At 44.8% G+C, this 72089-nt stretch overlaps 2 protein-coding genes and 1 pseudogene across 3 annotated transcripts; 1 reads left to right on the forward strand and 2 right to left on the reverse strand.

Annotated features, from left to right (window-relative positions):
• Nucleotides 1-345: 345 nt before the first annotated feature.
• On the forward strand, nucleotides 346-52840 carry CMTM7 (CKLF like MARVEL transmembrane domain containing 7). Of its 2 annotated transcripts, none has more exons than XM_088462767.1 (5): nucleotides 346-616; nucleotides 26993-27166; nucleotides 33630-33733; nucleotides 45970-46051; nucleotides 47769-52840. In XM_088462767.1, the coding sequence occupies exons 1-4, from the start codon at nucleotides 491-493 to the stop codon at nucleotides 46037-46039; spliced, it is 474 nt and encodes a 157-aa protein (XP_088318893.1). In that variant the 5' UTR covers nucleotides 346-490; the 3' UTR covers nucleotides 46040-46051; nucleotides 47769-52840. The 2 variants fall into 2 exon arrangements, with proteins under 2 accessions (XP_088318893.1, XP_088318892.1); XM_088462766.1 differs by having other exon boundaries at nucleotides 33630-33728.
• Nucleotides 52841-68439: 15599 nt separating this feature from the next.
• Nucleotides 68440-69727, reverse strand: LOC148535326 (uncharacterized). Its single transcript, XM_088462670.1, has 2 exons — nucleotides 68741-69727; nucleotides 68440-68643 (listed from the first exon to the last, which is right to left on the reverse strand). The coding sequence occupies exons 1-2, from the start codon at nucleotides 69704-69706 to the stop codon at nucleotides 68440-68442; spliced, it is 1170 nt and encodes a 389-aa protein (XP_088318796.1). The 5' UTR covers nucleotides 69707-69727.
• A 635-nt stretch (nucleotides 69728-70362) lies between these two features.
• Nucleotides 70363-70462, reverse strand: LOC148535327 (U2 spliceosomal RNA; annotated as a pseudogene).
• Between the last annotated feature and the right edge of the window lie 1627 nt (nucleotides 70463-72089).

A 72089-nucleotide genomic window follows, 5' to 3' on the forward strand; every position in this document is an offset into this window, starting at 1 on the left:
CGGCGGTAATGTCATGCCCAGATCGCATTGCTATAGCGCTTATTAATAAAGTCTGATGATACTACATCTACTTGGTAAAAGTAACTTCTGTTCCCACTTTGCCAGCTTGTTTAGTCCAATATGTTTTTGGTCCAGGGCGAAATACAAGTAGGAATTCTGACTCCCACTGTGACATCAGTCAGCAAACTTACATTTTTGTTACTTTTTTTTTAATAAAGAAGCTGGAGCAGAAGAGATGCGGCTGCAGGTAACGTCGGCTGCTGTACTGCTAGTAGCGGTATGTGGTGAGCAGCTGCACACACAGCCGGGGAAGGGGCTGCACCGTACTGTTTGCCGAGCCCACGCCGGGCGGAGCAGCTACAGGCAGGGTCGCTCCCCACCCAGAAACAGAACAGGCTCCACCATCAGCACTACCTCATCCGGCCCCGAGCTGCAGCGCCAGTCGCGCAGTGTGCGGGACATCATCAGAGCGATACACCAGGGCGGCACCATGTCCCACAACGTGACCGTCATCCGGACCACAGCCAGCAGCAACAATGTCCAGCAGAGCAGCCCGGGGCTGATAGACAGAGGCTACCCGCGGTCCAGCTCGGCCACGCTCAAGATGTGTCAGGCGGTAAGACTAACTGCTAACTACCTAATAACTGCTATCAGTGATGAGCCAAGTTACCGCACTGGTGATCGATTATCAGTAATTACATATCGCTGTCCGATGTCTTATAAATAACATTTGTAACTTGTTCTAAAATCGAATCAGCCATTATGGTTCCGAGACATCCGTGCGATGTTCACTGTCCTTGTATGAGTGAGATGCGTCTTATACGGCTTGTAGTCACTGCTTACATACTGCTAAACTCTACATTGCTTTTCTAGTGTACAGTACAGTATGCTGCTTTGTGAAAGTTAGATGTCCGGCCACATGTATAGCTGCTACAAGTGTGCCGCTAGAAAGAAGGAGGAGGAGGAGGAGAGATGAGCAGCCAGACACACGGTGCTGCTGGCAGGCTGGCTACACTACATTCCTATACAGGGCTCTGCGGTGACAGTGTTTCCACAATTTTAGAAGTTTTAGGGGCCTATTTATCAAGCATTTTTTTCATAAATTTATGTTGAAACAGTAGGTTTTTGCATCATTTTATGAATTGTTGCTATGTACTAACAGCCTAGTGCAGGAGATAATTAGCACTGCAGACAGCAGTCCCCATTACGATTAAAGAGGATTATGGTCTGACCCCTATGTACCAGTGTTACGCCATCTTCATATGGTGTCAACCGCTTTATGCCTATGGAGGCATTCTCACAGCTCACATTCACAGTGAATGCTCAGTGTCAGTTTCTCAGGAGGAGTCATTCTAAAATGTGAAAGACTCCTCCACTGTGGCCTGGCATGTAATTCGTAGGGACTGCTGCTATTGCTACCACTGTCTCTGTGAGTTACAGATAGTACATAGAAGGGGAAACTTTGTTTCAAATGAAACTCGGTCACGATACGCCTGTTAATAATCGCGACATTGCTGCAATTATTAATACATAGGCCCTTAACCTTTATAATGAACTCTTATTGGATTGTCACCTAGATTGGACCCTGACGGAATACTTTTACCACTCTGTTTTCTTTCTGTCTTATGCATTTAAAGTAGGTTACAGCACTTCCTCTTCATTTATTCTAAAATTAAAAATTTTTCACATTCTTCAAGTGTCCTATGAATAGTCATGTGTATGTGTCAAATTTGTAGGCATTTATATCCCTATGTATTAATAATCGCAGTAGTGCTGTGATTATTAGCAATCCTGATCATTACGGTAATAATAATTGTTACATGAGTATAGGGGCCTATCCATTACCCGACAGGAGGTTTTGGTCGGATTGCCCATAAAGTCGTGTAATGGATAGCCGGCAAGGACCAGCGATGTGCGTGCACGCTGGGTCCTTGCTGACCCCGACTGTCTACTGAACATGCCCGTCAGCCTGACGACGCTCGTCAGGTTCGGCATGTTCAGAGATGGGAGATCGGGCTCCTGCATTGAATGACGTTCAGTGAACGCCGTTCAGTGTGGGTACCGCACCTCGGCGACCTGAAGGTCTGAACACTAGACATTCAGACTTTCATGTCGCCTAATGGATAGGCACCTTATCCCTGCTATGTGTTAAAAATGTCTACAGGGACAGCACTTTTGATAAAACTTTGTCCCTGTGAATTACATCCCGGCAAATTGGAGGATTTTTGTGCTTTCAAGAGAACCTCCACAATTTCTGATACTGTGCATGCACAGTGTCAATTTCTAAACCGCTTTGGTGGCAGACAGAGGATCCAAAAATGTCATAATGGCATAAAGTGGCTATCACCGCCTCAGGACGGTGGCAGCTTTTAGGGCCAAGCTCTGAAAAGCTTCTCTTTTTGAAGCTTGGTACATTGTGGCTAGATCTTATAGGGACTGTGATCTAAAGCGCTAATTAGCTCCTGCATTTGGCTTTTGATACTGAAATAATGTAAAAACTGCAGGTTCCGCATGATTTAAAAGGGGGCCTGATACATAAGCCCCGGAATGTACATTATTAGAACGTTATGCACATTATTTTACAGTATATTGTTGATGCGGCAGTTTTCACTATTATCATTTTCTGCTACAGGACCATGTTAAGGGGTCTATTCAGCAATGATTTTTTTACATAAAAAATACGGAAACTATGATTTTTGTATTTTTTATGTAAATCCCCTATTCAGCAATGGGATAATGGAGAAGATAACGTAATTATCTTCTCCATTGATTGCCATCTCGCCGAATACCGCACTGTAGGGATCAGCAATTGATCTCTACAGTGCTTTAACACTTTTTGCTATTCAGCAAAGCAAAAAGTGTTAAATCACTCGATAAATATATCCTTTATATAACTCCATTTCAGAATGGCATTACATGAAGAAAATACTTATATTTCCTAAAAACTGCAGGGATAGAGGGAATATTTCCCATATGTCCCTGCAGCATCTTGCAAGCCCGCCCAGTCTCCGTCCCTGCTTCCCAGTGATCAGCGGCAGGTAAGTCACTCTAGAGGCTTTTAAACCTCCCGAAATTGTTTGATGTGTATACAGGCTTTATACTAGCCTGCATACATGTATATTTATGTGCGATTATATTTAACATTTATATATAAATGTTAAATATAGAAGCACATAAATATACATGTATACAGGCTAGTATAAAGCCTGTATAAACATGTCAATCAATTTCGGGAGGCTAAAGCTGTACTTACCCCTCTGCGGTCACTGGGAAGCCAGGATGGAGACTGTTCCCGAGCGCATGACTGAGCATGTGCAGAGGAACAAACAGAAGGGATTGTTTTCGGAAACCCGAAAGCAATCCCTTCTGTGGCATTGCAGGGACAGCGTGTTACTGTAACCGATGTCCCTGCGCAAAATAATGCTGAATAGCTTACATATTTTATCATAATTGATAAAATATCGTAACGATGTTGCCTGATAATATTCTGGGCAACATCGTCACTCTTGCTGAATATACCCCTAAGTATTGGTTGAAGCTATTCAGTGACTTATTTTTATTTATTAACAGTTATTTATATATTACACACACATTATACACAACACTTTACAGAAATTGTTTAGTCATTCACATCAGTCCCTGACTCAGTGGAGATTACAATCTAAATTCCCTACCATATATATACACCAGGTAGGTGAGAATTAACCTACTAGCATATTTTTAGATTACAGGAAGAAACATACAAAAACATGGGAAAACATACAAACTCCACACAGATAGTGCAGCTTGCATTTGAACGCGTGATCCCAGTGCTGTGAGGCAGCAATGCTGACCACTGAGTCATCGTGCTGTCCATAAAGATGTCTTATTTGATTAATACATCCAGTCATATTTATTAATTTGCCTTCAGCACAAAGCAATATGAAAATCACAAAATAATGTTACATGATGTTTTCATATAGTGGTGGAATTTAATTCCCAATATCAACGCAATGTGCCATCCTGGAATGGCACATTGCGCTCTGCTGGCATTTCAAGTTTTCCCTCACTCCCCATACACGTGCGAGAGAAAATTTGTCATGTCAGCTGTACTGTAAGTGCCCTATATGTGCACAGCGGCAATTCCCGACGGGACATTGTGCCAAATTCAATTCCCCTTTATATTGTTTTAAATGTTATTACTATTGCTTTCCAGTCATTTATACTGTAGATGATAGGTTGGGTTATATTGCCTAGTCCAGCATAGGCAGTGTATTGTTAACTGGTGTGAGATCTCGTGAAAAATATGTACTTGGAGAAACGATAATTATTGTCAGGAACAAAAATCCTAAAAATGTTAGTATAACACACATAGGGTCTGATCGAGAAGAAGAAAATCACAAAGAACAGCTTTCCAAGTAAAATCTGTCCTTTACGATAGAAGGACTTCAGAGTTTAGGACCCAGGAGTCCTTCTGTGCATGGGTTAAGTGGCTCACGCACCGCAGGGGGTGCTGGGAGGGATCCTCTCAGAGGGAAATGTGAATAGAAATCCATAGGCCTCTATTGGGTAACACCATCTAAAGCTGGTGTTATCCAAGCTCTGGATTGTATCACATTCCGAAGCTTTGTGCATATGCGGTAAGCAGGAAAACCTCTGAAAACTTCATTTTTGAAGGTTTAACCGCACATTTTGCTTTGATGCATCCTGCCCTGTGTGAGATTGTGTTAAAGGCAAAGGGGTCTTTTTAAAAAGCTGTGAAAAGTCTTTTGTTTCAGTGATGAAAAGCTTTTTCACAGATTCTCACTATTCAAGTAACAGGTTACCGCAGAAAATTAAAAAATTTCCTCTGTGGTCTCCCGATTTTTGTTCATACACAAGTATGGGGACAGTGAGTAGAGCACTACGTATTCAATATCCAACGGTAAGTTCCGCTTACTGAAGCTCACATCATCTGTGGATGGCGTACACTGCTGTAATCATCAGCTTAGTTGGAGTAGAAAGCAGTGCTCCCTGCTTTCTCCCTGTCGTCAGCATGGCGCTCCGCTATGTTTTCAGTGCAGTGCCAAGCTAGCCCACCTGAGACTTCCCACCCAGTTTCCACAGGAACCTTTCTTGACAAAAGGCTCAATTTTGCCAGTACCAGGACAGATGACGCCCTCTGCCTTATCACCTGCCATGTGTACACTGAGTCCACCCGCCATCCAGAGCCGGAGTAGGAATAACGCTTTCTTAGTATTCCCGATATGCTGTTTTAGCGCCCTGCCCGATTTCAAAAGGGCAGAATGTGCCCTGCCCTTTTGGCGGTACCCCGCTAAAACAACCTGCCAGGTGCTGTCCCCACCTGCAGGCTACAGTGTCCCGCGGGTGGGAAAACTAGCGGTGCAGCGGTCACCCAGCCCAGCATCTATTCACAGAGAGAGGAGAGCTTGGGGACAGCCCTGCATTTCCATAAGTGCCTGGCACGCCCCCAAGTGTGATGAAAAGGGGGTGCGTCATAAAGACACGCCCCTTTTGTCTCGTGGCCACACACCCTTTCCAGGTGCATGCACACAGGAGAGCCCCTTTCTAGGTCCAGTGCCCTGCCTCGCACCAGACCTAGAATGAACACTACTTGCTGGGTACTGACTCTCTTACCTAATGTAAGATGTCTGAGTACATGATCAATCCTCAAGCTTTGGACAGCGCTTCACAATAGTAAGGAGATTTTGTGGTCTATTCAGCAACAACATTTTACTTATATCATGTGGAAACGAATGTTATGTAATGCTGCACAGTGCAGGACAGTCTTTTCATACAACCGAATAGACTGCCTGTGAGTGTGTTAACGCAGCCGTTGTCCCTGTGAAGTATTTTGCTGAATAGCTGGGAAAACTAAGTTAAAAATTATAATAATCGTGATGATCTTGGCCGTAAATATTACAGCTAAATAGACCCTGCTGTTTCTCCTCACAGAGGGGGTACTGTTTATGAATTACATGGCAAAAAGACACAATATCGCACTGATAGGCTTAACATTCACAACTAATTATTCTTTTCAAATGGAGCCCAAAGACTAATTTGCAAATAGCTGTAAATTGCTTCACAGGAGTCTGCTAACTAAAGTAACTACTGGAAAGCTTTCAAATGGCCGTTTTCAATTAGCGGCAAAAGCTGCCGTTTTTTTTGCCATAGGTGAAAATGGCCATTTTTCGCCAAAAAAGTGATATTTTCGCAAACAAACCATGCGAAAATGCAATTGACGCAAAAAAACTGGAGAAAAGTTTTCTCCATCCCAGATCAGGTGAAAAAAAAAAAAGCAAAATCCCTATTTTTGGGTAAAAATCTGGGGATTTCTTACAGAACCCTTTGGACAGCCCCCTTAATGATACTTTAGCAAAAAACAAAATCGTAAGTTGCATACTTTGGCAAAAAACGACCGCTGAAATTTCGGTCCAAAATTTTTCTTTTCACGAAAAATGTGTTTAACGTATTGGGGCTGGCATTTCGGAGGGCAATAAGGATGCGGCAATTGTTTTAAACATCACACGTGGCTGGCGCAGGTGTTTTTTGTAACCGCTAAATAAACGCCTGTGCCAACCATCTGCGATGTTTAGAACACTTGATGCATCCTTATGGCCCTCCGAAATACCAGCCCCAATACGTTATAACGCATTTTTCACGGGAAGAAAAAAAAATGTGACCAAAATTTCAGTGGCCGTTTTTCGCCAACGTGCGCAACTTACGATTTTTTTCCACTAAATTATCATTAGGGGGGTGTCCAAAGGGTTCTGAAAGAAATCCCCACACTTTTAGCCAAAAATAGGAATTTCGCATTTTTTTTTCGACTGATCTGGGATGGAGAAAACTTTTCTCCAGTTTTTTTTTCGCCAATTGCGTTTTCGCCTGTATTTTTGCGAAAATATTACAGTTTTTTTGCGGAAAAACGTCCGTTTTCACCTCTAATTGAATATGGTCCTATGTGTAATACACTGGCATGTCACCATATATGTGAAGTGCTAATTTTGTAAGTGGTTAAAAAAGCATAGAAATTAAGATTTTTCTAGTTTAAGCCCCCAGCATCTATCACTACAAGTGGAGTGTGATGTTCTGATGCAGCGTGCTTGTGGAATATAGGTATTACTCCCAGTTTCAGCCGTAGAGGATAGCTGGCAGCATCTGGCCAATAAAACAGCATTCTTCAAGCACTTTAATTGACAGACTATTAGTAGAATTAATTTTAAAATACAAGTTACCTCCTAACAAAGAAGTAGTATTACATTAACAACTGTAAGTGTCACAGTTCCCATACACTGAAATAACTGTAGATCTCTGACATTCAATTTACAATTGCAATATAGTTGAATGAAAGTGTTTGTCTGTTCTCAATCAGTTTTCTATTTGTCTGTGGGCCTGATTCAGTGTTGTACGCAAACCCAGTGGTGCCGAGAAGGGGGGGGGGCAAGCGGGTACTAATTAACTGGGTTTGTTGGAGGGGCCCGGAGGGAGTCTGCCGCCCCCAGCAGTCTCCTCTCCTCTGCATGTGCGGGGGTGGGGGGAGCGATCACACGCCTCCGTTTTTCGGGAGTATTTCATACCACACTGACAAACCCACACATACAATATGAGTATTCTAGTCTCTGTAATCAGTGGAGTCACAAGAGGGGTGCGGGCCGCACCTGGGTGTCACCCGCCGAGGGATGACACCAAGGTGCAGACTGACACTCCTCCACAGTGACAGGAGCCGGGTGCTGCACTGTAGTATTAGGGACGAGGGACGCCACTGTCTGTAATAATAGTGTTTCTAGAACGCTCTGCATAGGTGGTTTATATGGCAGGATGCAAGTTCTTGGAAGAGTTGGCTGTCTTGAAAATCCCTCTCCTGGCGCATAGATGATGAAGCTGGAGAAAGGCAGAATGTATAAAGGATGACGTACTCTGATTGCAAAGTCACATTTTTGCCAAAGTTTCAGGGCTGAGCACGCCCTTTTTTTTAAAATCTCTTTATTTATCATAGTAAATAACCAAAAACAAAATCAACAGTACCATAGACAAAAACGAAAAAAAAAATTTCTAATAAATAACACCTACATCAATATTACTTGGTAGGAACCAGATACCACCGAGAGTACACTTTATAAGAATTTTCTTATTGCTATTAATGGATGCTCTAGCCACCCATTTTGTCTGATGTCCACCCAATCGTCAACCTCTAAGGTAATATCTAAGTCCCGCTCCCAGGATAGCTCAAATGGTTCTTTAAGTTCAGAGAGTGAGGGGGATGCAAAGTCACATTCTTAGTTGTTGTGGAAATCTGGCAACTGCCATTTTTCCAGCATTTTTACACACGTTTTGTTTGCTATTCTTTCTTAGTTTTTTAAAGAGGTGTATCTGCTATAATAGCATGGGGTGCAGCTGCGGGCTCATCCCTCCTGTCAAAGCCTTTTATGTAGCTGCATTATTTATTGGATGGCACACGGGTTCTTAAAAAAAAAAAAAAAAAGACTCTGGAACCCACAATTGGTGAGGTGCACCTCTGGTTTGATTGTGTTTTTTGGTTGCATAGCACAATGTACAATAAATTGGAAATAGCAGATGTAGTGTCTAGTTGCAGTTACTTTTTTCCATAAAAAAAAAAAAGTACGCCTCTATTTCCTTGTGACTGTGGATGTCTCAGATTACAGAATAAATGGCTCTTTTCTGTGTAGCTGCAGTGAAGCAGTTCATCAGTTTTATTTTACACCGCATTCTCTGGCTAGACGTCTGTTAATCTAGGATGGATGCAATTGTTACTTTTTTTTTTGTTATTGTCCATGTTTACAGGAAATCATACATTTGCAGAAAGCTACAATTGACATACTTTCAGTAATTCTTTCTAAATGAGTACACTTGTCTTCTATCAAATTTGCTGACTGATGTCAGATTTGTTATTTAAAAATATATATACCATAGTTACAAATACTTTGCCATAAACATAGTAGAGCAGTAAGGCGCATGTAACCTTTTTGCTCATTTACATTGTTGAGCACATGTAGGAGTGGCTACATGCTTTCAAATTAAAATTGCACATATCATTTACAAACCATGGAGGGAGCCATTTTGTGGGATGAATCAGTGTTTATGAGAATGCAGCCTACTGCTAAAGGTTAGATGCTAAGTAAATCACTGTGTTAGTATTCTCAAAGGTGCCCTTAACGGCCATACTATTATGCTTAGGAAAGACTATCCATTATTAAAAGATTAAGAAAAAACATCCTTATGCGGGCCATACACTGTGCGATAACACAGCCGATCGGACGGATTGGTACGGTTTGGCTGTTATATCGCACCGTGTATGGGCATGATGTCGGACCGAGCGCGCACCCATGGGGTCGTACATTGCACCCACTAATCTTACTGCAGGATCAGTCGATCAGGAGATGCGATGTGCGATCCCATGCAGCGCTATGCGGGTGGGGGAGCCGGCATATTGGGCGGTCGGCCACCCGATCGCACTGTGTGTGGGGACCGCCCGATATGTCAGATGTCAGATCCCCCGTCACGTTGCACGGAGCCTATTGCAACGTGTATGGGCTGCTTAAGTCACAGTAAAGAGAATACCCCTGGGGTAAGATGGGATAGCAATAAAGAGGCAGAGTACTGTGAATCATTTTCCCCAGGTATTGCTTTAAAATACATAAAAATATATTCTTATATTTTGTTAATTGTCCGAAACTACTATCAACCTTTTTATATCTATGTAATAGATATACCACTCTTGTATGTGCAGTCACACTGTGATATACACACGCATTGGTGTGCGTTCAATTACCTACGGCGTGAATATATCCGGGCGCGACCGAATACACCCAAGAGTAGTATATCTATCTTATAAAATGGCCCCTGTTGTGACAAAATAGTTGTTTGTGGAGATAATGTAGGGTGTAACGGATACAGAATAGGAGGAAAAAATAGTTCATAAATTGGAATAGGCTGTTTCATTTAAATAATTTTTAATGGATAAACATCTAACTGGATAAAAGTGTAAGTGAATAAATAGTTGGACATTCAGAATAGGCTGTTTAAACAGTTGAATCACTACTGTAAGTTTAAGGGGTCTATGTACTAATAATCGTGGTACTGCCACAATTATTATCTATCCATATCACTGGTAAAAAATTGTTTTGTGATAAGCGCTCAAAAAAGGGGGGGACCCCCCGGTGGCGGGAGCAGCTAGGTACTGGAGATGTCCTTACTCCAAAAGAAAAGTTTAGTAAAATAGATGTGGGTACTAAGCGCTCACCAAAGAATGAATGTATATAAGAAATATAAGTGACTTTAATATATGGAAATAAAGTTGCTTAATTTTTGGCAGACACAATGCTCCAATTTTCAACAATTTATGGGTTAAAACAGTCCAAATCCGGGTGTGGTTGTGAGGGAGTTTAGATGGCTCCTTTAGGGTGCCTCTATCCATATTGTGCCAGTTGCAATACATTTCCCCCCAAGCACCTAGTGGTGTTGCAACTTGACTCTGGGTGGTCAAAGTGTAGAATAGGAATTACTTGGGTGGTGAGTGTGGCCCTTTAGAGGATTACTCCCCATATGTTGCTTACGTCACCCTACCGTGTTTCCCCGATAATAAGACCTACCCCGATAATAAGCCCTACCCTTAATTTTGTAACCCGGTCCAAATTAAGCCCTACCCCGAAAATAAGATCTACCTGAATCTCATTTTGAGCTGGGAACGCAGCAGAGACCAGCGTTCCCAGTCATGCAGTGCGCGGGTGACGTCATGACGTCACCCGCGCGCTGAGGATCCTGTGCGGCCGCGCCTGCTGGATCATGTTAGATCCAGTCAGCTCGCAAGTGAGAGCGACATCCCGGACGGCGGGGAGTCAGGTAAGTGCACTACAATAAGGGACACTGCTACAGGGGGGCCTGCAAGGGGGGGCCTGCATAAGGGTCACTTCTACAAGGGGGCGGCCTGCATAAGGGGCACTTCTACAAGGGGGCCTGCAAGGGGGTGGCCTGCATAAGGGGCACTTCTATAAGGGGGCCTGCAAGGGGGTGGCCTGCATAAGGGGCACTTCTACAAGGGGGCCTGCAAGGGGGTGGCCTGCATAAGGGGCACTTCTACAAGGGGGCCTGCAAGGGGGTGGCCTGCATAAGGGGCACTTCTACAAGGGGGCCTGCATAAGGGGCACTGCTGTCAATGATAATTAATATAAGACCTACCCCGAAAATAAGCCCTATGGTGTTTTTTTTAACAAAAAAAAAAATAAGACAGTGTCTTATTATCGGGGAAATACAGTATATACACTGTGTGTGTAACTATATAAGTATTCCATCTATGATTGTACACATAGGGATGTCAGAGTTCCCTTGTCTGGAGGGTCTCTTAACCATATGTCACAGATAGCATACGTTACCCTCACTGCGAAGGATAGTCAAAGTATTTAGGCAGTGTGACAGTTGTATGTGGTGTACAGTAGCGGCGTCCCACTATGTAGTGCTTACCACTCGATGTTGACAGGGTCCTTTAATGATCAGTTCCCAGGGAAAGATAAGGAAGTGTGGGTGACGTCTTGGTTCTTATAAGCAGGAGGATTTCTGGTGTCTGGGATTTGAAAAGGACCCTTGTCCTCTGTGGTGCCGGGTGCTGTAGTGAGCAGCGGGGTGAGTCTTTAAAGCAGGAACGGGAGGAAACTCTAGCAGCGCGAGACTGTGCACTGGTCTCACTGCAACTAGTATCCTCTGTGTGTTTGATTACGTGTCGACGCGTTTCAGCTTGTCAGGGCCTTCTTCAACAATGGGTGTGTGTGATTAACTGGCTGGTAGATATCCTGCAATCCAGCCAATCACCTCCTAGTGGGCGTGTTCCTTAATGTAATCCTGTCTGATGCTGAGCATCTGGTGTAATCAGACAGGATTACATTAAGGAACACGCCTACTAGGAGGTGATTGGCTGGATGCAGGATATCTACCAGCCAGTTAATCACACACCCATTCTTGAAGAAGGCCCTAATAGGCCGAAACGTGTCGACACGTGATCAAACACACCTGTTGCGGTAACCGCTGTCCCTGCAAGTTATATCCTCGGTAAATTGGAGAAGCTTTTCACAGAAGTAAAAGACTGCTCCAGGGGACGCTGACACTGGCATGTCGGTGCCGGCCAGGGGCTGCGGGTGAGAGATCAAAAGATCTCTCACCTGCAGCTGGAGCCTCTATAGGCTTACAGTAGTTTACACCATCTGAAGGTAGTGTAAACTAACGGGGCTAAACTACGAAAAGCTTTTCTTTTTGGAGTTTAGTACATAGGGGTCAGATCATAGTCCCCACTGATAATAATGGGGACTGCGATCTGAAGTTCTAATTAGCACTTTGCCGGAGATTTCCGTGTAATCTCCAGCATTGTGCTTTTAGTACATACTGTAACTACAATACATAAACTTATGGCCATAATTTTATGTAAAAAACAGCTTGATACATAGGCCCCTTAGTGTGGTTTACTTTGAACAGTGACTTGTACTGTCAGGAAGTGTTTAATGCTTCTTGAGGTTCTGGGTTTGCATGTCTGCTCACGGTTTGCTGTGCTGGATTATGAAGTGGCTGCTCAGGCAAGTCCTGTTAAAGTACCAGTCAATATTTGGTGAGGACCGTAGTAATTTAGATTTTTTTTTTTAATTGTTTTGTCACAAATATGTACAGTATGTCAGTGAGGCAGTTATGTGCTGCTTTTCTGTGAGCAGCTTCTCAGTGAGATGTTATTGTTTATATTGTGGAGTAATACAGCTGTGGCTTTGTGATGAGGTTGAGATTACACTAAAGGCCCCCATACATGACACGATATACGTACCGATCCGACGGATCGGCACGATATAGGTGCTATATCGTGCCATGTATGGGCACAATATTGTACCTGATAACGTGCTGCGCGGTCCAGCGGGGTTGTACATCGCATCCCCAGATCTTCCTGCAAAATCATCTGATCTGGGATGCGATGTACGATCCCATTCAGATGAAGGAGGGGGGCCGCACGATTGCCGGCGGTGACAGCACTATCTGTCTGCCGACGAATCGGCAGTCGCCCTATACGGTGCATCGCACCCTGCATGGGCACCTTAAGATCTAGAGTAGGCCTCAGGTGTGCGTTCTTTGGGAAATAATGTGATCTAATATGACCAATCATGTTGATGAGATATGTTTCAATATACCACACCACTAATATAAATATATTTTAATATATATTATAATATAATGTGTGCGCGTGTATACTGTATATGTATGTATATACACCCAGTGGGGTAAAGTGTACTTTTGGAAGTGAGTAGTAATGTCACTGAAGCATAAGTCATTCCGTCATTGCTGAATACCTGACAGGAGTGGTACCCATTCTGGGTGCTTCGGGGCACATGCAAGGGGTGCCATAGGCTGATTTACATGAACCTTCCAGCCGCTCCGTGGGGAGTAGGCAAGTATGCCTTCTGGCGCTATATAAGTGAAAGCTAATAATAATAATGCAGTTTTGTTGGGGGTGTTAGCACACATACTGGCCATCTTTATTTTTACAGGTCAGCTAAAGCCGGGTACACACTAGACCAGTGGTCTTCAAACTGTAGCTCGCGGTCTTAATTTTTGTAGCTCACCTAGCTGCAGTACTGCCGAGTAAACTAGGAGGAAGTGACCTCCTCACCTGACGTGCTTCCCTGTAGTTCCACCCATTCTGTCTACGCTACAACGGAGCGAGTGACTCCCGCCCAGCCCTGCCGGAAAATCACACAGCAGCACTGCTTATACAATATCTATTGCTCCTCTACTGCACGTACCTCCTTGGAGCTGGTAATTAACAGAGAAATGTGGCTGTGCTTACATTTTATTTACAGACTACAACAATATCACTGTAATAATTAAATGCATTATTGTTTACTATGAAATATTTTTTTTAATTTTCATTAAATGACCTTTGTTCAGTTATTAACCAAATTTTTATTCTACAATTTTAGCAGTTCTTCAGGAGGTTTAATTTTACTAAAGTAGCTCACACCTCAATTAGGGTTGGCGACCACTGCACTAGACAATATGTCGTCCAATCCGGCGGGTCGGACGACATATCGTCCACATCGGGCAGTGTGTACCCGCTATGTCGCTGACTATGCCGAATGCAGTATGGCCCTGCCGTCACTCCCAGCATTGCCAAATGTGTACGCACGTGCTGATGCCAGGACCCGCCGCACGACCTGGGTACACATCGTTAAGTGTGTACCCAGCATTAGACACACCCCTTCCCAACTCTAAATCAGTCGTGCAATTTGTTTGTCTTTTTTTGTTTTGCTCACAACTATTATTGAGGCCCATTGTGTTCAGTAAACTTTTAATTGCATTCAGGAAGTCTGTACAGGCGGCAGACTGACACAAAACATGTCAGCAGTTTTTTAAGCTTTAACATTTTCTGCATAATTTTATGTATTAATTAATTAATAATAATTAAATCTATCGGATCACAAGCAAATTGTGTTAAAGTGTGTGCAGTGTTCTCCCCAGGCTCTTTGTTGCGGGTGCAGCGCCCGGCAAGAAACAGCTACTGCCCGGCACTTCCCCCTGCCCCAATGCGCCTCGTCCCCTGTCGCCCGTTCACCCTCAACGCTCAACGTGTCCTTGAAACGGATGCCGGATGTGACGCCGAGCTGCGCCGACGTGACATGTTCTTCACATCGGAAGCTCTGTGTCCGCCAGGCAACAAGGACACGTTAGTGAGGGTTCCAGGTGACGGAACGCATCGCATTGGGGCGGGGGGAGGTGACGGGCAGAGGAGGTGGCATTAGGGTGAGGGGAGGGGACGTGGCATTGGGGCAGGGGAGAATACTGGGCAGGGGATGCGGCATTGGGGAGGGGAGAAGTTGTTCATCACAGTACAGGGGTGGTGTCAGGCTGGAGGGCAAAGATCCCTCCCTCTGTATAAAAACACGGGTGAACTGTTCAGGCGGAAGCAGTCGCCTGAACTGATTAAAGAGAGTAGACAGTATTCGGGAGCCTGCAAGTGGGGACCGTATTTGGGAGTCTGAAAGTGGGGCAGTATCTGTGGAGCTGTATAAAAAATATATTCTGTGGTTCCAGCAAGTGGGGCCAGTATCTGGGAACTGTATAAAAAAAATGTATTCTGTGGTGCCAGCAAGTTGGGCCAGTACCTGTGAGCTGTATAAGGAATAAATTAGTTGGTGTCAGCACTAAATAACGTGATGCTGATTTCACTAGACCAGATCCTACAGACTTTGATTATGAAAAAGCTGCAGACAACTGGGCCTCTTAGAAGAAGAGGAGAATTAATATATAAATTATTTCAAGTTTAAATCATTATAAGGTCAGGATTTAAAAACATCTTATTATTGTGAAGGCCCCCAGCCGGCCTCTTCTTGATGCCACCCGGCTGGAAAAAAATTCTGGGGAGAACACTGTGTGTGACAGATCTGTAGCTGGTTTACTGGTTATTGTAGAAGGTTACTGCAGGCATATATACACTATTGGTACATACAGAGAGAGAGAGAGAGAGAGAGAGAGAGAGAGAGAGAGAGAGCTGCAGAATGACCGGCAGTGGAGACTGATTCCAGCTGCATAGCATCTTACAGAAGAAATAGTTACAATGTGTAGTACATGACATTTTCATTCTAGTAACCAACAGGATTAAGTATGTATAAGAGCCACTAGCAGATAGAAGTGTATATTCAGGTATAGAGGTTTTGTAGAGGTAACCACCAATAAATTGAGGTGGATAATTGACCTGGATAATAATACACCCCTATACCCAAAAGCTGCAATCTAGCTGAAGGCCCACACTCTAAGGACAGGGGTATAATACCCTACATTTGAGGTGTCTGTTTTTTAACTGACAATATAAACTATACACATGTTACATATCACTTCACATTCTGTTTATATAATTTGATCTTAATGAATGTAATACAGGTCACATTTTAGGAGATACTGCTTATTTGAGTGCCCCACATTAGACTACTACCCCTTTTTTCTTGCATGTGATATTTATTCTAGGGTGCACCTCCCACATGAAATTAAATATATATCAATTAGACCAGTGCTCAAAGTGTGCTGGTATGCAACGGTATGGCATTCTGGCACTTCAAGCACTGAATTTTTTTTTTTCTAGTTGATAGGAAAAAGGGCTGTGTGTGTCTATGCTGCTGGCTCAGTAAAAAGGCTGAACTGTCACTATCTGTCAGTGTGCTGCTGCCCGCCCATTCATTCCCATCTGCCTGCCTATCCACCTTCCTGCATGTGCCCTGAGCCGTCCCCCGCCGGAAGGTCTCTGGCGTGACTCCAGCATTGTGGCTTGTGCCCCAAACCCCCACTCACCCGCTGACCATGGATGCTAGGAGCCATCCCCTGCCGGAAGGTCTCTGCAACATCAAGCTGCAGAGTCCAACATTATGGCTTGTACCTCCACGCCCCTGCTCACTTGCCCGCATGTGCCGTTTGACCAGCCGCTGCCTGCCTGCCCGCGCCATGTGACCGCCGCCAGCCCGTGTGTACCGGGAGCCTGTCCCCTGCCAGAAGGTCTGCAGCATCTATTACTCACTGCAGTCCAGTATTGTGCCTCCGCCACCGCCCGCCCTCCAGGCCGTCTGTATATGCCTGTCCCCCACTGGTTACAGTGACAGGAGTCACAGCCACTCATACCTGCCTCCGCAGTGAGAGTAACAGTGCGCTGGTCTGCTGAGGGAGCCATAAGGCTTGGTTCTTTTCTACTGGGGGCTTGGGCATCCCCCCTCTCTAGCACAGCTGTTGGTGCCACTGGCTCCTGCACTTATCCCTGCTTCCATCCACACACACCTTTATGGATCCCTCTCCACTTCACCTTGTTGGAGTCAGACAGTCTCCTCCTCAGCTCTGTTACAGCAGCAGTCGGTGAGTAATACTTGCTTTCAGTTATTTCTCCTTTGTAGTGTGTACCTCATTATTCCTGTGTGCCTCATTATTCCTATGTGCCTCCCCACTCCGTGTGCCTTACCACAACATTTTCCTATCGATGCCAATGTGTGTGTTTTTTTCCTATAGCCTATGAATTTCTTTATTTTCCTATCGATGCTATTTGGGGGCAATTTTAGCGTGATGTTGAATAGCGCAGGGAAGGTGTTTCCGGAGCCATTCATTTCACCACGTGTTAGTCCTACTAAATAATTTCTTGGTGCAAGCAGAAATCAACTAAAGTGCCGTCCATGATGCTGTTTTTCAGTTTAGCGAGGTGCTGACAGTATTGCAACTAGTTGGAAAATGCTGGTTACCACTCCTAGACAACTGCCTGGCACGAGGGAAACAATTGAATAGCTCCATGAACGCTTTCCCGGTTCTATTCATATCATGTTTAATTGAATTGCCCCCAATGTGAGAGTTTTTTTCCATGCAAAGCTTATGTGATTTACTGTATTTACTTTCTGCGGCAGGGGCCTATGTAGTATGCTTTTTCCTATGGCTGTCAATGTGTTTTTTTTGACCATGCAAAGCTTAGGTGATTTATATATTTTCTGCGGGGGCCTATGTGTTTGTTTTTTTTCCCTATGGGTGCTAATGTGTTCGCATATTTTCATGAAAAGCTTATGTGATATATTTTTTGCAGGTGCGTATGAGTTTGTTTATTCCCTATGGGTGTCAATGTGTGTGTGTGTGTGTGTGTGTGTGTGTTTTTTTTTGCAAAGTTATATGATTTATATATTTTATTCCGTGGCCTATGTGTTTAGCTTTTCCGTATGGATGCCCCTGTGATGTACGGCCACACCCTGTTTTTATGCGCGCGTTTGGCGAGCAAGCACACTGTGTCCCCATACCCCCACTTCAAAATTTCCACTTCGACCACTGAATTAGACCATATGCATGGGTGCAGTATATAATATGTGTGATAGGATCACTGGTAAAGTGGTCTGTGGCAGGTACATTTGTCCCAGATTCCTGTCTTTTGTGTTTTAAAACCCCAGGAGAAAGTCTGCAGTGTAGCAGGCTTGAGTTTCGGTTTTTTAAAAAGCCGGTTTGGGACCTGGGGGTTGTGGGTGAGAGGAGAGGGAGGGCTCCACCCACGGCCACTCCAGGTTTTGGTTCTCGCAGCCTGGTATCAGGCTTGTTAGTTTTCCACCTGAGAGTGGCCAATATAAGCCTAGTGTGTTGAGGGCTGATTGTCTCACTTGGGAGAGCAGACAGGGAGTTTGCTCAGAGACACTTGGATACCTAACTGTGAGTGTTGTGCTGTGCTTTTGTTGCTGGCGAGGGCATTAGGCCCTGCCAGGTTCTGGTAGTGAGGGAACTACCTGTGAAGTTAGTGCCCCGACAGGGCTAGGATTTATATTTATGTTTTCTTTATGTTTCTGACATTGTACAATAAAGACTGGCGCCGACCAGCTTGTACTTGCATCCAGACTGGTGTGCTGCTTCCCTGCTGCTGTGTGTGTGTGTAAGGAAGGAGTCCTCTACCCAGGAGAGGGACCCCCTAACCTAACTGTGTCACAATATGGTGGAGAATGCGGGCACCCACACACACTGAAGTTGCAGCAAGAGGAAAACTTTCCATTTAAAAATTAAAGGGACAGACACCCAATTTGTGAGTGTGGAAATAACACTGTGTCCTTGGAGTCCCATAGAGGAGGCGTCAGCCAATGCTCAGAGAGGCAAGGTTCAGCTTCCAACCTACACCCCGGGACAAAATGGAGGACATTATTAAAGCCTTGCTCCAAGCTACAGCAGCTCAGCAGGAGACAAACAAACTTCAGCAGGAATCTACCAGGGCTCAGCAGGAAGCTACAGCAGCTCAGCAGGAATCTACCAGGGCTCAGCAGGAATCCACCAGGGTGCAACTGTTGGCCTTGGAGACAGCCCAGAGGCAACAACTGGTCGCCATTGAGGAAACCCGCCAGGCCTTAGCGGAAAACAGCCAGGCCATAAGAGAGGTGGTACAGCACCTGGTCGCCCGGCCCAGAGATGTTACTACTGGTCCTCCCACCACCACTCACTCCGTACGAGCCAGTCACTTCCTCCAAAAGATGACTTCGGGCGATGATGTGGAGGCCTATCTCGCCGCATTTGAAAGAACGGCCGAAAGGGAGAGTTGGCCCAAGGAGCAGTGGGCAAGTCTGGTGGCACCTTTTTTGTCTGGGGAGCCACAAAAGGCCTATTTTGACTTATGCCTGGCTGATGCCAAGGACTATAAAAAACTAAAACAGGAGATCCTAACTCGCTTGGGAGTCACCACCTTTGTTCGTGCCCAACGGGTCCACCGCTGGGAGTTCCATATGGACAAGCCTCCACGTTCACAGATGCATGACCTCGTCCATCTGTCCTCAAAATGGCTACAGCCCGAGATGCTGACGGGACCACAGATCGCGGAAAAGGTCGTGATGGACCGGTACCTGCGATCGTTACCTGCGACTCTGCGCAAGTGGGTGAGCCATGCAGACCCTAAGTCCGCGGGCCAGTTGGTCGAGCTGGTGGAGAGGTACGTGGCGGCTGAGGAGCTGATGAGTATGCCCCACAGAGCCCCGATGGCGCACCGGCGAACTCCCACAGACACTGGTAAGACTGTTCCAGGGGAGAAGGGTGCTGGGCGGTGGGATGTACCTAAGACTGAGGGTGTAGAACCTGGAGACAGGCCTGCCAGGCCAGGAAGGTTCTTGCCCCGTAAACGACTAGACATTAATATGACTCAGTGTTTCCGATGTGGTGGCTTCGGCTATATTGCCGCTAATTGTGCACTTACAACTGAACCTATGCAATGTGATACTGCTCATGTCTACCGCAGGGGGTCTTTCTTTGCACAGATAGCCTGTACGGCTGACCGGCAGGCTGAGACTGATAAGCACATGTGTGTACTCACTGTAGATGGCAACCGAGTAGAGGCACTGTTAGACTCTGGTAGCTTGGTGACATTTATAAAGCTGAGCTGGTGAACCCCTTGAGGCATACAGGGAAAACTGTTGGTGTGACCTGCATACATGGGGATACTCGATATTATGTTACGGCCGAGGTGAACATCGAGACACCATGTGGCTCTGCTATAGTTTCTGTGGGTTTGGTGCATGGTCTGGTGTACGATGCAATATTCGGGAGAGACTTTGCTCACTTCTGGAAGTTATGGGAAAGCCGTTTTGTTCCAGAGGTGAACAACCCCGATCCATTTGAGAAGGTTGTCGATGTAGTGGAGGAGGGAGTTTCTTCTGAGTCAGAGTTATTCCCTTTTTCTACTATGGTTGGCGAACTAGAGAATGCGGAACGTGACGGTGGCCCGCCAACTGATGTGCCTCCCATTGAGGTGGGAAGTGTTGTTGGGCCAGGTGATCGTCTGCCTGATTTAGAGGTCAGAAGAGAGGTCTTTGCCGTCGAGCAGTTGAATGACCCTACTTTGGTAAAAGCCAGGGAGAATGTAAAAGTAGTTGATGGTAAACCCGTAGACCCTGATAGTCCTTTGTCCTATCCCCACATGGCAATGTGTCAGGATTTGTTATATCAGGTGACTAAGAAAGGGGAAGATGTTGTGGAACAACTAATAGTTCCCAAAGCCTACAGAAGAACAGTGTTGGATCTGGCCCATGGTCATATAACGGCAGGCCATCTAGGGGTAGAGAAAACCACTGAGCGAATAATGCAGAGGTTTTTCTGGCCCGGGCTTCATAAAGAGGTGTCTGACTTTTGCGCATCCTGCCCTGAGTGTCAGTATCATGCTCCCAGGCCACATTTTAAGGGTCCACTAGTTCCATTGCCTATCATAGAGGTGCCGTTTGAAAGAATAGCGATGGATTTGGTTGGACCCTTAATGAAGTCTGCCAGGGGACACCAGTATATTCTGGTCATAATGGATTATGCTACCAGGTACCCGAAAGCGATCCCGTTGCGCAATACGTCAACCAAGACCATTGCCAGAGAGCTAGTTCATGTCTTTAGCAGGCTGGGTATACCTAAGGAGATACTAACTGACCAGGGTACACCGTTTATGTCCAAAGTCATGAAAGAGTTATGCCGCCTGTTCAAAATCGAACAGTTAAGAACTTCGGTTTATCACCCCCAAACCGATGGGCTGGTCGAGAGGTTTAACAAGACGTTAAAACACATGCTTAGGAAAGTGGTCGACAAGGATGGTAGGGATTGGGACTACTTATTGCCGTATTTATTGTTTACCATAAGAGAAGTTCCCCAGTCCTCCACCGGGTTTTCACCCTTCGACTTGTTGTATGGGAGACACCCAAGGGGGTTACTAGACATTGCCAAAGAGACATGGGAGGGGCAGTCTAGTCCTTACAAAACGGTGATTGAGTATGTTCCTCAAATGCAGGAGAGAATTGCTGAGAGAGCACCTGGAACAGGCTCAACAGGCACAGCAGAGGGTATACAACCGCAATGCTCGGTTACGCAGCTTTGCTCCTGGGGACAGAGTGTTAGTATTGGTTCCCACTGTGGAAAATAAACTTTTGGCTAAATGGCAAGGGCCCTTTGAAATCTTAGAAAGAGTGGGGCAGGTCAATTACAAAGTTTATCAGCCGGGGAAAAGAAAGCCGGAACAGATATACCATATAAATCTGTTAAAGCCCTGGAAAGATAGAACGGTACTGTCGGCCGTCCGAGACCCTCCAGTAAGTCCAGGGCCCTTAGTTCCCGAAGTGACAGTGGCAAAAACCCTGTCGGCAATTCAACAACAAGAGGTCAAGGAGTTTCTGATTAGAAATAGGGTGCTGTTCTCTGACGTACCTGGGAAAACCTCGGTCATTAAACATGACATCATTACTGACCCAGGGGTTAAAGTTAATCTAAAGCCCTATAGGTTACCAGAAGCACAAAGAGAATCGGTGTCGAAAGAAATTAAAAATAATCTAGAGTTAGGGGTTATTGAAGAATCACATAGTGAATGGTCAAGTCCCATTGTGTTGATTCCAAAGCCCGACGGGAGTGTGCGTTTCTGCAATGACTTCAGAAAGTTGAACAGTGTTTCAAAATTCGATGCCTACCCGATGCCAAGAGTGGATGAACTGATTGAGAGACTAGGGACGGCAAGGTATTTAACCACTCTTGACCTAACCAAAGGGTATTGGCAAGTACCGTTAACCGAGAGCGCCAAACAAAAGACAGCTTTTTCAGCGCCAGAGGGCTTGTTTCAGTACAAGATGTTGCCCTTTGGGCTACATGGGGCACCCGCTACCTTCCAAAGAATGATGGACAGGATTCTAAGGCCCCATAGACGGTATGCGGCTGCTTATCTGGATGACGTGGTCGTTCATAGTCCTGATTGGCAGTCTCACTTACCCAGGGTGCAAGCAGTGTTGGACTCCATCTATAAGGCAGGTTTGACAGCCAACCCAAAAAAGTGTTGTCTAGGCATGGAGGAAGTAAAATATCTGGGATACACCATTGGCAGAGGCCTGATAAAGCCTCAGCTCAATAAAGTTGATGCCATACAAAACTGGCCATGGCCTCTGAATAAGAAGCAGGTGAGAGCCTTCTTGGGAATTACCGGGTACTACAGGAGGTTTATACCCAACTTTGCCACCATGGCAGTCCCACTGACTGACCTGACCAAAGGCAAACAAAAAGTCATGGTAGAATGGAGTCCTGAGGCAGAGAAAGCTTTTCAGGAGTTGAAAGTAGCGTTGTGTTCCCAACCAGTCCTGATGACTCCTAATTTTGAAAGGGAATGCATAGTACAAACCGATGCATCAGAAGTAGGTATAGGAGCGGTCCTGTCCCAGAACAAGGAGGGTGAGGAACACCCTATTTTCTATCTTAGCAGAAAGTTGAATGTACATGAGAGAAACTATGCCACAGTGGAGAAGGAGGCGTTGGCCATAAAGTGGGCGTTAGAGGCTCTCAGGTACTACTTGGTCGGAAGAAAGTTCAAATTGATCACTGACCATGCCCCTCTGAAGTGGATGTCTGAAAATAAGGACAGTAATGCGAGAATTACAAGATGGTTCTTGGCGTTACAAACTTTTACATTTTCAGTGGAACACAGGCCAGGAAGCCAGCTGGCCAATGCTGACGCGTTGTCACGCGTTCATTGTTTGGGGGCTTCAGTTGTTCCGCCCCACAGGTCGAAACAAAGGGGGGGATATGTGATAGGATCACTGGTAAAGTGGTCTGTGGCAGGTACATTTGTCCCAGATTCCTGTCTTTTGTGTTTTAAAACCCCAGGAGAAAGTCTGCAGTGTAGCAGGCTTGAGTTTCGGCTTTTTGAAAAGCCGGTTTGGGACCTGTGGGTTGTGGATGAGAGGAGAGGGAGGGCTCCACCCACGGCCACTCCAGGTTTTGGTTCTCGCAGCCTGGTATCAGGCTTGTTAGTTTTCCACCTGAGAGTGGCCAATATAAGCCTAGTGTGTTGAGGGCTGATTGTCTCGCCTGGGAGAGCAGACAGGGAGTTTGCTCAGAGACACTTGGATACCTAACTGTGAGTGTTGTGCTGTGCTTTTGTTGCTGGCGAGGGCATTAGGCCCTGCCAGGTTCTGGTAGTGAGGGAACTACCTGTGAAGTTAGTGCCCCGACAGGGCTAGGATTTATATTTATGTTTTCTTTATGTTTCTGACATTGTACAATAAAGACTGGCGCCGACCAGCTTGTACTTGCATCCAGACTGGTGTGCTGCTTCCCTGCTGCTGTGTGTGTGTGTAAGGAAGGAGTCCTCTACCCAGAAGAGGGACCCCCTAACCTAACTGTGTCACATATGTAAAGAATTGAACTGCTCTTGTGCTGGTACTAAATCCCCTTTTTCTTCATATCATGTGAGGCATGTAAAATACTTCCCATTGCTGTAATTCCCGGTTGACGAGGTTATATATTTATTTACCAGGCGAGCTAATGCTGTGATGTGCAGTTCCTTTCTCACACACTTCCTCTTGGAAGCTGACCTCATCTTTTGTTATTCGTATATGTGTCACATACGAAGTTGGCTACTGGCTTTTTCAGGAGGCATCCTGACAAAATGTCAACTTTTTTTTTAATTAAGCTGAAAGTATATGAAGATATTACTCCTGGGTTACAAAAGTCATACCAGTTAGCTCCACCTGTGGATCCTTTCAAATGTGTTAGTGAGTAATTAATACACCTGTTTAACCAGGGCCGTAACTAGGGTAGTGCGACCAGTGCCATGGCACAGGGCACTGCAGGGCAGGGGGCTCTGCTCTGGCCTGTCAATTTTCTGTTTATTATCATTTTCACGTGTAGCACCCTTTTTCGGGTGCATGTCATATGTCCCTATTTGAAATATAATGGGGTGGGTGTCAATGCTCTTTCTGGCACAGGGCACCAAAGAGTTTAGTTATGGCTCTGTGTTTAACTGCTAGGTTGTCTGGAAAATGTGAATTGTTAGTAGCTCTCGAGGTCCAAGGTTGTCTAACCTTGCACTAGACGATGTGCTCACGATTCGATATTGTGAGTGATTTCCCTTGAACTCTGCCCAGTAGCTCCCCGGCTCTCCAGGACACGTGCTAAGAAGTGTCCAATCTAACCAACAATCTATCGTGCGTCCTTAACGATTTCCAGTGTTTGTGTATGAGATTGGCAGATCTTGCCTGCTGTAGGTAAGATCTGAAGATACGACAGACGACCCGCCGGTACTCGCATCGGCATATTTTACACAATTTGTCATTCCAGTGCGTCAAAATCAGGCCAATCGTGCAAAATATCGCCTAGTGTGTACGCAGCTTTAGCAGTCACTGAAGTCCCCTATGAAACATCTGAAGCACTAGGATCCAGGTCTAAGCAACAACAAAGTGTACTAATACAAGATTGCCTGGACTCTGATGTAGTACAGAGACGATATAGACATTCTTTGTGTTGAACCATACTTTATGTGGAAAACAGAAATGTGTGTATGAAAGGAATACTTCTCCATACTAAAGTGTACCCGTCATATACACACATTATCATAGCATTTCTGATTTTTTTTTTCCATTTCTAAGTAAAAGATTGTCAGCTTGTATATTCTAGACTAATAATTCAGCAGGAATCGCCAGAAAGAATTTATATGAATTCATTAAAACTGTTAAAAATAAAGTATTGTGCTGTCACAATACTCCTAATAGCAAAACATATATATAACAATAACACGCATAAGGTGGCATATATTCAAGTGAATAAAGGAGGTAAGACTATTATTTGAAACAAAAAACTCCCTCTGCTTCATTTAGCTTAAGAAAGCACAGTGTGAGTTCTAGCATGTAAGGTAGTCTCACCAGTGTAGTGCCCACAGTTGCAAATATCTGTAGTTAAATAAAGGCAGTTAGCCTGATGTAGGAGTATATTGATGGTATCCAGTAGGAAGTATGCTCATGTAGTAGGGCAATGATTCACCTCCACATTCCAATGTTGTTGCTATTAGCAGTATTGTGACAGCCATTAAATATTAAGGGGTCTATTTACTAAGCAGTGATAAGAGACAGAGTAAAAAGTGATAAGGAAGTGATAAGGTGCCAGCCAATCAGCTCCCAACTTCCATCTCACAGGCTGTGTTTGAAAAATGACAGTTGGGAGCTGATTGGCTGGCACCTTATCACTTCCTTATCACTTTTCACTCTGTCTCTTATCACTGCTTAGTAAATAGACCCCTAAATTTTACAATATCTTTAATAGTTGTAATAAATTGATAAATAATATTTATGGTAATTTCTGCAGAATATTTACTGTACACCACAGGTGACACCTAGGTTTGTCTTTTTGTATTTTTATTTTTTTTGGAGGGGTTCAGATGCCCTCTTTAATGAAAGCTGCCACTTAGCTGTATGTTGTATTCAGATTGCTCATACATAGTGAATATTTCTTGTGTAAATAAACGCTTCTTGTCTGCTGCTGTGATTCGCTACTGTGTCCAAGGATGCAGCATTGGATTACTCTACGTGGTCATCTGAGTAACCCTCGGGTTACTCATGATGGACGTGACATGCATGCAGCCGAGGCCAGTGAAGCTGCATCAGAAGACACAGTCTCTGGCCTCAGGATGCTCAGAAAATGGGGCCGATCCCCAACGGGGCGCTGGCCATCACCGCCCCATCCCTGCCCCCAAACGGCTGCTGCATGCCAGTCAGATCCTGCACATACGCCGATCGGCAACCATCGGAGTTGTGTGGTTTGCATACAACTCTGATTCATTATGCACTCCTTGAGCACTCTGCTTTGTCTATGCTTTAAATCATAATTTTTCAGTGCTGATCACATAGCAATAGAGACTCATTGAATCCCTACTGATATGAAAAAAAAAACTTCATGCATTCACAATTAACAATGATTTCATGTGACTTTAATTCATTTCAGTGAGGTTTCTACAAGTACTGTAGCACACAACCCCATTGAAATTATGTGGCCATTGATTTGAATGTAAAGGAAGAACAGATAAAAAGCTGCTGTAACCACTGTTGTTAAATATATATATTCAATGCCAGGGCCGTAACTAGGGTAATGCGACCTGTGCCATGGCACAGGGCACCGCAGGGCAGGGGGCGCTGTTTGGGCCTGTCAATTTTCCTGTTTATTATCATTCTCACTTGTAGCTTCCTCTTTTTTTATCTCCAGCATCTCCTGGCCTCCCCTATCTCTTTCCTGGCCTTTTTCAGGTGCACTATCTTATGTCCCTATTTAAAAATTGGGGGGGCGCCAGTGCTCTCTCTGGTACAGGGCACCGAAAAGTCTAGTTACGGCTCTGCTCAGTGCACTCCTGTATGTATGAAGGGCCCTTTTTTGAAGTACAGTGAAATGCTTGAAAAGTACTAAATGCATTAGACAGTGTACAAATCATTGTGCTCCAACTGCAGGCAAATGCCAGTATCAGTGCAAACCATTCTGGACATGTAGATTAGAATAGAAATGATTGTAGTATATGGTTTCACACATTGAATATTAAAGAAAGGGTCTTAGGGCTGAAACAGATATATATATATATATATATTTTTTTTTTTTTAATTGCAACAGTTCAGAGGGGCGATATTTTAGCTTTGCGTTATTCTAGACAAAAAAAATGTGTTCTTGTAATTTATATGTTGGAAGAGTTGCTGTAATTTTCTGTTTTATCCTTTTTGTTTTCTTCTAGCTGTGTTTGCTGATTGCCTTTCTTTGTGTGAGGTTTACTGACTGGCCAGAATACAGTGCTTATCGCTATTTTGAAGTTATTACAATTTGCTTCATGATATTAATAATCATCTTGTATGTGGTGAACATCTTCCGGATATACAGAATGCTGACTTGTGTGTCTTGGCCCCTAGCGGTAGGTAGAATTTATTATGGCTGTACTGCATACTTACCTACTTTGCTGGGCAGCTTTCCGGGAGCAGCAGGAGGGGACCTGCTGCTCTCCTCTTCGGGGGGCGGGGCCAGACGATAGACAGCATTAGGCCCCGTCCCCTTTACAGAAAACCCCCGTGATTCGCGGGTCCGTGGGGAGGGAGCGGGGCTAAATGACGCAATTTGCCTAATTTAGCCCCGCCCCTTAACCGACGGACCCGATCATTTCAGGTAAAATCTCCCCATCCTGCCCACTTCACTAGGAAGTGGGCGGGATGCGCGAGATATGCCTACTCTTCCGGGATCGCGGGGGGTTACCCGAAAAATCGGGAGCCTCCCGCGATTCCCGGGAGAGTAGGCATGTATGCTGTACTGTAACTTGTTTAAAAACAAATGTCCATGACCATTATGCAGCAAACAGGACTGTTTAATACTACAATCAATTATGTGACAGGACCATGTTCCTGTGGGTATCCATAAACTATCATACAGGGGGCAGGTGCACACATTAATTTAAAGACCAGGCACAGCGCAAAATTCACTCAAGTGACTTCATACCTCTCAATCTGTCAATGTGCTGTTGTTAGTGGTGGTAAAGCAGAAATTTGCACTAGCCAGTGTGAAGATTTGGTCAGAGCAAAGGTATTCCTTGCAAACTATGGACTAGGTGCACCTAGTTTTGTAGAGCAGTGCAAAAACAAGAGTATTACTCATAGACCTACCATTCGATCTTCCCCCTCTAGTTAAAGGGGCCAATAGTATACATGCTCTCTCTTTCGGCCGATCTGTGATCTGTCTGACGATTGGTAAGTGCATACACACTTCCCAATCATCCGCCCAATGTGTGCGGCCAGCAGAGCCATATTTTAATATGCCCGTCCACTTGTGAAATTCAGTGTCTGCTGCGGTCAGCGGATCGGCTGTACAGACAGCCAGGTATAGATGGAGCTGGAAGAGCCACGGCACCAAAGAGTTAAGTTTGAAGCTGAAGCACAGGCTCCTCCTCCCCTATACACATCCCCCTGCCTCATGCAGCCAGTTAATACTAACAAAGCCTAAGGACAGGAAGTAGGAGTAGAGGAGGAAAGAACCAGGTACACAGAACCAGTAACAAAAAGGAGTAGAAGCCCTGTGACCATAAACCAAACCCTTGCCAGCCAGGGACGTAATGACAGGTGTCTAGTGTCCCCCATGGATTCAGAGAAAACGATTTTACAGGTAACAACAAAAATACTGTTTTCTCTTTCATGCCATGGGGGACACTGGAGACCTTGGGATGTCCAAAAGTTGTCCCCTTAAGGGAGGAAATGCTCCTGTCCTGCGAACGGGTCCCGTCACCAATACTCCAATACTAGTATCTCTGGAGGTGAAGGAGTCCAATCTGCATAATAATTTAAATGTGTAGAGTACCACACAGGGGCCCAGCAGCACTGTTCTATGGAAGAACCCTGCCCAGCCATCCAAGAAGCACTCACTGCCCGAGTGGAAGCTGCTCCAACCAAGTCCGGAGTCATCTTGGTCAAATAAGAGGAGGCCGGATGAACCAAGAGATCTGACCCATTGAAATCCTGAAGCCAAAAAGGGGGGCCCGCTCTGTGTACAGCGAAATGAAGAAAGAATACAGGCCCCGTGACATAATTTCCAAATGTAGAAGCCACTGTAGGAAAACAATCAAGACTGGTGCAGAGAATTGCTGAGTTCTGCTGGAATTAATGTGATCCAGCCCTTAACTGAGGAAACCCATCGGGCCGGAGAGTGAGAGCCGGAAGGAACCACCGAGGGCCAGCAGAGGTCCACATGAGCTAGGACTCGAAAGAATGAAAGTGGAACTGCCGCTAACACCAGAAACAAACCCTACAGGGCTATTGTGGATTGGTGGACTGAATCTGAAGCACTTCCTGGAGGAAAATCCGAACTGCTCGCCTAAGGGCAAATCTGTGACTGCACAGACTGTAAAGGTCTAGACGTACCCCTTCGGAGAGGAAAGACAGAGACCTAAATGCAATAGAACAGCCAAAAGGCTGCTAGATTCAGATTACGCACTAAGCACTTGCTTAGGTAGGTACACCCTAACCAAGAATAAGCTCTCAGTGACCCTGATTTCCTGGCGCAAATCCTGATGCACACTCTGCATCCTAAAACAAAACATTAGGATTGTTGCAAAAGTCCCCCTGACAAGCCGTTTGAGTGAGGTACAGGGAATCGGTATGAAATACCGCCGTCCCTCTGGCCGACAGTTCGAATCCCGGCCGCGGCAGGCCGACAGAAGCAGAGATCCCGGCAGCGGAAGCCCGACAGCGCTGGAAATCCTGATCGTCCGCAGGTAAGTAAAAACTAACCTAACCTAACCCGCTAACCCTAACCCTCCTTAGGGGTGCCTAACCCTAACCTCCCCCCCAAGTGCCTAAACCTAATCCCCCCTGTAAGTGCCTAACCCTAACCCCCCCTTCCCCGCTGCCTAAACCTAAGTCCCCCGGAGTGGTGCATAACCCTAAGTCCCCCCCGGGTGCCCTAAACCTAACCCTCCCCCCCTGCGGCTGTCCGCTCACGGTGTCCAGAAAATGACAGGCGTCTAGATATAGACACCTGTCATTTAACCCCCGCCGGGATAAAGCGGTCGGGAAGCCGGCTGTCAGGATTAAGACAACCGGTTTCCCGATTGCATCCCAGCTACAGGGGTAGGTCTGGACCATGGAGAAAAAACTGTGCCTAAGAAGAAATGCCAAAGGAATAGGGGTCTATTGATGGCTGACCAGATCCCCCGTATCAAGTCCTGCGAAGCATAGCTGGGGTCATGCGAATAGCTGATCTGCCTACCAGCTTAGCCAGCTGAGAAGCTGTCGGGGGCAGGGGTGGAAAACTCCTCAACCGGCACAAAACCCCGGTATCCTCATACCATAGCAGGACCTATCTACTCTGTAGGTCAGGTAGTGAGACACTAGGTAGCATTTCCTTATAGAATCTCACCTGAGGGCGAAGAGGGCAACGGGCGTAGGTACATCTATAATCTGCCGATCTAGAGTCCTGGAAGATTTAAAGCACAGTCACAAAACGACAACATCTCAGCAACACAGAGAAGAGAGAGTGATAAGCCCCAACCGAGACAGGCCCCCAGCAAGACTGGTGGATGGATAGGGGTACACTAAACAGCTAGTGAAGACTACTCATCTGAGATATGTAAGGTTGGATAATAACGAAAGAGCCTTACAGAACTAGTAAGCCACACTAATCTGGCGAGCGGTTAGGCAAAGCAAAAAGCTCAAACCAAAGCCTAGGATCCTGAAGCTGTACGTGGTGAACTTGACTAGTTGGATAACTGATCTGGTCAACCAAAGACCCAACGGTTCAGACTGGTAGGGGAATGCCTAACCCATGTCTGACTACAGAGATACCATAGATCCTGGGTCACTTAGTACTCCAGATAGATACGTTAGAAGGAGAAGTCACAAGTATCGATGTGGCATGTGTATACAACACAGATACCTCTCTTGGAGAAGATCTGCTTAGATATATACAGCTGTGCTGTGCTGCAGATATGTCTGTGAACAACGTAATTCACAGACATGTCTGGTGTACACACTCGCCCATGCACCATAGAGATATAGTTCGTCGCTCAAACAAATGGTAAATCGTTCAGCTGTATACCCAGCTTTGCACAGCTGCTGAGGCATTTATGAAACATAGAAACAGAATTTGACAGCAGATAAGAACCACTTTGGCCCATCTAGTCTGCCCCATTTTAAACATATTGTTACCTCAACCCTTATTGATCCTTACTTCTTCTGAATGTCTATCCCATGAATGTTTAAATTGCTCTACTGTCTTAGCCTCTACCACCTCTGATGGGAGGCTATTCCACTTGTCCGCTACCCTTTCTGTGAAGTAATTTTTCCTCAAACTTCCCTTGAACCTACCATCCTCCAGTTTCAGAACATGTCCTCTTGTTCTAATATTTCTCTTTCTTTGAAGAATGTCTCCTTCCTTTTACCTTATTAAAACCCTTTATATAGTTGAACGTTTCTATCATGTTCCCCCTTTCCCTTCTCTGCTCCAAACTATACAAATTAAGATCTTTTAGTCTTTCCTGGTATGTTTTGTGCTGTAGAACTTGCACCATTTAGTTGCCCTTCTTTGTACAGTCTCTAATTTATTAATATCCTTCTGGAGATATGGCCTCCAGAACTGAACATAGTATTCGAAATGAGGACGTACTAATGACCTATACAGTGGTATTATCACTTCTTTCTTTCTGCTACTGATTCCTCTCCCTATGCAACCGAGCATCTGACTTGCCTTCCTCATTGCTTTGTTACAATGTTTGATTGCCTTTAAGTCACCTGAAACAGTGATTCATAGATCCCTTTCCTCTTCAGTAGTTTCCAGTATAGTGCCATTAATACTATATCTAGCCTTTGGATTTTTGAGACCCAAGTGCATGATCTTGCATTTTTTGGCATTAAACTGTAGTTGCCACATTCTTCACCATTCCTCTAGTCTACCTAGATCATCATCAATCATTTGTTTTACCCTTCCTGGTGTGTCTACCCTGTTGCATACCTTTGTGTCATTTGCAGTAAGGCATAGTTTCCCTTCAATACCATTTGCAATGTCACAAATAAAGATATTAAAAAGCACTGGTCCAAGTACAGATCCCTGAGGTACTCCACTGGTAACATTTCCCTCTTGAGACTACATTCCATTTATGACAACACTGTTACCTATCCTGCAGCCATGATCTTATCCATTCAACTATCTTTGTATCCAATCCCATGCTTTCCAGTTCATTTAACAGTCTGCGATGTGGAACAGTGTCAAAAGCCTTACTAAAGTCTAGGTAAGCTATATATATGCCCCCCCCCCCTTTATCTATTTCCTTAGTCCCTCAGTCAAAAAAGTCAATAAGATTTGTTTGACATGATCTCCCCCCAGTAAATCCATGCTGTTTGGGGTCCTGCAAATTGCTGGATTTGAGATAATCTACGACTTTTTCTGTTAAAAGTGTTTTCATCAATTTCCCCACTACTGATGTAAGGCTCACTGGTCGGTAGTTGCTTGCCTCTTCCTTGCTGCCACTTTTGTGCAGTGGGACAACGTTTGCTCTTTTCCAGTCCTCTGGAATGACTCCAGTAGCTAGTGACTGGTTGAATAATTCTGTTAATGGTGTTACCAGCACCCCTTTAAGCCTCACTGTGTGGAGACTTTTCTCTTACTCTGGATTATACTGTATGTGGCTCCTGCCCTTTCATCACAATGGGCAACAGTCCCTCTCTGATGGCATGGGTTTTATGTATTGGGACTCTCCTCTCACTTCAAGTGCTCATGGGCTTCTGTCCCCTTCATAATGGACCACTTTGCCTATCCTTCATTACTGGGGCTCTTGTTGTGCCTCATTTCCTGTATCATTGTTATAGGTTCAGCACTTTAGAGTAGATATACTGTCTTCCTGCAGCTATCCCCCTCTATTTGGCTGCTGCTGCATTTGTGTGTGGGTACTCTGTAGTAATCACTCATACTTTATGGAGCTTTTCTTGGGGTTCATCCTACAAACTCACCATTGCACAGACGCAAATGGTGAGTTTATGCGCTGGTGCAAATTTACAGATTTCTGCGTATGTCCGTCCGGATCGGTCTCTGTGAAATTGGCGATATTCATCTCCCAATGCATCGTGATTCTCAAGGCACAATGTATTCAAGAATTGGTCCAAAGATTATGATGCTGCAACAGCGATAAACTTTGGTGTCTCCAACTCCTCTGCACATGCATTGTTGTTGTTTTTTTACTAACTGCACATACAGAATTTTAGTGGCTGCATTAATCGCTCATGTGTAAGAATAATATTGATTGTGAGAAAGATCGATTATTATTTCACAATTATTTTCTGTATTACACACAGACATGGCAATTCTGTATCAATCCATAGATCGATTTGGGACTGCCGATTTGGCCATCCGTATTCTCCCTCTGCCCCTCTTTCTGACAGAATAAATCACATAGAGCTGTATTACTCCAGCCCATCTCTTCACTAAAGCTGGGTACACACCATACGATGGTTCGACCCAGCAACTGTGCTATGTGATGTAACGATAAATCGCACGCGCCACACACACTGCACGGTCCGGTATACAAAGGCATGTAACAGCACTATATCATTCATTGCATCGTCCCATCTGCCGTGCAGAACAGCAGATGGAACGTTGCGATGAACGACGATAAATAGGGTCACTCATTCAAGTAGACATGTATTTTATCCATGTTGTAAATTCAAATGCTAAATGAAGATAAAAACATCTTGATTATAGTACATTCAACTCTCTTTGTAGCATAATGCAATAGGGAAAAATTATTTAGTACAGTCACTTGCATGTGTCTCTTGCTTAGCTTGTACAAACACAATTGTACTTATAATTGTCATATTGGGGAAAATAACAATTTTGTTCTGTTTTAGGAACTGTTGCACTATGCCATCTGTACTTTCCTGCTCTTCGTTGGCTCCATTGTGGCTGCCGTAAAAAGTCATGGTATTGGCGGATTAGTAGTTGGATCGGTAAGGTATACATTCAGATCCATGGCTCAACATCGCATCCAGATATTACATATATTTTTAACTTTGCGCTCGATTTTATAACGATTTCATATGTAAATATTCTATCTTTTCACAGCGTTTTTCTATTTTTTAAAAAAAAAGGGGGGGGCTTTTTCAGGGTTCCCCAGCTTACGGGGCAGATCAATAAAGTGAAATCCGTTTCACCATAGAATACTGATGGTGCATGCGTCAAGGCAAATATTGTCACAATACTGATACTGGAGGAGTAATTTTATTGGTGTACCCCTCTCCACAATGCTGTGTGAGTTCTGTTCAGTCTTCATTCAGAAACCTGTGCAGTGGTTAAGGTGGCTTAGCCATCGATGGTATGAAACCATTATCAGGGAACTATTGATGGTTTCATCCACAGATGGTCATCCTTGCTCAATTTTGCATCAGGCCAATCAGAGGTGGTGGAGGGGGCTTCACAGGTCACATCAGGGGGAGGAGCTAGGGTCTGGGTCTTGGCGCCAAGTAGGAAAAAAAAAAAACATTGGGAGGAATCTGTACCATCGATGGCGGAGACCCATTGGATCTCCGCCGTTGATGGCAAAACCATCTACCATCGGTGGTTAACAATCAATGGTTGTTAACCATCGTGGTTTGGTGGCCATCCCTATAAGGAAGCCTCAGGGAGGCAGCTAGGTTCACCAGCTGAAGTACCAGTTCCTGTTTTCCTGTCAATGCCCACATTTTGACCACCAGTACTAGCGGCAGGAGGAGTCCAGCAGCATTGTATGGGGACAGATCGGTATGAGGGGGGACCAGGCCCTAACATCCTCTATCCATCTCACCCCCGTGCACAGTGCATGTTAGCCCAGCGGCAGTGACAGCATCCAGGGGCGTAACTAGACCTAGGGGGACCCATAGCAAAATTTTCAAGGGCCGCACACCATCCCCACCCCCTTCCCGACTTACCTCTGCCCCGTAGTCGCGTCCTTCTTCAGCAGTGTGCTGCAGCGCAGGTATATCTCTTCTCAGTTCCATCTCTCCTCACTGACTGATGCTAGGAGGAGCCATACTGAGCCTGCTGGGACATCCCTGGATCACGGCCACACCTCCTCCCAGTATCAGTCAGTGAGGAGAGACAGAGGCGGAGCCTGCCCTGCGCAGCTGAAGTGGTTCACCGCCCTGGTACACACTGGGTACACAGAGCCGCTGTTGAACAGTACGATGCAGGGTACTAATTGAGAGTGGCTGCAATGGGGTTAGCTTCCCAAAAGAGAGCATTCAGGGCCTTGTGGGGTTCCTTACAGATCCAGGACACCTGGAGCACAGTGACCCCACACCCAGTACAGCGTGCCCGTTTCCTGTCACTGCCCTTCCCTTTGACCGGTGCCCTGCTCCTGACCAGCTAGTCCCGTCACTGCTTGAATTCAGATGGAGCACTTTCCTTTCAGCAGCGCAGGCAGTTAATAGGTAATTGCTTTTAAATAGTTCAAGAAGTGGCTTCTTTTAAAGCTGTTTGCAGACATTTGTCAACTGTTCCACATTTCCTGAAGCAGAACCAAGCTTGGAGGTGTGATCCTGCATTTTATGGGGTCTATTTGTGGAGTAGTGAAAAGCCATATTTAACTGATTCATTCTATTTATTAAGGGGTTACCATGGAGAAGTTTGACTTCTCAAGTGGTGCCCCCGCTACATGTCTAGTTTGCTTACCCATACAATAGTATGAGGTGAGCGATTCATAGAAGAACTGAAAGCTTAGCTTTCCGTTCTTCTGCTGTGTTCAAATAAGCCATTTCAGGATGGCATTAATCTGCCCTTCAAAATGAAGAGAGCAGGGAAGTTGAATATTTCCTTGCTTTGCTTTCTGCCCATCAGCAGCACTTGCTCCGCCCCCTTTCTAGAGACCAGCGGCAATTGCTTCAGGTATTTTGTGACTTGCTAGTCACCAAATAACATGTATTATAAGGGTACGGTCGTGACCTTATATTAGGGCTGAATCGAAAAATACGGAAACTTCCATAGAGAATTTTGGGTGGGGGGGCATGGTGTTTAAGGGGCTACACCTCAAAAGCTATAGGAAGTATAGAACTGTCACTCGGTGATGCATGCTAAATTTCAGGGCAAAAAAAATTAGAAATGAGGATTTGTGAACAATCTAAAGTTCCAACTGTCAGTTTTTTTTGACGCTCTGTTAGGACCACTTTTTTGCTGTTCTCTATAGGGGATTTTTGTGAAGGCATAACTCAGTTTAGGGGGTGAATTTAGACCTGGGGTTTGTTTTATTAGGTAGCTCTTCTTCCAGGGTAGGGCCTTTTGGGGTTCAGCTAATTGAGAAAGTTACAGTTTTTAAACTATTACCTTACAATTGCGCCATTATAGAGATAGGAAGCTTAAATTTGTTGCGCAGCCCCAGTAGGTGCCTTCAACTGGTATACTCACTGTGACTTCACTTGGCTGCACGAACATGGCTGGCCAGTGCGGGCGGTAGCAGCGGTGGGACCAGGGGGAAAGAAGCAGCCATTAGCTGCAGCCGGGACGGGTGTTGGGGTAGCGGCAGACAGATTAGCAGCAACGTGTGGTCGGCGGCGAGGGCTGCGGGACCTGGCAGCGGTAGATAGATGCAGCATGCACGGATCTGGGAGATCCATGATGCCTGTATCTGTGTGTGATAAATATAAACACAGAGGCACGGACGGGCTCAGTGAGTTCCGTCTGTGCTGCTGTGTTTAAAAAAAATGAAAGTGTTAAATTGAAAAAAAATGTTGTGCCCCCTCCCCAAACTGAACAACCAGCACTGGGCTTTGCAAACCCAGTCCTGGTGGTGCTAAATACAGGGGACAAATGACGTAGGGGTCCCCCGTATTCAGCACAACCAGCCTGGGCTCTGAGCCGGTCCTGGTTCTGGTTCTGGAAATACAAGGGTAAAAAAATGTGTAGGGTCCCTCTGTATTATCAAAAACCAGCATCGGACCCTTTCGAGCGGGGCTCCCCAGCTGAAGCATCACCCTTGACCTCCCCAGGCTGGGGATCCCTGGAGAGTTGGGGACCCCCTCATAAAATCCCCAGCAGCCCTGGGTGGTGGGTGCTGGGTTGATTGTGAAAAGTGTGGTGCAAGGAAAGAGTTAAAAATATTGGCCCTCATTCAGACCCACTCGCGAGCGGCTGTCCGCTCGCAAGTGGGTCGATGGTCTGCACATGCGCATGACGGAGGGAGCTCCGTCGTGCGCATGCGCAAGACGCGACGAGCGAAGGACTTTCCTTTGCTTGTAGTGTCTCATCAAAGGGGGCGTGCTGTCGATGTTGACTGACAGCACGCCCCCTTTGGTGGGCGTGCCGGGGGCGTGCCTGCCAGACGGAGGCGTTCCCAAGGGAACGCCTACCGTCTGAAGCCGGCCCCACTGACATCACTAGTGATGTCAGTGGGAGTGATTTTGGCTCTGATAGAGCCAAAATCACTCCTGGCCTTGCGGTTGAAAAACTCAACCGCAGGCTTCTGCTCGCAGTGGCGATGGTCGCGATGGTCAAGACCATCGTGACCATCATCCTTCACGCTCGTATATGCTGTGGGTGGTGACCCACAGCTATACGAGCGTCTAGGAGGACCCTCCATATTATTGGAGGTGGGCCCTGATTCAGAGCGAGCGCTCTGGTCAGAGCGTTCGGCTCTGAATCAGGGCCATTGTCTTTTGCTGTGGGACTACAGTTCCCAGCAAGCCCCCCCCCCACATGCTGGTACTTGGAGAACCACATCTACCAACATGCGGGGTATTACGGGCCTGCTTTTACCTGTAGTTCCCCAGCAAAATAAATATTAAATACAAGACACACACACCGTTGAAAGTTAAAGTTTATAAACACATACATGCACACACACATGCACTAACACTCACTATCTCACATACTCACCTATGTATCCCTGAAGCCATCATGTCCACTTCTCCATGTAGATAATCCATAGGGGACTTGTAATAAAAAATGCCATACTCTCCTTCTCCTATGCGTGTTTAGGTCCTCTTCGTTCCATATAGGCTTCCCTGGGCTTGGCAAAAAAAATAAATAATAAGACGCGGACCCACACACATTAGTAGTGTCCTCTAAGGACAGTACTACCCAAGTGACAGCTTCGCAGCAGGATTCCACTATAGAAATCCCGGTGCGGAACACTCATATTGGCTGAGAAAGGCAAGCCTTCCTTTTCTCAGCCAATGAGCAGTTCTCACCATTGACTTCAATGGTGAGAACCACGATGCCCATTCCAAAAATGGCGCCTCAGCGCCATTTTTGAAGTCTGAAACCTAAAGATGGCCGCCACGAGCCAATCACAGCTCGCGACGTCATTGCCCCGCCCCCTTGGCTGGCTAATATAAGCCAGCTCAAGAGCAAGGCAGTCCGTCGGCCGAGAGGCAGCAGAGAAGAGCTGCTGAAGAAAGATGACTCCGGGGAAGTCCTGGTTGAATGGCGGCCATGCAAAAGAGCTTAAAGTCCGCTGCCCTCCAGGTGAAGGTGCAGGAAAATAAAATATTAAAACAATTGGTGAATTATTTTAATCATTCTGTTACAGGGGTACTATAGGTACCAGTGGGCCCTTAATCACCCATTTGCTGGTACTTGTGGTTCTCCAAGTATGTGGGGGAGGCCTGCTGGAACCTGTAGTCCTACTGCAAAAGACAATATTTTTACTTTCATATGCACTACACTACACTATCAATCCAGCACCCACCTGCCAGGAGTGCCGGGGATTGCCCTGGGCTATCAGTCCAGGCCTGGAGTGCCCTGGGGAGGGTGACTCCTTTATAAGTGGGTCCCCAACTCCCCAAGGATCCCTGGCCTGGGCTGACTAGTGGTCAGGGGTGATGCTTCAGCTGGGGAACCTGGTGATAGGGCTCCTCTGGCTGTGGCATTACTCCTCGCTAGAAAAAGTCTGGTGCTGGTTCAGGGGGACCCTACACATTTTTTTTACCCCTGTATTTCCAGAACTGGCTCAGAGCCCAGTGCTGGTTGCGCGTAATACAGGGGACCCCTACATCGTTTGTCCCCTGTATTTTTGCAACCAGGACTGGTTCTGAAAAGCCTGGTGCTGTTTGTGCCTCATACAGGGGACCGACATCGTTTGTTCCCTGTATATAGCACAACCAGTACTGGGTCTCCAGAGCCCAGGGCTAGTTGTTCCTGGGGGGTTGGAGGGGGATGAAGTTTTTTATTTTTTTAAATATACTTTTTTTTTTTTAAATTTATCATCGATGCATGGACCGATCTCACTGATCCTCCCATGCATCTTTGTCTTATTGATTTTTTTTCACATGCAAGACACACAGATCGCACTGATCCACCTCTGAATCATTTATTTTACAAAGACGTCAGCATCACAGATCTCACTGATCCGTGTATGCATTCGGACATATTTAGATCTTGCACGATAGTTCCCAAGTCAAAATGTGCTATTTAAGCACCATATCATGTCCTGGAGTGCCGAGAAGTGTTCAAGGGAAATCGTTCACGATATCAGATCCAGTGAGCCTTTCTGTCCTCCAGTGCTGCTCCTGTGCACTGTCCCACTGCTGCCCCGCACACCTGCAGCCTGCCCCCTCAACCGTCTCCCTCTGCACCCCTGAAACACCACCTGTGTGCTGTCCCCTCCACCACCAGCTCTAGTGTACCTAGTGTTTTCCACCCATCTGCATCACTTTGGCTCTCCCCCCTCTACAGGCCTTTCTGTCTCACACATCCATGCCACTCTGCCTCCTCCCCCCATCCACACCACTCTTATCTCATCTGCGCAGCTCTATCTCCTGCTCAGACCTCAGTTGCATAGACGACATGTGTGTATTCCAATGAGCACACAATTCTGTGGATTAGCAGCTCCACCATTTTATCTTCAGATAACCACAGGGTGTGATGGCATACCATATCTGTATTGCGCAAGGAACACCTCTATTAAGGCGTCATCCTTAATGATCAGAATTTCATTGCTTTTTTTAAGTTTGATTGGCAGAAATTCTATAGGTTTTGCGAAATTTCAGATCGTTTAAGAAGCCTTAATTGGACATGTGAAACCGTAAGGTTTTTTTGTCTATGGAATATATATATATAATATGTGTATGTATATCTATTTATATATAAATATATTATATATATTGGAAGGAAATGGCGGCTGTTCTCCTCAGAAAACTGAAATCCGCCCTCTGATGCAATTAGGCGTTGGCGCTTGTGCACACAGATCCTGCTTTTCAAGAGTGTGATATCTTTGAGGACCACAGATGAACCCAGGATCACACAGGGCCTTTTCACATCGCTTTGCAGCTTGGGTAAGTATACCTAAATTGCTACTTAAAACAACTATATGTCGCTTCGAAATGATGCGATATATAGTGATAACTAACAGTCGTCAGCTGCTGGACAACATGAATAGAACTCTGCTTTTACATAATTGTACCCATCTTTTTCTGTATATTACTTCAGTTCTTGTAATAACACATTATAGTAACAGTCTGGACTCTGAAAAGGAAGAGAAGTGACAGGGAAGAAGCAGGAAGGTACAAAACTGCACTGCTTTTCTCCACATTACACCATTCACAGATCGCCGGAGATTCTGGAAAGGAGAAACGAAAAGCTCAGCTTTCGTTCTTCTCTCAATTGCAGCAGGTTGCTTTCCCCATACTTGTGTATAGGGAAGCAAAATGTGCACTAAATAGGGAGGCCGCTGGAGATATCTGAGGTTTCTCTACAGTAGCTCCTTCTCTGAAAGGATGGAAGCAGTGAAAAGCTGTGTTATCTCACGGGAACAATGATAAAGGGCTTTCCACTGCTTTATAAATGGAGCCCTTAGCTTAGTATGTACCTGTCATGCACTCCTCCATCCTCTTTACCTGCGCCTGAATCACTTAAGTGAGATGCTTGAGTGGATTATCCTGAGCGGACAGGGCTATTAAAAATACATGGAGCAAAGCAGCAATTGTAATACAATTAATTCAGGAGGATGCATTTTTTTGTGTTGCTGATTTATTAGTCTTAAAGACACAAATGGATACCCCAATACTAAAATTTCTATATGTTGTGCAGTATAAATTCTCCCATCACTCCCACATCAAATGCCTGTTGTATTTGGCCATATCTTATGTTGCTGTGCTTCATTCCCACATTCACTGCTATATCATCTTCTTACTAATGGCATTACTAAATCATTTAACACATACACTCACCATTTCCTTTCTGAATAATTGTAAATGGTTTTCCATTACATAAACCATATCTTAAATATATGAATGTGGCTGTTCATTGATTTCCCTAATGATGTTACTAATGCTGCATATACGGTTAGTAGATGGTTGTTTCTTCCTGAATTACATATAAAAAAGTCACTTCTTAGTCATACTGCAGTAGCCTAAAAATGTAAAACAAAATAAATAAAATGTGAAAAGCCAGGATATAAACAAGCAAAACTTGCATATAATTGACACACCACCTTATAAAATTGGTAACTGCAACTATATAATATTACACAACCTATTTACTTAATAGAAAAGGAACAATCTCTTTAAACATAAAAAATAAACTGTACATGTTATTTACTTTTAAAGTCAATAAATAGTTTCTCCTCAACTAAACCATTTGTCTGACATTCCCTTTAGGAATCATGTGTGGAGATAATGGGAAGGTTTCGGGGGTCTATTCAGCCATGATTTTTTTTTACATAATAAATACGGAAACTATGATTTCTGTATTTCTTTATGTAAATCTCCTATACAGCAAAGGGATAATGGAGAAGATAACACAATTATCTTCTCCATTAATTCCCCTGCTCGCAGAGTACCGCACTGTAGGGATCAACAATTGATCTCTACAGTGCTTTAACGCTTTTTGCTATTCAGCAAAGCAAAAAGTGTTAAATCACTCCAAAAATATTTACTTTATATAACTCCATCTCAGAATGGCATTATATGAAGAAAATACTTAAATATCCCGAAAACTGAAGGGACAGAGGGAAATTTATCTATAAGTCCCTGCAGCATCTTGTAAGTCCACCCAGTCTCCGTGTCTGCTTTCCGGTGACCGCCGACAGGTAAGTCCACCTAGAGCATGTTAATCCTGCCAAAAGTGATTGACGTGTATACAGGCTTTATACTAGCCTGTATATATGTATATTTATGTGCGATTATGTTTAACAGATGTACTTACCCCGTCGGCGGTCACAGGAAGCAGGGCCGGAGACTATTCTGGAGAACATGACTAAGCATGCGCAGAACAACAAACAGAAGGGATTGTTTCCGGAATCCTGAAAACAATGCCTTCTGTGACATTGCAGGGACAGCGTGTTACCGCAACCGCTGTCCCTGCAGAAAATATTGCTGAATAGCAGCAACTCGTGACGTACGTTTCTTAAATCCACTCTAAACGAGATTGACTACCTAATGGAGGGAATTCTAGTTTTGTGGGGAGATTTTAACTGGACCCTAGATCCCACTCTAGATATATCCAATAATGCATCTCGTTTTTCAAATGCCAAATACCGCCAAGTCAGAAAGACGTTTCATGAACACCAGCTGGCCGACTCTTGGAGAATCAAATACCCTTCAAATCATGATTATTCATTCTACTCCCATCCTCACAACACATATTCTCATCCTGATTACCTGTTTTTGAGTCACAGACATCTCCATTTGCTCGCTGATGCTTCTATTGGCCAGATTACCTGGTCAGATCATGCCCCAATTTCGCTGACGTTGGCTATATCCCATATTTCACCCAGACAGTGGACTTGGAGGCTCAATGAATCTCTTGTACAAGATGCTCATTGCAGGGCTGAGATTGCTAAGGCTCTTAATGAATACATAACCCATAATGATACTCCTCATGTTTCACAGATTTCTATCTGGGAGGCTCATAAATGTGTGCTTAGAGGCAAGTTCATTCAACATTGGCTCCTATATTAAAAAGCAGAAATCTGCACAAATCTTGGCCTTGCTTCAGCGTATTAAACAACTACAAACCTCCCACCTTCTCTTTCGGGTGATGTCTATCTTGAGTTATTAGAAGCTCGTACAGCACTTAACAAATTGCTTTCTGACATCATTAAATCATCGTTCCGAAAATGCAAGAGTCAGTTTTACCAATGGGGGAATAAACCAGGGAAACTTCTAGCCCGAGCCTTGAGAGCTCAGCGAGCATCTGGGTTTATACATGCTATTAAAGATAATTCTGGCATATCACATTCCCAGACATCTAAAATTGCTTACTGCTTTCAACAATATTATTCCACTCTTTACAATTTGGCAGACTCTTCCCCAAGGTCTTCTCCCCTCCCTTCATCCCAAGATGTTTTAGACTATCTTTCTTCAGTGTCTTTCCCAATCCTCTCTCCCTCAGACAGAGAATCTCTTGAGCTTTCCTTTATGCTACAAGAGCTTGAGCTAGCAATATCCTCCTCTCCCTCGGGCAAAAGCCCTGGCCCTGATGGACTGACCATAATCTATTCTAAAACATTTAAGGATATATTGGCTCCCATGCTTCTCTGTCTCTGCAGACTCCCAGTTTTCTAACCTATCCTTAGAAGAACGGATTTCAGTCATCCCTAAGCTGGGTAAGGACCCCTCCTTGTGCCCGAGTTACAGACCCATCTCGCTTCTTAACGTTGATCTCAAATTATACGCAAAACGTATAGCCAATAGACTCCATCCCTTCCTCCCACAATGATCAAGTAGGTTTTATTAGAGGCCAAGAAGCACGTGATAATACCACTAAAGTCCTTAGTCTTATCCATCTAGCATCACCGATGAATACTCCCACCATTCTCCTGTCCACTGATGCGGAAAAAGCGTATGACAGGATAAGCTGGACGTTTATGAGGTCTGTGCTTGGCCGTATTGGACTGGGGCTCCTGGCTTCACATAGAATCTTAGCTTTATATGCGACTCCTTCAACAAGAATAAGAGTTAATGGCACCCTGTTAGAGGCCTTTTCAATTACGAATGGCACCTGTCAGGGCTGCCCATTATCCCCGTTAATTTTTTTACTTTTGTATTGAAGCTTTAGCAAGATCTATAAGAGCCAATTCAAATATTTCAGGTATAAATGTGGGTGTTGTGGAGCATAAACTCGCCTTATTTGCAGATGATTTGCTAGCCACTATCTCCCACCCGAGTTATACAACTTTAAGATTAATTTCTCAAAATCCAGGGCCCTCAATATCTCCTCTCCCTCCTCTACAGTAGCTAGCTTGCAAGCTGCCTTCCCTTCCTCTTGGTACTCCTCCTATATTACATATCTAGGGATTAAACTCACTATAAATATGTCACAACTATTTCACGCTAACTTCTCCCCTTTTGTCTCATTCATTAGTCTGGATTATAGCCATTGGCATCTGAAGCAGCTTTCTTGGCTGGGGAAAATCAATGTGGTCAAGATGAACACGCTTCTCAAGTTGCTCTATGTCCTCCAAACTACACCGATAAAGTTGCCAGAGTCTTGGTTCCGTTCACTCACTTTTTTGATTCGACAGTTCATTTGGTCCCGGAAACGACCCAGAATTCAACGAGATTTATTGTCTTGTTCGAAACAATCAGGACGCCTCCAATTCCAGATATTAAGTTTTACTACCACGCCATCTACTTAAATAGAATTCTTGAATGGACTAGGAATAGAGACATTAAGCAATGGGTCGACCTAGAAGGCTGCTTCATGAAACAACACCCTGAAATTGTACGATGGCTACCCTTTCTTCCTAATTTTTCTCCTCCTCACCCAACAATATCTCCTACACTTTCTATCTGGAAGTCCTTGAGAAAACTTCCGTCTATTTCTTCTGAATTCGGTCCTCTCACTTCCTTTTTGGCTAATCCCAAGTTTCCACCCGGCCTTAACCCCTCACATTTCCCCGCTTGGACTTCTGCATGCCTCTTCAGAGTCGGCCAGCTGGTTTCTGTTTCAGGTATTAAGCAATTCTCAGAGATCAGAGAAAAATGGGATATTCCTCACTTCGATTTTGGAAGTTCCTACAGGTTCGTAATTTCCTAAACTCGGATAATAAGATAGTCCTAGCTAAAAGGGAACTTCCCTCTTTTGAGAGACTTTGTGTCTCCCCCCATTCCCCCTCCCACACAATATCTATCCTTTACAAAATGCTATTATCAGACCAAGCACTCTCCCTTCTTCCATGGACCAAGGCATGGGAAAAGGATTTAGGCCTCTCCCTTTCTGAACAAGATTGGCAGAAAATTTTCATTAAGGCCCATTTCAGCTCTATCTGTACTACTGTAAAAGAAACACAATATAAGATTCTAATGCGATGGTACAGGCACTCCTCCCTACTGCATGCCATGTTCCCCTCTATCTCTAACATCTGCTGGAGGTGCTCCTCGGCTGTAGGATCTTTGCGGCACATTTGGTGGGACTGTCCTCGTTTATTGACTTTTTGGTCTGATGTTATTTCTATTTCCCAAATAATCTTAAGCTGCCCTGTGCCTACAGACCCTGCTTTTTGGCTACTTAATCACTCCTCAACCCCGGTTTCCAAGTATAAAAAAATCCCTACTTCGTCAGCTGAGCAATGCAGCGTGATCCGATATCCCAATATTGTGGAATTCTGATACACCCCCCCTCTCACAAAGATTGGTTCCATAAAATTGATTACTTTATGTCTATGGAAGATATTCTAAATTCTTCATTGGATCAACCTTCAGATTTCACCAATATTTGGTTTCCCTGGCTAGAATAAAAGTCCTTGGATGACTTTAAAAATTATATGTCATCTTTACGGCATACTACATAACTTATGACTCTCAGATATGACTATTGTCTTCCTTATTTTTGAAAGATCCCTCTCCACTTCTTCCCCCATATTTCTATTTTTTCCTCTCTTTCTCTTATTTGCTTCTTCACTTACTGTTTGTTTGTTGTTTATATCTTTTAATTAGTACTATGTTGTTGTTTTTTATATTGGATGGGTATATGATCATATTCTTTAACAGATTTAATACTGTTTTGATACATATGCAATGTATGTTGTTTTTTCTGTTTATGTGAAACTTTAATAAAAACAGAATATATATATATATATATATATATAAAAAGACTCGTGCCGATGTTGCCCGATAATATTCTGGGTAACATCGTCACACTTGCTGAATAGAGTCCACGGTATGATATCTCTTTGAGCATGCTGAGCTAATTCACTGCCATGTGACCCCATTTGTATCTATTTTCCATAGAAAAGTATATGTTTTGGCTTTACACATTTTCAGTGTATTTTATTTTCAGATCTTCGGATTCCTGGCTACGTTGCTTTGTGTTGTGGGCATGGTGCTATCCTATAAAGTATCGTTTGTAGCACGATCTAGTGGTAAGTGGATATTGAGGTTGGCTTATTGCAATAGATGTTTCTTGAAGGGCAGTAATCTGTTAATTCCTTATGTAATAGGAGCATTTTGGAGCATATAAATAATTTTTTTTTTGCTAAAAAAAACCTAAAAACATTATTTTAGTACAGGAAAGCTTAATAAATACTAAAAAACTTCTTGTGTGTTTCCTCTGCCATACCTAAATGTTGGTGTGAACAAGACTGCACAGAAATTGCTATAAGCCTCCAGTTTTGTATAGTTTTTGTACTATTTCAAGATGCAGCGAGATGACGAGTGCAGGTGTGTTTGGATGGGTTAGGTTGATACAGCTGTCGTGATTCTTTTGATCGTGTTGGATTCATTAACATGTGTTATATGGTATGTAGCCTACATTTAATTATAATAATTAGAAAATGGTATTTATTAATAAATCATATGATATGCGCTCATGTATGTTAGTGATATGCTAGTGCAAGCCCTCTGAAAATGTTAATAAGTAACTTTGTGACCTCTTTATCATATTTTTAAAATGTGATTTGCTTTTAGAACAATCTTTCTTAGCTAGACATTGTTACATACAAATGTTTATCATCTTTCAATTACAAATTTAGTTTCTGCTTGTTAAGTGGAAAATTCAGAGAAGAGATGCTGATGCATAACAGGAAGAGGCTGGGACGGGACATATATTGCACATATTGCAGGCAGGGTCTGACTCTGGTGACTCAGGAGGAAGAGAGGTGTACCGGATATAATTTACAGATGTAGTGCAGTTGCCAAAGTGGAAGAAATCGGGAAGATATATGACTTGTAGTTAAACATGCCATAGCCAATACATGGGTAATCAAACGGGATGCGGTCAATATGCTGGCAAAAGGGATGCCGGCGCTTAGAGTACCGGCGCCGGAACCCCGAAGATAAGTAGCATGGTTAGGGAAAGGGTTAGGCACTAGGGGGGATGTTAAGGCTTAGGGGGAGCTTACGTTTAGGCACTAGGGGGGAGGTTAGGTTTAGGCAACAGGGAGGGTTAGGAGTATGAGAAGGGTTAGGATACCTACAGATAGGTGTTGTTTCCTAACCCTGTCGGTATGCCGCATCGTGATTTTGACTGCAGGGATCACGAGTGCTGGCATCCCGCAGGCAACCCAATGAAAGACTTAAAGAAAATGTTGCTGCGTTACACCACTTGGTGCAGCTCAGCCGCATGAGGCTTTCTCGTGTATAGCTTATTGAGGCTAGGTGTATGAGGACACATCTGTGGGGTAATAATAGTAGAAGTAGTAATCAACGGTAAATGAGCACCGGAAATGGGAAGCGGGAATGAGTTTAAATTGCCATGTGCTTTCTCTAATGGACCACTGATGTGTGTGAAGCTCATTAGTGCTAATGTCTAAAGAACTGTAGATAAAATAATAACTCAGTGGCAGGCAAGAAAATCAGACCAGCGATCCAGGGTTCAGCTCCTCAATAGAATAAAACACAGAGGTTGATGCATTAAATAAAAATACGAAACATTTTTTCCCTGACTCGGTTTTTGTTACTTACATTAAAAAGTTAAACATGAGGACATTTTGGCCAGCTGTTTCTCCAACTGAACCTCTGTGATATGAGGTAAGTCATTAATGTATAGAGTCATACATGCTTCTTAAAGGTTCTCTGTGTAAATGTTGCAGAAGTTTAAAATGACTGTCTGTTTCTTATGCCTGATACATCTTGTTCCAGGGGTCACATTATGACTGTCCAGCCAGCTGAAGATTCCAGAGATGAAGTGAGAATGAAATGAACCCGTACAAATACTTGTACATAAGCGCTGTTTGCACTGTCTGTGATCTCATAACTGAACCAATTACGCAGAACTGATTGATGCCCATCTGTAGTTATATTTGAACATTTAAGGCCGCTAATTTGTATCAGTGAATGATGGACTCTTGTACTGCCAATGTGTTTGCAGATTTTGGGGTTAATGATAAGTCCTCTGAATTTTGGACACATTTTTATCTATTCAGTATTTGTATGGACAGATGATTTTATTACTAGGTTCTTTATAAAAATGTAAACTTACAAACTGCCCTTTTTAGCTGTCATGTAGCCAATGTTTAAAAATGTTTTGTACCAAAACAAATGGATAAAAGTTGAAAGTATAGTGGTTTAGAAAGTTTATGAACCTCTTAGAATTTTCTGCATTTCCAAAAAAATGGAACCTTATTTTCAAATCTTATTCTAAGCCTTAAAGATCAATAGAGAACAGAAACCACAAACAACATACAAAAGGATATGTTTATACTTATTTATTCATTCTTTAATTGATCAAAATGATCCAACCTTATTATTATTTGTATCTATTTTTATTTTTTGTTGGACAAAGTTTGTGACCTTCTAGGATTTAATAAGTGAGATTAATCAAACATTTACTATAACTGTTGATCAATCCTGCTTTGAGTTTGCTGATTTAAACAAGAATTCATAGTTCCATGAATGGTGGGTAGTTGACCAGGTAAAGTGGCAGCAACAGCCCAAAACCATGATATGGACAACACTGTGTTTCACAGCTGGGATGAGGTTATTAAGATGGAATTCAATATATTATGTTTTGCACTCGGAGTGATTCTTGTTGGACAACCATTCCTGGGTAACAATGTTATTGAATTTTTACTATTTACACCCTGCATGAAAATGTATTTATGAAGGTCAGAGTCTTTAGAAATCATTATTTAACCTTTTCCAGCCTGATAAGCATCAACAACTCGTTCTACGGTCTGAAATCACCCATGATCAAGACATGACATACAAAGAAACAATAGAGAAGGGGGTTCTATTCTATCTGTCTATTTTATTTATATATATATATATATATATATATATATGTTCCTGGTTTAGAGGTCTGTCTATTCGGGCTAATCTCTGGAGCCACTAGACGGATTTTGATGGGGTTTTCACTTTTCTATACAGCATTTGTCGATGAAGGTTTAGGTGTCTGAACCATTCCTCTGTGACAAAAGGGAGCCGAGCAGTAAATATTTTAGTGAAGCAAAGTCACAGAAAAACTCTGCATCAAGTGCTTGTATAGGAGTTGGCCAGAGTGCTGAAACAACAAGAAAGCATCTGAAACTGAGGCTTGGAATGAAGCAAGTCACGGAAAAAAACTTTTGCTCTGTGAGTGACTGCTGCTACAGGGCCGAGGGCTGCACTCTGATTGGCTCTCACTGTCTCAGAGAGCCAATCAGATATAGCAATGTGCCCTGTTGCTTATCTCCAGCCTAGAGAGTGGAGGGAGTCAGGGACTGAGCAGGGTCAGGTCAGAGGCAGAGTGAGAGACATCTTCCAACAAACCCATGAAGATGCCCTGATGCAGACGCAGTAGCCAGGAAGGAGCCAGAGGAGGCATAGCTATCAGGAATAAAAAACAAAACAAAAAAACAACAACATTGGAACACCATCAATTGATTTCCATTTGATGGTGGCAAACATCAGACCACCACCATCAAATGGTAGAAACCCTACCATTAAAACAAAAACACTGATGATTAGTAATCACTGGATTCTGGATCCCTATGCTGGACCTGCAGACGGACTCCGACCACCACTCCTCCACCGTGAAGTGCTCCCTCTCCAGCGTGATGTTCCTGCTCAACCACATGCCCTCGGTGAACAGGAGGCACCTCTCATGGAAGTCTGCACTGTTCTCAGAAAGGGGCACCACTGTGAAGAAGCTCAACAAAAAGCCCAGGAAATACAGGGCACATTGTGCAGAGAGGACATTGCTCGTTGCCATGTTTGGCAGATGAGAAGGGCTGCGCATGGAGCTTGCGGAAATATGCACAGGCTCCGGGGACATGTTGATAATGCTTACAGTAGCTGCAATACAAATCTCTCCAAGGTCCTCCTGCCTTTTCCCAGCAAGTCCCAGTAGCTGGGCCTGAGCCAACTAAAGGGCAGCTGCATTGGCGGTTGTGGTGACACTGTTGAGATGCAGGAGGCTGTTGTGAGATGCAGGGGCCTGGAGTAAGAAGCAGGAGGCTGTTGTGAGATGCAGAGGCCTGGAGTAATAATCAGGAGGCTGTTGTGAGATGCAGAGGCCTGGAGTAACAAGCAGCAGGCTGTTGTGAGATGCAGAGGCCTGGAGTAAGAAGCAGGAGGCTGTTATGAGATACAGGGCACTGTGGTGACATGACATAGGTTGTTATGAGATGCAGGAGGCTGTTATGAGATGCAGGGCACTGTGGTGACATGACATAGATTGTTATGAGATGCAGGGGGCTTTGGTGAGATTAAATTATTCCCGTGCGTAGCTGGAGCAGCTTACTAGTATAATACAAATAGAATTACATACAATTAATGGATCAACACTAAGCCCACATTGCTCTTAAACACAGTAAGAAATCCTAGATCAGAGGTTCCCAAATATGGTCCTCAAGGCTCCCCAACAGTTCAGGTTTTAGAAAGATCCATGGTTGAGCACAGGTGACTTAATTAGTACCTCAGTCAAATTGATTTAACCACCTGTGCTCAGCCATGGGATATCTCTAAAACCTCTAGAACCTCTGTCCTAGATTATTGGGAGACCTTTAATCTACCTCTCAAATAACCACAATTTCTAAAAAAGAAGGAAACATATATATAGTATATCATAGGGTAATATTGCATAAATTAGTAGGTAACACCATATGGCTATATCTTCACTGAAATGTTATGTGAGGTGCCCCGCAGTCCATTAGACAATGCATAAACCAGGGCATGTACAATGCAAAAAAGTTTATAGAGGAATGATCCACCTCCATAAATCCAGAAGAAAAGAGAGGAGCACACTCTTTCTATTACTCTTATAAAAAAAATTACTTGATTTTCAGACTCCATGTAACATTGAAAATCATATTCCACTTCTTATTGTCCATTCATTTGTCCAATGATTCCACAGACATATAGGGCCTGACTCTGAGTTGTACACTATTGCACAGTCATTGCGACTTTGTACACAGCGACTGCAATAATATGCTAATGCCTCAGGAGACTTCTGTGATCTGCTGCTTCCGAGGAAATCCACAAGGGGGGCATCTACCATCTGAACTTACTGCAGGGCTGTTCTTTGGGAGCTGACCTTAGAGACTTCTAATTGACTGCAGGTCACCTCACATACCATTGACTGAAGATGTAATCATGTGGTGGCACCTACTAAATTATGCAATATTACCCTATGACAGTAGTTCTTCACCTCAAGTGTTCCCAACAGGTCACTTTTTGAGGATTTCTGTCTGTGGAAGCAGGGGGGATAATTACTGACCCAGCAACATAGAATGAGTCCACTGTGAATGATTGGATACGACTGGAGAACCCCTGCCCTATAGTATTTTTTTTTCCTTCTTGTTTTTCATAAATGATGGTAATATAAGAGGAAGATCAAAGAAGGACTCCCTATCATGTACAATTTTGTACATTGTTGAACAGCGGTGTGTGTGTGCCTAGTTTTGATCCATTCATTGTGTGAGAGACGTGACATATGCTCAGAAGCTTGTGTGGTGAAGATCAGACTTTGGTTGTGAATACTCAGACAAAAATATAATACCCTGTGACAATGACAAAACCAGGATACTGTCATGCTCACTCTGCATCAGAGAATGAGTGTTTATCCTTTTGTGTGTTCATTGATTTGTTCGGTTCTCTAGATCTTCATCTATATCCTAAAAACAGATAAAAACACATTTTGCATAAATACAGAAGAAAAACTTTCCAGTACCACTGTATTACACTAGCACGGTGTTGATTATGGACAAGGGAACCTTAATTATGCAAAACTATTAAATGAATATAAGCAATGTGAATTGCTGTTATAATATACTTGCGTATTATATTTAGCATTTCACTTTTGAAGTAATAAAATAGAAGACCATACTTGGAAGTGATAAAATTATATTTAAATGTGCATTATTTGGTAATAGAAGAAAACAACTTGTTCTTTTTGAATGTCAGCTTCTATTTTTATAAATGTTAAGGGAAAAAAAGCCAAAGGTTAAATTACTTTAACCTTTACCCAAATTGGTCTACCTTTTAGGTGGTAGGTACAATTATTATTATTATTATTATTACCAGTTATTTATATAGCGCACACATATTCCGCAGCGCTTTACAGAGAATATTCGGCTATTCACATCCGTCCCTGCCCCAGTGGAGCTTACAATCTATATTCCCTACCGCATGCTCACACACATACACACTAGGGTAATTTTGTTAGGAGCCAATTAACCTACAAGTATATTTTTGGAGTGTGGGAGGAAACCGGAGTACCCGGGGGAAACCCACGCAAGCACAGGGAGAATATACAAACTCCAGTTAGGGCCGTAGTGGGTATCGAACCAATGACCTCAGTGCTGTGAGGCAGTAATGCTACCATTACACCGTCTGTGCTGCCCTAGAGAGTATCCCTACCTGTCATAGTCACTAGATGCATGTTAATTTGTGATGAGCGTCCCTGACAGGGTTAATCAGATAGTGTAACTTTCATCCTTTCCTGGAATTAACAAAAACAAATTTTATTCTGACTTATTTAAGATCCCAACCTCTGGAATTGGAACCAAATGTACTCACACAGTGTTGGCGCTAGAGCATTTATATAACCTTTACTGCTTTAACAAGGCCACCTTCTCTTTTTTTTTTTTTTTTTCTTGTAGCTGATTTGAAACAATCTGAACACATTTTTTTTTTTTTTTTAGCAAAATGTGAAGTGAATGTTTTTGTGTAGTGTGTGTGTGTGTATGTATATATAATATAAATTTGTATTAAAGATAACCTCTTTTGTACTATTTTATTGTAGAATGTGTGTTCTAAGTATAAAACAGATTTCAAAGAGGAATATTAAGATATGCTTCCTTAACACTTATATTTTTATTACAATGATCAATTCATAGCAATTCATTAATAGTTAAGCATTAAGATGCCTAATCATTATGTTCATTATCGGAGGCCAGGCGGAAAATCACTGGAGCAATTCAACATTGCTCCAGTTTGGGGACAGCTGATCTGAAAATCAGCTGTCTTCATGATCCCCTCCACTCCTACTCCGTAGCAATAAAACTAAGCACTGTAGAGACTGACACAGACACACAAAGCCCCGCCTTCTGGCGGAAGGAGCTGGACAGGGGCGAGGGATCCGAAAAGACTCCTTCCCATAGGGAAGGAGCTGGGGTGCAGAATCAAATGCCACCTGAAGATGGCGAATGCTCCCGCAGTCAAGCTCTGAAAATATTGTATTTTCAGAGCTTGATGAATTTAGGTCCCCATACTAGTGTACGGGGACAGTGATATTCTCAACTTACCTTTATAATGAATACATTATTTCTAAAAAAAAAATTGGTGAGAATGTTAATTTTCACCTGCTTTTGTAGAAATGAAGTGATGATAATTATACCCCTAAGTGATTTTATTTAATAATTATATCATCCTATGCCATTCTAAAGAGGACAAATGGAGAATTTGCCCATAGAAACCAAGCAGATAGTCATACATTCCATACAATGATAGGTAGACGCTGAAAGTTTGCTATGGGCAATTTCTCCATTTGTTCTCTTAATAAGGTTTGATTCCTATTCCTTATAGTTCTTACATGTGCAGCTAGAGGCTTATAAAATAAATACTCGATGGTAATGGTGGAAACCAGGAGTCATTAGCCGAACCATGTTCTTTCTACCTCCTGCCTTGTACTATGTAACCAAAGATATTTGTGGGCCACAAGTCCGGATTAACAATAGCAAAGTACAAGTTTTAAGTAACACATGATGTTGTTGTCCAGGTACAAATGCAGGTTTTCTAGTCAGGGTTTTAAATGCATGGTATCAAAAGAAAAACACATTGAATAAAATAAGCTTGGAACACCTTTTTTTTTTGTTGTTAAATTGTGCTTCAGACATACTGATGATTTACATAAAGCAAAATGTTGCTTATAGTGTATTTCAACACTTAAAATATTGTTGTGTATCCTGAAGGGGTTGCCGTACCCCGAAATGTTGACAATAAACACACAGTTTTTTCACCAACTTTGAGTAGTCTCCGGAGTGCCACCACTATTTGATATTCGTGTATTGGGGATTTATACTCCCGGAGGAGGGCACCCGGAGCAAGGTAAAGTTTCGGACTAGTTTGTATGGTATATATATATATATATATATATATATATTGTGATAGAAGCACTGGAGAAGTCTGGGATGGCATATATGTGTGTCCCAGATTCCTATCATATGTGTTTTAAAAACCCCAGAAAAACAGACCAGAAGTGTCGGCTTTTAGTAAAAGCCGGATAATGGGTCCTAGGGGTGTGGATGTGAGAAGAGAAGGGAGGGCTCCATCCACAGGCCATTCCAGGTGTTGGGCCTTTCAGTCTGAGAGTAGGCTGATTAATAGTTGCACCTGGAAGTGGCTCAGATAAGCTGTGTTAGGTTTTGGTTCAGTGGCTCACATACCCTGGGGAGAACAGACACTGAGGTTTGTTCAGAGACTCTGTGATATTTGAAAGTGCTGTGTTTGTGGTAAGGCAGTAGGCCCTGCCACTTGTAGAGAGGGAATAATCTGCCTAGTTAGTGCCCAGACGGGCTAGGATTTATTTTTATGTTTTGTTTATTTAGTGCTTTATATTGCACAATAAAAACTGGTTCTGATCAGCTTGCATGAAAACCCTGGACTGGTGTGCCGTTTCCTGGCTGCTGTGTGTAAGGAGGTCAAATCATATAAGCAGCCTTTTAATACTCCAAGGATTCAAAAAAAGGGACCAGCATACCAGAAAGTAGCAAAAAATACATTTATTAAGCAGTTATAGATGCCAACGTTTTACAGCACAAAATCCATACTTATTATAGATGAATGAAAAAAGAAGAATTGTCAATATGGTAGCTCCCATCACGCCGGTCAAGGGTTAGCCATAGTAACTAGTGCAGGAAAAATGGCATTAAATAGCAAACAACATTACTGCTATTCACCATTTGCCCATGTCAACCACACCTACCGGTCACCACTTGTCAACATACGATAGGCAGACCTCAAACACTCAACACCCCAAGGTGGAGACCGAATATTGGCTCCGCCGTACCGGAAGTGATGCAGCAGGATCTAATGACAAATTGAAACATATACAAAAATAGACATGCAGTAAACCGCAATAACAAAATAGCGCTGCAAAAGATCATTGTATCACAGCTGTTACAATGCTAAATGAACAAGATATACAGATTTCATCTAACCATATCAACTATTGCTAAGCAGCCCTACAGGTCATATACAGAAGGGTAAGTACTTATAAAAATGGTTGAATATGCAAGATATTACTGCATGAAAAAATCACCTACTGTACCCATATCTAAACATTAATGAACATTAAGATTGAAACACAAAGTCAGCAAATGGAACTATAAAAAAAAGGAAATAAACAGACAACATAATGAAGAGGTCAGTAGTCTCTTAACAAAAAAAAATTGTAATAAATACAAAGTACTTATAAGTCCAGTAGTGAAAGCAAGGCCAACAAAACAATAACGTTCATAAAAATGATGAAAGAATAAGTTTCTCATTCAGGCCAAGCGGGGAGATTGTGTTCAATTTATAGATCCACTCACATTTTAGTTGCAAAAGCAACTTATGCTTGTCCCCTCCCCTACGTAATGGGAGGATATTATCAATCTGCATATAAACAAAGTCTCTAATTGTATGACTGTAGTTAGCAAAATGTTTGGCTACTGGTGGTGCACTGATATCCGTAATGGAGGCTGCTTTTTTGAGTGACGATCTATACATGGCAAAACGTTCTCTTACCATGCATGCACCAATCATGTTTATTGATTAATTTACATGTATTTAGCATTTTCGTGTTTTTTCTATATTTTATTAGATTTTCTTCTATATTTTATTATTGCTCTTTGGTATTATTTTCTATGTATATAAGTTTGGTTATAGTCATGGAATTGAAGGCATTATGCACTGTGCCAAGTGATAGGAAGAATATTGACCCTCGCAATCAATTGGATTCATCAAATACACCTGAACTCCATCTGAAGAGATGCCTATAATAGAACTCTTACTGGCTTCCACCTCATATACACCTGCTTCTCTAAAAAGCCCTAAATGGAAAGGTGAAACGCGTTGAAGGCACAGCTGTATACCATTGATTTCAAGTTCAATGTTTAACTACTGCTACTGTGACTGACCGCTGGACTATTTTTTCTCGCTCCTCCCACTCTACACTGAGCGCTACCCTCACACCTGCTGGCAGCCAAAGCACAGCAACCACTAATACCCCTCCTCAATATCAATAAGGAAGGTGTTAAACATTCCTATGGATTAATATGTTTTTCCATCACCATCTGCAATGTAGTGAAAACTATATATTTATTCTGAACTTGCGAATAATGGATTCATTTTCCAAAAGCAACACTTCAAACAAATATAAAGATAATTATAACATATGTGAAAGTAACTGAAATAATATATACACATTTCTTGCTGGATTAATTGCAGGTCAAGATGATTCAACTATTCATGAATAAATCAATTGTGTTGTACCCAAGGGACTGAATCACATCAATAGGTTTCATTCAGGCATATATAGAGAGATTTCATTCCACTGCAGTAATTATCAGTGAAATTGTAATTTAGCATAATAATCCAATTAAATAACCCTATATTAAACAGGTAAAGTGGTATATCACTTTAAAAATTATAAGCAAGCGCTAGTAATCACTATAGTTGCAGGCGTGGACACAAGCAGCCTACAGCCCATCTGTGGCCCGCCCCCTCTCCGGTGTCTGCAGCAGTCTGCCTTTCCTGCACACACACAGCACAGGAGGACTCGGGAGCGTGCACTGACCTGTCAAGCCCAGCCAATTGGGCATGGGATGCCGGCAGTCAGGATCCCGGCGGTCAGAATCCTGACGCCAGCATCCCGACTGGTAGCGTAATGACACTTGTTGGTCGGTATGCTAACCCTCCCCCTCTCCATACCCTAACCTCCCCCTTAGTGCCAGAACCTAACCTCCTTCTCCCCACTTAGTGCCTAACCCTACCCTTCCCTCCAATCCCGCTATTTCGGTCGGGATGCCAGCACCGGGATTCCGGCACTGGTAATGTAAGCATCACCACCCCGACTGCCGGGATGCCGAACGTATAGCTATACACACACATCTAGAGTGCCACCCAGCCACTTGCTATATTTATCTTTCTACTTCAGGGTCCATAGGGTATCCACAGGATACCTTGGGGTATAGTCGATGGCAGACATCCAGGCACCACAGAGTTAAATTTTTAGCCTCCCAGGATGCACTGGGGTGCCTCTCCTATACCCCGCCCCCGAGCCTCAGGCCACTCAGTTTTCGTCGGTACCTGGACGGACCAGTTGCACCGTACAGAGGGGGGTCTTTTCAAGGCCCATGAAGATTTCCTCGCAGCTGTGGCTGCACAACTAGAGTGCTCCAGCATAGAACAGTCAGTATTGACGTCCATGCTGTCACTCCTACACCCCGCCGGTACCAGAACGCTGGTATTGATCTGGGGATGCTGGTAGGTAGCTGGGGTCACAGCTAGCGGTGACCCTAGCTACCTGGACTGTGGCCGGATGCACGGGGGACAAGGTAAGCGGCGGGGTCCCGTGGTGGGCACCCGCCGGTAACACAGTCCTTTTTGGTCCCCAGACAGGGGGCTCCCTGGGGACTGGCTGCGCGTGGGGCCAGGTACTGATCCTGTGCCTTTCACTAGACCACCAGGGACAGTGGACCGCAGCATGTGCGGTACAGCGCGGCGTCCCAGGGGTTAATAGCAGGCCAGGTAAGAACGCCTTCCCTGTCTCACAGCCGGCGTCTCCCACGCTGCACAGTGCCATTCCACAGCAGTCTGAGCGGGCTGTGTCAGCACTCCTCCCCCGGGCCCGGCTCCTCTCTGCTCCTCGGTGGCCATTTTCTCACTACATGTGCTGGGAAAGACAAACGCTGCTGGAAGCTGTTATAGGTGCCATTGCGGTCCGGGTCCCCCGCATACCTCTCCTTCAATTAAGGTCAGTGTATGCAGCACTGTTTCCTACCAGGCTCTGGTCTGTGTATTTGATCGCAGTGCTTGTAATGCAGGATGTTATCTGTGCATTGTATGTGACTTAAATGCTAGTGCTGTTTGCCTGTACTTTCATTTCAGACTGTTAGCCTTTTTCCTATCCCTGTTATTCTTCTGCTACAGCCCTTGCGGTGCGGTGTTGCAGGGTGTTTATTACCTCACAGTAAACGTGGTTTTTCTGTATGGGAAGTCACATACGCTGCGTTCACACTCCTCATGTCTGAAAGTGAATGAGGATATCCTCTTCCAGCTATAATGTACTGATATCATGTGCAGTTAGCGGAGGGATGTGTAGACGCTGAGGGTTTATGGAGGGCATGTTGTATTATATATCACGCCCCATTTCTGTCACTGTGCCTGCACAAAAAGGGGACCACCCTGTGGGCAACGCCCCCTGCGTTTCCCCATAGGGGTTATCGCAGCGAGTGGTGGTCTCATCACATGCAGGGGTCCCTGGGCAGTTGATGGTACCCCAGTATATCCTGTTTTTCACCCCCCAGGTCTCGCAGGAGCCTGTGTGGGTGAATTTATTGTCCAAATGGTATAGCACCTGATGGACGTTTTACAGGGGGAGTCACCATTTCGGCCTTCTAAACGGCCTTTCGGGTCTCAGACGGGTAAGGACATGACGTCTGATGACTCTGACATTATTGACCCTTTCAGACACGAGCCCCTTAGTGCAAAGGAGGCGTAGTCTGGGTCTAAAGTCTATATACCTGGCCTTATACGGGCAGTCCGTGAGGCTTTGGTTATTACATATCCCACGTGGCTAAATCCAAATATGCCTTCTTTAAGGATAAGGGTGTTGCCACTGTAATTCCTCTATCTGGTCAGGTGGATCATTTAGAGGAGGCATGGAAAATCCGGGTAAGCGGTTCCAGCCTCAAAAACGGTTGAGCTTTTGCATACCCCTTTGCGGTTAATTATTTTTCTGAATGGGAGTTACCTTTACGAGTAGATTCTCATGTTACACGCCTAGTGAGGGGTGCAACGTTGCCCATGCCCTCCAGGTCCTCCTTGAAGGAGGTTACACATTGCAAGGTGCAAATATATCTAAAATCCAATTATTCCCTTGCTGGAGGGGCTTCCAGCCAAGCTATGGCCGTGTGCTGGGGGGCCAGAGCCATGGAGCCTGGGTAGGTAACTGGATCTCTGCACACTGACTCTCCGGCAGAGCAGGTGGATAGTGGCAAATTCTCAGAGACTTAGCCACGTTCATAATGAGACAGTCTTACATATAGCCTACTCCTTTCCAGAATCTCCTCGGCAGCAGTAGCGGCTCACCGCTCCCTGTGGTTTTGCTCTTGGAAAGCGGATGCAGATTCCATTTGGAATGCTTTGCCTTTTACGGGACAGGTCCTGTTTGGCTGACATCTGGACACAATTGTGGCCCCGCAGGCAGCAGCTACGTCTGCGTGTCTGCCATCGGCTACAGTCCCATCGGGGTCTGGGGCTTCGTTTTTTCGGCCCTGTGAGGCCAGGGTAAGTCTAAAATTTAGCTTTCCAAGACAGTCAGTAGCCAGGAAATCTGCTCAACCATAAGAACAGGCTTGGAGTACAAGACGTCCTACTCCCAAGTTGGACTATAAGCCTTCAGCCTCATGGGATGGGCCTCCTCTCGGGGGACCCCAGAGTTGGAGGCCGGCTTCTCCAGTTCGCCCAGTGCTGGTGTCTGACCACCACGGACACTGGGGTAAGGGAAGTATTTTCTTGAAGGTATGTCCTCTCCTCCCGGTAAAAGCCTCCCACCAGATGGTTTTTAGTTACAGGTCTTCTGTCAATTCCAGACAAGGCCCTGTAATTTTTGAGGGTGTTACACGCTATGCTCCAGGCAGGAGTTATAGTACCTATTCCATTGCCCCAAAGGGGAACGAGGTATTACTCCATCCTCTTTCTGGTACAGAAACTCAATGGGTCTTACCTGGACATCCTCAACCTCGAATCCTTCAACAAATTCTTAAGGGTTCCTCGGCTCAGGAGGGGGACCCTGCATTCCATCATTCAATGGAGCCTGGGAATTTTGTGGTGTCGTTGGATATATTCAGGGTGACTACCTGAATATCCCTATTTTCTTAGCACACCAGTGTTTTTCCTCAGGTTTGCAGTGGTCGATAAGCATTTCCAGTTTTACCAGGGTCATGGCAGTTATGGCAGCCCACCTGCGGATGCAGGGGGTCCGCTTGTTACCCAATCTGGGAGACCTCCTGTTGTTACCAGGGTCTCCAGAGATACTTCAGTGCCATCTGCAACGGACAATATCTGTGTTGCTATGTTAGGGCTGACTGATACACTGGAAATGGTCCTCTCTGATTCTTCACAGAGGATGCTCCATATCTCAACATCTGAGGATCTTTGTGATTGAGGAAAAGATCTCTGCATTACAGGCAAAGGTACGCAGTTGCCTGCAGAGTCGCCGAGTGTCTATTCACTCGGCAATGTGGTTCCTGGGTTCCAGGGTGTCGCTGTTCGACATGGTGGAGAGTACCCAGTTTCACTCTGAACCTCTAGTAAAATTGATCCTCTCCGGATGGGATGGGTTGCCCCATAGGATAGTCAATAGTGCTTTTCCCGGAGGTTTGTCTCTCTCTGGCCTGGTGGCTGCGGAAAGCTCACCTAAACAAGGGGCACCTCCTTTGGGATTGCGGACAAGGTCCTTCTGACGACGGACGCCAGTATCCGTGGCTGGGACGCAGTGACGGGTCTACACTTATTCCAGGGCGGGTGGACACCAGTAGTTTTGGCGCTTCCCATAAACATCTGAGAACTCTGAGCAGTCTTCAAGGTTCTCCAGCATGCAGGACAGGTCCTCCACAGAAATACCGTGCAGGTACAGTCTGACAACGCCATCATGATGGCTTATGTAAACCACCTAGGAGGTTCCGAAGTCGGGCGACACTAACAGTGATGTCCCGAATTCTGGCTTGGGTGGAAGGCTATATCTCTGCCATCATCGGCAGTGTTCATTCAGGAATCCTCAGATGGAAAGCTGGCTTTCCCAGCCGTCAGGACGTGCATTCAGGGAAATGTCCTCTTCATCAGGAGGTGTTCAATCTTCTGGTGAACAAATGGAGCCTTTCAGAGATGAGACTCTTATGGTAGACGTATGTAGGTCCAGTGGACCTTCCAAGTTGTGTACCTCATCCCTCCGTTATCCCTTCTTCCTCCAGTAATAGCAAGAAGGAGGCGCGCTCCTGCTGATAGCTCGTGCGTGGGCCAGACGGCACTATTACTCAGATCTTTGGAGCCTTTCAGTTAACACTCCGAAGCTGTTGCCTCTACGACCGAACCTGTTGTCTCAGGATCCTGGCTGATACCCAGACCTGGGTTCTCTGTCCTTGACGGTGTGGCGGTGGAGACTGCCCTCTTAAGGTCTAGGAGTTTTTCCAGCTCTATAGTTAGGGCCTCTGTCAATGCTAAGAGCTCGGAAGCTTTTATCTGCAAGAATTTACCATCAGGTATGGCATACTTTCTTTCAGTTGTGTCGCCCTAGAGGCTATGCTCCTCGGGTATTCCGGATATCCAGAGTGTTGGCTTTCCTACAGGTGGGCTTAGATAACGGTCTTCGCCTTGCTTACCTGAAGGTGCAGGTTTCTGCCCTGTTGGTTTCATCATAGGATTGCTACTCTTCCTGATGTCCGCACCTTTGTGCAGGGTGTACATTATATTCAGCATCCCTTTGTTCCACCTGTGGCTCCTTGGGATTTGGCTGTGGTCCTTAGGGCTTTCTGAGGACCGCCATTTTATCCACTGGGCTCAGTGAATTTCAAGTGGCTTGCGGCTAGGACTGTATTCCTTCTGGCCATTGATTCGGCCGGTAGGATCTCAGAATGGGGGGCTCTGTCATGTAGACCTCCCTTTTTCTCATCTTTCCTAGAAACAGGGCAGTGCTTCGCACTTGCCCTGGTTTTTTTACCTACGGTGGTGTCTAGTTTCCACATCAATGAGGAAATTATAGTACCTGCCTTTACTTCCCCAGTCCTTTCTTGGTGAGGCCTCTTTGGATGTGGTACGGACTCTAAGAATTTAAGTTGACCGTACCAGTCCATTTAGGAAATCAGACTCTCGGTTTTTTCCTTTCTGGTTTCCATAAAATGGGTTGGCCTGTCACTACGCTAACTTTGGCAGGATGGATTCACAGGTCTTCCTGTTCCATCCTCTATTAAAGCTCTTCCACTAGGTCTGTGGGTCCTTCGTGGGCAGCTCGATGTGGCGCCTCAGCGGTGATTGGCAGCCACGTGGTCATCTGTCCTTATTTTTGTAAGGTATTATGCTTTTGATACCTTCGCCTCTCAGGATGCTTTCTTCAGGCGGCGGATTCTCCTTACAGCACAGGAGCGTCCCCACCCTTAAAGGATACTGCTTTGGGACATCCCCAAGGTATCCTGTGGATACCCTATGGACCCTGAACTAGAAAATATGAGATATGGTAAGAACTTACCCTTGTTATCTCTATTTCTACGAAGTCCATAGGGTTCCATAGGGTTCCACAGGACTCCCGCCCTGTCGCACCTGTACTGCAGATGGGCTTTGATCTGGTCACCGGTTTCTCTGTCTCCTTCTGGTGAGAATGTGATTTCTGTGTGTTCCAGACTGTCTTCTCTCTCTTTTTTGCTCCTGCTCCGGCCTATGGCTTGTTACAAAACTGAGTGGACTGAGGCTCGGGGGCGGGGTATAGGAGAGGGACCCCAGTGCATCCTGGGAGGCTGAAAATTTAACTCTGTGGTGCCTGGATGTCTGCCGCCATCGCCTATACCCCAAGGTATTCTGTGGAACCCTATGGACTTTGTAGAAATAGAGATAACAAGGGTAAGTTCTTACCATATCTCATATTTTCCATCTACATATCTATATATGGATATATATCTATATATTGCTCAGCTTGTCCGAAGTGCCGAACGAAAAATACTTTTTATATTTATATATAAATTCAATTCAGTCCCATGTGAATATCTCCGGGAAGTTGGTCTCGGAGTTATTAAATTCAGCGCGCTATTTAGTCCAATTGATAAAAACATAACGCGGACAATGCATATTCTCGCGAATTAACCTGGGTGTTTAGTAGCAAGAACCGGCATTCTCTAACTAAGGTACCGGCCTCGAGGATGTTAGTGCCATGCTAAATCGGAAAACTGCACTTTAGTCAGGAGGGTGAGAGCAGACATCCACTAGTCGGACTAATCAACTCAGTCTATTGGGTAGCTCCGGGGATTCAATCCCAACACTATTCAACATTGCGCTGAATTGACCTCCCCATTGAGGCGGTGATGTGCTGTCATCAGTGAGGCAGTGATGTCCTGCTATTCTGTCAGTAGTGTCTCTGTGAGTGATGCTAGTGTTTACAATTGGATCTATTTACAGATGGTACTGTGACAATTGGAAGTAGTGCAGGTTTGCAGTAACTGCGGTCGTTGGGGAATAGTGCACAGTCATTTGGCCTATGGTGCCCAATCATGTTAGTGAGTTTTATATGTATTATTATATTATAGCCTTTGGCTATTGTGCCGAAAGATAGATAGATAGATAGATAGATAGATAGATAAATAGATAGATAGCCAGTCTAGCCCTGTATCTATCTGGCACTTCTGGCAAATACCAGAAGGACCGTGGTGTTATTAAAATGGCATACTGGGACATACGTTCCAAAAGGAACTAACCCATACTCATATCCCAACACACCATATCGTCATCGTGGTTGCTATTTATTTCACTTAAAGAGACATAAACAAACATAATTTGCATAAACTCCTCCCATCTTCAGCCATATTCCCTCCAAAAGTCAAACGATCACACCCCCAACAAATCACTTGGCGGCCATCTTTAAAGGAAAAACCACATCAGCACACTTTTCAAAAAAGACTTTCTCCCATGCTTTATCTGGGACATAACATTCTGGAACCACAAAATGGTCATCTTGCTCTGGGCATTTCTTAAAACCTCTTTTTAACATTTTAGGCCAACATCTTTCTGTAAAGCAAATCTTTGGAATAATTGTTACAGTTTTCCCCCCAAATTCCTCCATTTCTTCTTTAGGTACATTCCTAAACAACTCAAAATTCAGATGAAAAGACTTTCTTTTACACACAAGTTTAGGTTTCTCATCCTCACATTTTACTTTTTTTTTTTTACTAGAGCACCATTCTTCCTCAGACTCACTCCAAACAATTTTTACAGCACTTGAGCACACTGGCTCCTGAGATAAGGGCACAGACTCCTGACATTTCCACAGAATCTGGGCTACTTGTAAGCTCACTTCCCATATCCAAAGTCTCCTCCAGCAACTCTTGCACAGTCTCAGTTGTAGCAGTTTTAGCATTCTCCTCACTTTTCTTCACATTTGGACAATTTATTGCTGTATGCCCTTCACACCCACAGATATCACACTTCTTAACATCCGGGCAGACACCTCAGGTAACCTCAGTTATATACTGTAGTGCAACTTTGGTTCATTTTTGGGGAAGGGGTTCCCCTGGATTGCTTTGGTTGATGTGTTTCAGGGCACCGCATTATAACACATTTTTCTTTTATAACACATTTCAACCCTTCACTGTTTGTTTATTATACATGTACCTCACTTTTTTATTTTCATTCTTTATATGCAGCTGTGGCTGCTCTTAACTATCTCTTTTACACTGCACTTTTCTTACTATGGCGGTGCCCTGGGGTGGCTTAGCTGGGCCAGTTTGTTGGTGTTCTGCGCTCTGGATTTGAACCCTAGTATGTTAGGGACCTACCCTAAAGAGGTTAACTGGATATGGTGGGTAGGCCCATAACCTTGGCCATGATTATGCTAAAAACCTCTATTGATTGCAACATTTTATTGCATTTATATATTATCAATAATTTGGAGTTGTGCACCTGAGATTTGTCTGGTTCTGTGCCTGCAATTAGTCTCATCAGGTAGCACCTCCCATTATATATATATATATTTAGAGTGTGCAGTCCAGGAATCTTTCCCATATGCACAGTAAGGGGCCTCTCCTGAGAAAGGAAGAGGAGTACTACCTTGATACCAAGCACCACAGGATCACCTTCCTTCAAGCGCAGTTTTTCAAAACAGGTCAAGCAAACTCCATTGTCAAAAAACTTAACATCATAGGTGCCATTAGACGGGAAATCCTGGATACAAAACACCTCCAATTTCTTCACACCAGCCAAATTGATCAATATCTTCACAATAAAATCCAGATCCTTTTCTTCCTTCTTGCCATCCTCGACCCGAAGTCGAATAGTATTCCTCAGAGCCATCACTGCAACCAGTCACAACTCGCCTTCCCTACCCCAGAGTCCTCAAAAGGGAACCCCGAGCAGCCCCCTGAACAGATCAAATGCATCAAAAAACATACATAAATCACACATACAAGTGTACTGTGTCGCAGCACAGCCTAAACCCAATACACTATCAAACATACAATATAATGCATTGCAAAACATATAGCACAAGACATCCTATACTATACATAATGCACTGCACTATTCATTCAGTACTTAAACAAAAACAACAATCAACAAGGTCTATGGGTGTGGAGGGTAGAGGGGAGGGGAGGGGGAATCACAGAACTGAAGTTTTTATTGAAAGACAGACACATATATGGGAAGGGTAAATAAATAGAAAGACATATCAGTCTCTGTGAAAAATGGGGGAAGGGGCCACTGTCCCAGTCCTTGTTGGACAATCAATCATGGGGGGAGGGGGCAGAAGAAGGGGGGTTTAGTCCTCTTCTTCCTCAGGGCTGTCCATGATGGAATAGTCTCTTAGCAGGCTGTGAATCAGCCTGCGTCAGTCCTGGATAGACATCCTCTCCCTCCGCAGAATGAGGCAATTCCTGGCAAGCCACAAAGTGTCCTTAACACAGTTCATAAGGCGCCAGGTCTCCTGGATTGCCCCATAGGTGTGGGTGCCAGGAAACAGTCCATAAAGTACCGAGTGGTACGAAAGGTTGCTCCTTGGCACACAGTCTTTGAGTTCATTTTCCAGGGCATCTAACAACAACTGTGCATAAGTACAGTCCCAAAACAAGTGCATAGATGTTTCCTCGTGAGAGATGCACCAGGGGCAATGTCTGTACCTGCACAGGTTACGGGAGTGCATGAATGTCCTTAGGGGCAGACCCCCTTGGATTGCCATCCATGACATGTCCTTGTGTCTATTTGTGAGCCTTTTGGAGGCCACATTTTCCCATACCTGCTTGGCAGTTGCTGAAGGGAGCCCTGGAATAGGCTCCATAACATCTTTGGCTCTGATGAGCTTGTGGATAGTCTTAGGTTTCCACAAGTCAGGTTTAACTCCCTCTAGTTGGTGCTCCCTCACAAACTTGGACACATCCAGGTAGAACCAGGGAGTGTTCCAGTTGTAAGGGGTGGAGCTGTCCCACTTAGCCCAGCCTAGGGCCCTCCAAAGGGGTAGGAGGAAAAAGCGAGACATGGAGTTTCCTGCAGAGTCATTATCAGTCTCACACAAAGTCCTGCGGATACAGTTGCACACAAAGAAGGCTCGCAGCATGGTGGGGATATCTGGTATTCCCTTTCCACCTTTGAGGGGTTCCTTGTACATAACTGTCCGCTTAACTCTGTCCATCTTGGAGCCCCAGATGAAGTGAAACACTGCCCTTGTGATGGCCCTGCAGACTGTGACCAGAGGTGGCCAGGCCTGCGCTGTGTACTGCAGAACGGGAAGGATCTCGTTGCGCAGTACAAGTGCTTTTCCTTCGATGGTAAGGTCTCTGAGGCTCCACAGTCCAATTTTTTGCCTTACAGTGGCAAGTCTTTCGTCCCAGCACTTCAGGGCCGCACCCTCACCACCAAGCCAGACTCCCAGAATTTTGATGAAGTCCGGCTTGACAGCAAAGGGGAATGGAGCGGAGGATGACAGGTGCCACTGCCCGAACAGCATAGCCTCTGACTTCCCGCAGTTGACCTTTGCCCCTGAAGCTCGGCCGAAGCTCTCGCAGGTCTGGACGAGTGCTGTCACCGAACTCTGGTCAGCGCAGAAGACAGTGACGTCGTCCATGTACAGCGAACACTTGGCCTCTCTACGGTCTGGACCCGGTGCGATGACCCCTCTGATCTCTGGTTTCCATCTGATACATACAGCCAGGAGCTCTATAACACAAACAAAAAGAAGAGGTGAAAGAGGGCAGCCTTGTCTGACCCCAGATAGAATAGGAAAGGGGTCAGTCTTCCAGCCGTTCAACTACACCTAGCTGTGAATATTGGAACGGAAGACGATGCATCTGGATTCCTCCTCGAAGTGCCCTTTCAGGCTCTTTTTGGTCTCCTCCAGATCACCTCTCACGTCCCAGCTGCACCGTTGGAGGTCCTGCAGGGACTGCAGTTGTCTCTGCAGTCCCTTGAAGTTCCTCTTTCGGTCGCACGCCTGTTGTCTTCCTTTGACCTGAAAGAAACTGCGAATGTTAGCCTTAACATATTCCCACCAATCACTCATGCATTCAAAATAACATTTATCATTCTTCCATGTGATGTAGGCATCCTTCAGCTCGGCCAGCACCTCCTCCCTTTCCAGCAGAGCACAGTTCAACTTCCAGGAGCCTGGGCCAGGAGGAAAACCATTGCCCAGGTCTCCTTGGAAGAGAATGGCTCTGTGGTCAGAGAAGAAGCAGGGAACCATAGCATGCCTATTCTGCTTCACTGCTCTAGAGGTAAACACAAAGTCAATGCGGGAATGTACCGAGCCATCGGGGCGGCTCCACGTGTAATTCACGGAGCCAGCCCCCATGGAGCCCACAGCATCCCGCAGAGAAGCTTCGGTTACCATTTCTATGAGCAGTTTTGATGTCAAGTCAAGCTTAGCAGTGTTACAGGTGCTGCGTCCATCCTCCTCCATGGGGCAGTTGAAATCTCCGGCCATCACTACTGCCCTAGTGGTTGCGAGCTGCAGCCGCAGGGTCTGGAAAAGCTCCAAACGTTCATTCTTACCAGGGGGGGCATACACGCAGATTAGCCTGATAGGCTCACCTGCCCAGGAGCCGTCTATGATAAGCAATCTGCCGCAGACAAGCTCCTGAACAGAATCTAGCGTGAAGAGGCTCCCCCTAATAAGAATGGCGACCCCTGCAGACTTACACTCACCCCCACCAGACCAATAGGATGGACCGTGAGACCACTGCCGGCCCAGATGTCTATAGGACCTGGAAAAAGGAATAGAGCACTCCTGCAACATGTAAACATCACATTTCTGAGTATCTAAAAATGCAAACACAGACTGTCTTCTAAACTTATCCTTAATACTCCTCACATTAATGGTAAAAAGGGAAAAATACACCATTAGTTGGGAGAAAAAAAGGTTAGAACACGGAAAATACATTTAGCTACCACTCTTGTCGGGCGGTGCTTCCTCTTTATCAGCTGCTGGGTCACCCTGTTGGGGCAGCTGCATACAGCTCTGGATCAGCTGTTCGATCAAGTTGTCAGCGTTCAGGTCAGGTACTTCCTCCTCCACGAGGCTTTCCACCATCGCCTCCATCTCATCCTCCAGTGGAAGAGGGTTCTCGACCTGCTCTACCGCCAACTTCTTGGAAGGATCGGGGTCAGCAGCTGGGCTGTCAAACTCCTTTCGCTTCCTACTCGACTGTTGAGTGCCTGCAGAGGATACAAGAGGGGGAAACTTCCTCGGAGAGGAGAGAGACAGGGGGGGTGGAAGAGGCAGTGGGGTGGAGAAGAGAGCGGGAGGGAGAGGGGGGAGGGGTTGTGCCAGCAGTGGGGATGGGAGTTGCTGTCACAGTGGGAGGAGGGAGTGGGGTAGGAGGGGTGGGAAGGGGTGGGGTGGAAGTGGGTGGGGTAGGAAGGGTAGGACGGGTGCGGGGGAGTGGGGTGGAGGTGGAAGGTTTCTTACCCTCCTGGCGCCTCTGCTGGCCTTGTCCAGTCACTGCTGCCACATAGGATTTTGCCCTATTGGGGCAGTCTCTGTACACATGGTTCACCTCCCCACAGAGGTTGCATGTCTTCTGGGTGGGGCAATCCTTGGTGTCGTGTCCTGCCACCTTGCACTTCTTGCAGGCTGCCACCTTGCAGTCTCTCCCAATGTGGTCCTTCCCACCGCAGGTCTTGCAGATCCGCGGCTGGTCAGGATAACTGAGAAATCCAGCAGATGCGCCCAGGGAGAAGAACTGTGGCAGGTGCGCAACTCCATCGGGGCTCCAGTTGTCCTTTTGTAGCCTGACAATGACAGCCCACTTGCCTGTCCAGAAGCCATTCCTGTCCAGGATCTTGGAGGGGTCCTTGATCACAGTGCAGAAACGGCCCAGGAAGGTGGCGATGTCCTTGCCAGGCGTGTGTGGGTTCTGCATTGAAACCGTCACCCACCTCTCCTCTCTTTGAATAGGGCAATTGCCCACAAAGCGAGAGAATGGGGATTCAGGCTTCGCCGCTTTCACCACTTCCCAGTACCTCTTGCAGATTGCAATGGAGGCAAATGTCACATAGAAGATGCCCTTAATGTAATTCTGTATGCTGAGGGTTTCAGCAGTCGAGAACCCCTGTTCAAGGATCATCTTCTTGCCGAAGGTCTCCGTTGTCATGTCCGGCATCTTTCCCTCCACTTCCTTCAGCTTCATGACCACGGTCTGCCTCATCCAGGGCTCCAAGGCTGGGGTACCCTTGGGCTGGGTCTGGCTGGGTTTCCCGGGGGCTGTTGCTGGAAGGGCGATGGAGGTGGATGGGACCTGGTCGGGCAGAGCTTCGGCCGGCTTCGGTCCCTTCTTTCCCGTCTTCTTCCTGGCAGAGGTGGCTGGAGCGGAGGCTGGAGCTGGCACCGGGGTTGGGGCAGCTGAGGTCATCTCTCCTGCTTCTTGCCCGGGGTCGAAGTTGGGCTGGAGAAGGGTCTGCGGCGGTCGGAGGTCGGAAGTCGCTTTCGCAGAGGGCAGAGCAAACAAGTCTAACCCAATGCCAGTCGAAGTCCTTCCTCGTCGCGGTCGCAGGGTCTGGTCGCCGCTGGTCGGAGGTCGGGAGACGGCTTTGCAGAGGGCAGAGCAAACAAGTCTAGCCCAATGCTGGTCATTGCTGGTCGGAGGTCGGCTTCACAGAGGGCAGAGCAAACAAGTCTGACCCTCTGCTACTTGTAGTCCTTCCTCGTCGCAGTCGGCAGTCTGGGGGATGCTGGTCGGAGCTTGGCAGTCGCTTCTCCAGAGGGCAGAGCAGCAAGTCTAACCCTCGGCAAGTCGAATCCTTCTTCCTCTCAGCAGTCCTCGTTCAGCTTCCTCGGCCGGTGCAGGTCCAGAAAAAATGCAGCAGCAGGTCCTCTGGAGCCCGAGTGTAGTCAAAGTCCAGTCAGTCAGCACTGATAAGAACAGATACTACACTTGATCTTAGCCAAAAGGCCGAGAAGCGATTGATTGACTGACCGACCCCCCCACAGCAAGGCCCGGATTTTTTGCACCACTTTATTTTAGCATAGGTTACAAGCAGACACAATCACTCTGGATTTCTTTCCCATACTCTCTTGCTAGCTGCTTGATTTGTTTTAAATTTCTTTTATTCATCAGAGCAATAAAACAACAAAGATACATCTGTTGATAGTATTGGCAAGTAATACATAGAATAAAGATTCATTAATGGCAATAACATACAGATAGCATAAGATCAATAATATGTATATCATTTTCTTCGTAGAACAGAACCAGAATAAAACATATATTCCTTAAAATAATTTAGACATGGCCGACACACCCCTCAAAAGTAATAAGATAACTGAAATCCAACTAGAGAGAGGTTCCCTCTTAACCTGTGGTAGGAAGCACAATAGGCAGATCGTCTTGTAAAATTCTTGTTTCATACCAAGAGGTATGTCTAAAGCATAAATGAATTTGGCTTCGTAGTTCCACCGTAAGGGAGTCTATAAAGCCTTCCCACAATTGAAAAAAATCTGCTGTCTTAGCCTCCTTATGTAGTGTAGTCTCTAGCCAGTCCATTTGAAAAGCAAAAAATAATTTAGCCCTAAATAAAGAAACCGATGGGGGATCTGCATGGGTCCACCTCTGCAATATACATTTACGAGCCACCGCAGATATAATCAATAATAATTTTTTATTATCTCTCTTACCCGAAACAAATGGTGGTAAAATACCCAAAATCGCCCACTCCGCTGATAATGGGAGGTAACTAACCAGACATCTAGATGCAAATCTATTAACCGATGACCAGAATCTACGTATAAGGGGACATTCCCACATACAATGAGTGAAAGTTGCTTCAGAAGCCCCACATTTAGCACAGTTACTATTATCAGACAATCCCATCAAGAATCTGCAGTGAGGGGAGAAATACCCATTATGATAAATATTGTAAAACATTTCTCTATACATGCTCGATGAAAGTACTGATTGAGAATAGAGGAATGAGCGTAATAAACCCTCCATAGTGATATGGGGAAAGACACTACACCAAATAGATAATCCCGTAGAGATTTTTGAATGGTCTAAAGGAGTCTGAAGAATTTTGTAGTGAAGGGAAATTACTCCCCTGCCTCCCATAGGTCTATTTAATAGTAGGTCCAAAGAGTAGGACCAATCTACTGGAGAGAGAACGCGTATCATAGAGCTCTCATAATGCTGCGCCTGGTACATTGCCAAAGAGTGGGAATGAGGCAAATTATATGTATTCACCAGTTCTGCCACTCGATAGGGTCTACGGTTCTTGATGTCGACAAATGCCCGGACATAAGGTATTCCCCTATCTGGCCATGACGAGAAGGGCGCTGAAGCCTCCCCGTTTTGAAACTCGGGGTTTAGTAGTAGTGGGAGAAAAAGAGAATGGTGAGAATTTACATTTCTTTGTTTTCTAGTGTATTGCCAAACTCTTCATGTAACCATCAGTAAGGGATTATTAATAATATCCTCAGAAATCTCCTGTTTATGGGAAGGAACGCCAATATGTGTTGGTCAGGTAAAAAAAATTGGTCCAACTGTGAGTCAGTAAATAGGTCAGTCTTGTGTATCCAATCTCGTATATATCTCAAGA

Source organism: Taudactylus pleione, unplaced genomic scaffold, assembly GCF_031769625.1.
Source record: "Taudactylus pleione unplaced genomic scaffold, aTauple2 ptg000053l, whole genome shotgun sequence".
Lineage (NCBI taxonomy): Eukaryota > Metazoa > Chordata > Amphibia > Anura > Myobatrachidae > Taudactylus > Taudactylus pleione.

Excerpts from the sequence above, each read along its gene's own strand:
- LOC148535326 (XM_088462670.1), bottom strand. The coding sequence starts at position 69,706 with ATGAGGCAGACCGTGGTCATGAAGCTGAAGGAAGTGGAGGGAAAGATG. Across the intron at positions 68,644-68,740 it reads TCTCTCTCCTCTCCGAGGAA|TTGGCGGTAGAGCAGGTCGA; the intron begins GTTTCCCCCTCT and ends CCTTCCAAGAAG.
- CMTM7 (XM_088462766.1), top strand. The coding sequence starts at position 491 with ATGTCCCACAACGTGACCGTCATCCGGACCACAGCCAGCAGCAACAAT. Across the intron at positions 617-26,992 it reads CGCTCAAGATGTGTCAGGCG|CTGTGTTTGCTGATTGCCTT; the intron begins GTAAGACTAACT and ends GTTTTCTTCTAG. Across the intron at positions 27,167-33,629 it reads GTGTGTCTTGGCCCCTAGCG|GAACTGTTGCACTATGCCAT; the intron begins GTAGGTAGAATT and ends GTTCTGTTTTAG.